Here is a 72,089-nt window from a genome sequence, read left to right on the forward strand (position 1 = left end):
CGATACGTACCATGTTTCCGTTTCCGGCAACATCTACGCCTTGGATAATATTTATATTTCCGATACGATCCATATTTCCGTTTCCGGCAATATCATCGTTTCCGGAGTATTCATTGTTTGCCTTTGACGATCTTAGCTCCCACTGAAACCAAGATCCGTCGATTCCGAATATCCATAGATAGAGTATTTAATGCCATTAAATACTTGATCCGTTTACGTACTATTTGTGTGACCCTACGGGTTCAGTCAAGAGTAAGTTGTGGATTAATATCATTAATTCCACTTAAACTGAAGCGGCCTCTAGCTAGGCATTCAGCTCACTTGATCTCACTGAATTATTAACTTGTTAATTAATACTGAACCGCATTTTGTTAGACTTAACATTAAATGCATACTTGGACCAAGGGAATTATTTCCTTCAGTCTCCCACTTGTCCTTAGGGACAAGTGTGCATTTCCTAATTCCTTTGTCGCTCGATGCTTGCTCTTGAACATAAGGTAAGAGTTGTCATCCTTATTATGCCCATAGATGTTTCTCGGTTTCAGAGTTCAACTGATCAAATAAACAGATAATCATAGCCTATGATTCATCTGAGCACGGCCATGTGTTTTACAGTTTCTAGCTCTCCGAGTGGCCTTGTACAACTTTCAGAATCTCATCCCGATTTATGGGAGGACAATCCCAATCTTGCGATCTTGCGATAAGACTTCGTTTAATAGGTGATTACCTGAGCGTTGCCTTTATAGCCTCCTTTTACGGTGCGACGGTTGACAACGTCAAAGTAAGCATTTCTCAAACAAGTAATCTCAAATCACTCAGGTATTGAGGATTAGTGTCTAATAATTTTAATGAAATTTACTTATGACAGATTTTCATCTCTTACAGTAAAGTTTCATAGGCCTGTCCGATACTAGTCTTCCCAAATTAAGTATCTATGCAAATGATTACGACATTGCCATGTCCACATAGTTCAAGAAACAGAACTACTAGTCATCTTGCATTCTAGTCGTCTAACGTTTTCTATGCGTCCATCTTAATAGAAAACTCCGACCAGGGACCATTTTCAACTTTTGACATTCAAGTTCACTTGATAGACATTTCTTAGTCACAGGACTGGTCCTGACAGTCTATCTTGAATATATCGTGAAATTGAAGGGACTCATCATTTAATAAACCACAAATTAAATGGAAAAATGAATTCTATTCATTTATGTGAATGATTAACCAATAATGTTTTACAAAGTATTAAACTCGACTTCTTTTCTTTCAACGAACTCTCGTAGAAGGTGAAATCTACGAAGTACATGCTTGACTCTCTGGTGGTGTCTAGGCTCCTTTGCCTGTGCAATAGCTCCATTATTATCATAATACAGAGCTATTGGTCCTTTAATGGAGGGGACTACACCAAGTTCACCTATGAACTTCCTTAGCCATATAGCTTCCTTTGCTGCTTCATGTGCAGCAATGTACTCCGCTTCAGTTGTAGAATCCGCAATGGTGCTTTCCTTAGCACTTTTCCAGCTTACTGCACCTCCGTTGAGGCAGAAGACAAACCCAGACTATGATCTGAAATCATCTTTGTCGGTTTGGAAACTTGCGTCCGTATAGCCTTTAACAATAAATTCATCATCTCCACCATAGACCAGGAAATCATCTCTATGCCTTTTCAGGTACTTCAGAATGTTCTTGGCAGCAATCCAATGTGCCTCTCCTGGGTCTGACTGGTATCTGCTCGTAGCACTGAGTGCATACGCAACATCCGGGCGTGTACATATCATAACATACATTATTGAACCAATCAATGATGAGTATGGAATCCCACTCATTCGTCTACGCTCATCAAGTGTTTTTGGGCACTGAGTCTTGCTTAGAGTCATTCCATGAGACATGGGTAGGTAGCCTTGCTTGGAGTCTGCCATCTTGAACCTTTCAAGAACCTTATTGATATAAGTGCTTTGACTAAGTCCAATCATCTTCTTAGATCTATCGCTGTAAATCTTGATGCCTAGTATTTACTGTGCTTCTCCTAGATCCTTCATCGAAAAACATTTCCTAAGCCAAATCTTGACAGAGTTCAACATAGGAATGTCATTTCCGATAAGTAATATGTCGTCGACATATAATACTAGAAAAGAAATTTTGCTCCCACTGACCTTCTTGTATACACAAGATTCGTCTGTGTTCTTGATGAAACCAAAGTCACTGACTGCTTCATCAAAACGTATATTCCAGCTCCTTGATGCCTGCTTCAATCCGTAGATTGATTTCTTAAGCTTGCATACCTTTTTAGCATTCTTTGGATCCTCAAAACCCTCAGGCTGTGTCATAAACACAGTTTCTGTTAAAACGCCGTTTAAGAAAGCGGTTTTGACATCCATCTGCCATATTTCGTAATCGTAATATGCTGCGATTGCTAACATTATGCGAATAGACTTTAGCATTGCAACTGGTGAATAGGTTTCATCGTAATCCACACCGTGGACTTGCCTGTAACCTTTTGCAACCAATCTAGCTTTGAAAACTTCAAGTTTCCCATCCTTGTCCTTTTTCAGTTTGAAAACCCATTTGCTTCCTATGGCTTGGTAGCCATCTGGCAAATCGACCAAATCCCAAACTTGGTTTTCAAACATGGACTCTAATTCAGATTGCATGGCTTCTTGCCATTGCTTGGAGCTAGGGCTCGTTATAGCTTGTTTGTAAGTCGCAGGTTCATCACTTTCAAGTAATAGAACGTCATAGCTTTCGTTCGTCAAAATACCTAAGTACCTTTCCGGTTGAGATCTATATCTCTGCGATCTACGCGGGGATACATTTCTAGATGGTCCATGATTCTCACCAGATACTTCTAAAGATCTCTGAGTTTCATCCTGAATGTCATCTTGAGCATTCTCTAGAGTTTGTTGTTCGACTCGAATTTCTTCGAGGTCTAATTTTCTCCCACTTGTCATTTAGGAAATGTGATCCTTTTCCAAAAAGATACCATCTCGAGCAACAAACACCTTGTTCTCAGATGTATTGTAGAAGTAATACCCCTTTGTTTCCTTTGGGTAGCCCACAAGGATAGATTTGCAGATTTTGGATGAAGTTTGTCTGAAATTAATCGTTTGACGTATACTTCACATCCCCAAATCTTAAGAAAAGACACTTTTGGAGGCTTTCCAAACCATAACTCATATGGAGTCTTTTTAACAGCTTTAGACGGAGCTCTATTTATAGTGAGTGCTGCTGTATTTAGTGCATGTCCCCAAAATTCTATTGGAGGTTCGGCCTGACCCATCATTAATCTAACCATGTCAAGCAAGGTTATGTTCCTCCGTTCTGACACACCGTTCCATTGTGGTGTTCCAGGAGGAGTCAATTCTGATAGAATTCCACATTCTTTCAGATAGTCATCAAATTCATAGCTCAGATATTCACCGCCTCTGTCAGACCGCAGTGCCTTAATCTTCTTGCCTAATTGATTCTCCTCTTCACTCTGAAATTCCTTGAATTTGTCAAAGGATTCAGACTTATGCTTCATTAGGTAGACATAACCATGTCTACTGAAGTCATCAGTGAAAGTGATAAAGTAGCTGAACTCATTGGTCCACATACATCTGTATGGATTAAACCCAATAGTTCAGTTGCTCTTTCTCCAACTTTAGAGAAAGGTCGCTTTGTCATTTTACCAAGTAAACATGATTCACACTTACCATAATCCTCTAAGTCAAATGGTTCTAGAATTCCTTCCTTTTGAAGTCTTTCTATGCGTTTCAAGATAATATGGCCTAATCGACAATGCCACAGATAGGTGAGATCTGAATCATCCTTTTTGTCCTTTTTGGTATTTATGTTATAAACTTGTTTGTTGTGATCTAATAAATAAAGTCCATTGACTAATCTAGCAGATCCATAAAACATCTCTTTAAAATAAAACGAACAACTATTGTCTTTTATTAAAAAGGAAAATCCCTTAGCATCTAAGCAAGAAACAGAAATGATGTTTTTAGTAAGACTTGGAACATGGAAACAATCTTCCAGTTCCAAAACTAGCCCAGAGGGCAACGACAAATAATAAGTTCCTACAGCTAATGCAGCAATCCGTGCTCTATTTTCCACTCGTAGGTCGACTTCACCCTTGCTTAACCTTCTACTTCTTCTTAGTCCCTGTGAATTGGAACATAAGTGTGAGCCACAACCTGTATCTAATACCCAAGAAGTTGAATTAGCAAGTATACAGTCTATAACGAAAATACCTGAAGATGGAACGACTGTTCCGTTCTTCTGATCTTCCTTAAGCTTTGGACATTCTCTTTTGTAATGGCCTATTCCATCACAATAAAGACAGCTTGATGTGGACTTGTCCTGCTTTGTTTTAGCATTGCCCTTGAACTTTCCACCTTTCTTTAAGGGTCTCTCTTTAGCCTTGAGTAAATCCTTGGCTTCACAGTCGAGTATTATCTCATCCTTTCTGACAAGGTGAACAAATTCTGCAGCTGTTTCTTCTCTTGGTTCACTTAGGTATAGTTGCTTGAAGCGACCAAACCCACTGTGCAGTGAATTGAGTAAGATAGAGACTGCCATCCTTTCGCTTATTGGTGTTCCTAGCAGACTTAGGCGATCAAAATATGAAAGCATAAGCTCCACATGGAACCTTAGTGGGACGCCTACCCTCTGTTTAGTGCGAAGGAGCTGAACATGTGTTTCTTGGACCTCCATCCTATAACACCTGTTAGGAGAACTAACCTTTAGACCAGACATTGATTCAATCAACTCATGGACGTTTAGGTCCCTGTCCTCCGTGCTTCCACGACAGATATCCCTCAGATTCTTGATGAGCGTAAAAGTTTCGTAAGCTACAAATCTTCTAGCCCATTCACCAGGGATATTGTTCAGCATGAGACTCATAACCTTTTTGAGATCCGCATCTCAGGCGGAAAATCTTTCAGGGGTCATGTCTCTGGCATAGTAGCTTGGCATGGGATGTAACAGTACATACTCAAGTCCATTGAGTCTGAATATTTCAACAAGCTTAGCTTCCCATTCAAGAAAATTCGTTAGGTTCAGCTTGACCATAAGCTCAGAACCCATGATGATGTTTTGATTTTTGTTTGCCATAGTAAAACTATAATAGAAAAAGAATAAACAAATAAATAATCATTCACAGTTTCTCTTAATAAACTCAAATTCTAGCATACATGCATAATTTAATGTTCATTAAGCATTTTATTCAAGTTATGTGTTCCGGCAGGTGTGAATAAAATGATTCCAAGACCCTTAAATCATTGAAGAATTAAGCACATTATGTATTTTGACTCAATTCTAAAATATTTTAGGTAAGAAAAAGCCTTTTGCTAATAGTATAGAAACTAATCTTGGTTGATAGGTACGTCTAAGAACTTGTTAGGAAAACCTATCGAATTTGCCACGACATAAAAGGACTCCTTACTTATATCGTTGAGTTTCACAAAAACTAACATGTACTCACAATTATTTGTGTACCTTACCCCTTTAGAATCAATAAGTAACACCTCGCTATGGCGGAAAACTATTACTAAGATTGATGTAAAGGTTATCCAAGTAAGTGTTATTTTGGTATTGCACCTTTTAACTCAATTTTTAAGTTTGGAACTTAAGGCTCTTACTATGTTGGTTAGATTTTAAGTGAACTAAAATCCTTAATCATGCAACATAATCAAGCCATAATCTCATGCATAATTAAGACATATTTAAAAGCAATAAATAACTTAAAGCATGCATAAGATATAAATGTGATCTAGTATGGCCCGACTTCATCTTGAAGCTTCAACTTCAAAGTCCGTCTTGAAAATGAATTGGAAACTCCGTCTTGAATTTCACCATGGGAGGCGCCATTTTCTTCAAATAGGATCAGCTATAATTAAACTAATTACAACTATTTGATGGTACGCAGACCATATATAAAAGCAATAAAATTTGGTACTTTAGACCAATATTACATTCAAATTAATGGTACGCAGACCATATTTTCTATCCTATTTGGGACATACTAGTCACTTTCAATAACCTGCAAAACAGTACATATACAATATATACCATTCACCCATTCATTATCATGAATGGCCCACATAGCTAGTTAGTAAAACACATTGTTATGCATCACATAAATATTTGCAGCAATTAATCAAGGGCACCAATAATCTACCAATTATTCAGTCCTTATTAATTATAATCAAGTTGTTTAACCTTAAAGGATTGTAGACCTAATCAAGAGTTTATGACTAAAGGCTCCCACATAAACCAATAACTTTATATGCTTTACTAATTCCAAACATAAAAATGTATTTCTAGTCTAACCAGAAACATACAAGTTTAATTAAAATTTAAAGCTCATATAAAATTATAATCGAATCCATTTAATTTATTTTCAGTTGAATTAAACGAATTTAAATTAAGTCAAGGTTTAATTTTAGTAAAATAATTAGTATAAATTAAAATTTAAAATAATTATAATAATCAAAATTAAATTCCGAGAAAACAATTTAAATTATTAATTTTAAAGTTAATTAAACATATTTCCAAACTGAAAATCTCAAATTAAAATCAAAACGTATCAATCGTTGCAAGACGAGGCACTTGGGCTTGCGCCCAAGCCCCATCAAGCCACGAGGCTGTTGCGCCCCGCTCGATCGATCGCTACACAAAGCACACACAGCCACACGCCACACGCACATGCAGCCATCGCTGGCCACGCTGCGCGCAGCCCCTGTGCTGCGTCGCGTCTGCTGCTGCTTTGCTTGGGCGAGCCAGGCGCGCTGTGGCGCAGCACCATCGCTGCCCACACGCGTCTCGCTCGTTGCTTGTGCCTTGCCTCGTCGCCCTCGCCCATCGCATAGCACACACGGCCAGCACTAATGCCTCGCGCGCGCGCCATGCTATGTTGCTCACTGCATTCGTACCGCACGGGCGACGAGCTCCCTTGCTCGTCGTCGCGTGCCCGCACTATGCAACACCCCTTAAGGGTAACACGTAGCGACCATTGCTTTGTGCGTGCAACATTCATTAGCGATTTTCATAAAAATTTAAAATTTTTAATTTAAAATTAACGACAAATTAATAAATTATATTAATTTCATAATTTTAGGGCGAAAAATCGAAAATTTATTAATCAATTAATTTCCGATTAACATGGATTCTAATCTAGGTCATAAAAATTTAAAATTTATCACAAATTAACAATTTTTATGGTGGTTTTTAATCATGGATACCTAATTAAATTGTTAATTAATTATGAAAATCAAATCAAATTCTAAATTATTCGAATTTCAACAAATTAATTACAATTACAAATTAGGTTGTATAATTAACAAGCTTAGGCATTCAAATTTGTTAAACATATACAGTAGGTCAATCAAAAATTCAAGATTTAACAACAAGAATCGCAAATATTCAAGTTAACATCTTAAAATTACAAACTTTTGCGTTCGAAAAACTAAAACCTCCGAAAAGTCATAGTTAGGCTTCGAATTTGGGAATTCTGGCTTCGGCCGAAAAAAAGTATTTTTGTCAAAATTTTAGAATGCCTTTACATGCGAAATTGACACAAAAATCACTCGATTTGGTTGAGTAACGAAGAAACTGCCGAAAAACTACGTACATATAATTAAATGAACGCAATTTGCAATTAATTAACAATTACAAAAATTAATCACCCTTTTTTAATTCTTTGCAAATTTGTAAAATTTAACCATGTTAAGCAATAATGATCATGCAATTAATAAGAGGCTCGTGATACCACTGTTAGGTTATGATACATATGAACAACATAAATCACGCGGAAAAACCTATATGCCAGGATTCATATTACTTGCACATAATCAAATAATTAGTCTAGGATGCATACACTTTGTAGCGTGCCCTCCCTAGCTGCGCCCGAACCGAACAAGAACAAGTCTTTAGGACTCCAAGTGTCGTCCCTCCGTAGAAAGTCCACAGCACGTCCGGATCCGCCTTAAGATTGACCAACTAGAATCGCCCTTAAGGTACTTAAGATTTTCGGCCAATGTGGGCAATATTATGACTGAACTTTGCTCTCAAAATGTCACTTTGAATACTTTTAAAATTCGTCCTAAATTGTGAACCTAGGCCACATATTTATAGGGGTATGGAAAGGGAATTGGAATCCTATTAGGATACTAATTAGCTTAATTAGAATTTTATTAAAACTCTTTTTAACTAATTCTATCTATTAGGATTAGGAATTAATCATTAAACGAATCCCATTAGATTTAGGATTTGTATCGAACACAAACGCATACGAGCACGAGCATGCCGCACAGCCCACGCAAGCCTTGCGGCCCACGCGAGCAGCGCAGCTCGCAGCCCATTCGTGCGCGCGCGCCTTGGCCTTGCTGGGCCTGGCCTTGCGCTGGGCCTGGCGTGGCCTTGGCTGCATTGTGTTGGCGCGCTTGGCTTGCAGGACGCGGGCCTGGCTTCGTGTTAGGCCTTCGTCTAGCAAGTCTTGTCCGATGCTAATTCGTACGACGCGCTTCCGATTAATTTCCCGATTCCGGAATTTATTTCCGATACGAACAATATTTAATATTTCCAATTCCGGAATTAATTTCCGTTTCGAACAAATATTTAATATTTCCGTTTCCGGAATTATTTTCCGATTCCAATAATATTTCCGATTCCGACAATATTTTCGTTTCCGGCAATATTTCAGATTTCGGCAATATTTCCATTTCCGATAATATTTTCTGATACGTACCATGTTTCCGTTTCCGGCAACATCTACGACTTGGATAATATTTATATTTCCGATACGATCCATATTTACGTTTCCGGCAATATCATCGTTTCCGGAGTATTCATTGTTTGCCTTTGACGATCTTAGCTCCCACTGAAACCAAGATCCGTCGATTCCGAATATCCATAGATGGAGTATTTAATGCCATTAAATACTTGATCCGTTTACGTACTATTTGTGTGACCCTACGGGTTCAGTCAAGAGTAAGTTGTGGATTAATATCATTAATTCCACTTGAACTGAAGCGGCCTCTAGCTAGGCATTCAGCTCACTTGATCTCGCTGAATTATTAACTTGTTAATTAATACTGAACCGCATTTATTAGACTTAACATTAAATGCATACTTGGACCAAGGGCATTATTTCCTTCAATCACTTACTTAATTCCAAGATAAAAACAGTTGTGAATAATTGTTGATTGTATGACTTATGTGATTGTTGATTGTATGACTTATGTGATTGTTGAATCATAACAGAGTTTTAACTTGTAAATCATGTAAAGTGAAACTGAGTAGCAATAGCTTTAGACTGTGCACGTCTGAAGTGACGGACAAACATGAGTTGGGGTTCATGGTGGTAGCCCATGGCCTTCTCTGGGACCGGATTGATCACCGTGTTCTATTTTTATTCAAAAGTTCCTCGATATCGCAGGTCACTGAGTTTACGGAGTCGCGCCCGTACCTCGTCTTCCTTAGTGAAGCTTCTAGCTAGACAACTCGGTCCATTGACTATTTCAATTAAAATAATATTATTGTTATAAAAGTTCTAGTCCAGTCTAGCCTAGTCTAGTCAAGTGTGGTCTTCAAATTAATATGTTTTGACTGCCCTTACTTATGTTTTATTAGTATCATGTTAGGATTGATCGTTTAATAGAATCATGTTAGGATTATTATTGATTTAGTATGTAGTACTCAGCTTTGCTGATTACGTGCTTTGTTTGTGTGTGTTGATAATGGCTATGCCTTATTGATCCTGTGATGACCCATTTTGGTGAGCAGTCTCTAAGGATCAATAAGCGTTGCCATCTACAGGTTTGAAGATGATGCATCATTGGGATCGGGATTAGAGAGCTTGTATTTATTTTTGTTTTGCTAAGTGACTTGGTTTGTTAATTTGGACTTGAAACTTGTCGTACTATTTACATTTCCTTATTTTCATTGATTGGTTTTTGGATTTAATATGTAATCGATTATTTATAAACCTAAAAGTTAGTTTTATGTTTTCCGCTGCAAAATTCTGAATAAGCCGTTACGTTTTCACACGGGCGATAATACTTTGATAATTCTCTATAGTTATATTTATAAAAGGGTTATTTCAGAAAAAGTGAATTGTCGGGGTGTTACACACTCGTGGGCTGCAGCGCTGTGGGTCGAGCAATCCGCGCGCGTGCCCCCCATGAGTTGTGCGTGCATGTGTGCGTCGAGTTCGTGCATGCATCGAATCCTTAAACGATTAGGATTAGATTAAAGATTAATTTCCTAAAGCTACTAGAGTTAGTTATTGAATTAAACATTAACTTAATAGTTTTAATTAATATCTAATTCTAATAAGATTAGATTAATTGAAACCTAGTAGGCTTCTAGTTCCGATAATCCTACCCTATAAATAGGTGATGGCATTCACAATTTATAAACACATCAATTCAAGTATTCATATAGTTTTAAGGATTAAAACTAAAGTTAATTTGCCACAAATTATATTCGAATAACGGAGGGACGACACTTGGAGTCCTAAACTTGTCTTGTTCGGTTCGGGAGCAGCTAGGGAGGGCACACTACATAAGTATGTATCCTAAATTATGCTAATTGTTATGTGGCAATTAATTTGGATTCCTGGCTTTATGGTTTTTCCGCATGAAATATATATGCTTTATATTTGTCATAACCTAACAACTTCCATAAAGGAAAAATAGTGCAAGTTAAAAAAAAAAACAGTGGAAGTATGGTATGATGAAACGAACAAGTAGATTTTTTATTTTTTAGTTTTACAAAGAGTCAGAAAAAGAAAAGGCTAAAGTAAGATCATGTGGAGCTTGCTAACGTGTCTTACTCCATCCGTCTCTAAAAGATTGTCGCATTTGACTTTTCACGGTCTCCAAGATACAACTTAATTTTAAATAACCCTAATTTTACACGCGTAAAAATTATATAAAGTTGATATTCCGAAAATATATATTGAAACGAATATAACAAGACCCCAGCCACATGACTGTATTATTTCTTATAGACTAATGAGAATTCATGGTCAAAATTTTCAAAGTTTGACCCCAAAAAGTGCATTGGAGTAATCTTGTAGGGACAGAGGGAGTAATTACAGCTTTAATGTCACCTAAAACTACGTTCTCTTTGTCTAATAGGCTCTGGATACTACAGAGAAGGTCCACATCCGTGTATACATTTCACCGACTAAAACTTAGATAGAGGAAGCCCACTACAAACATATACTTGCTCTCTTGGATTTCTTCTACCAAACTATATCTGAATGTACCGTATCAACATGAGCTCCGGGGTTGAATAAATGTCAGGGGAGATGTGACTTTGACAAACTAATTAATTTCCTTGAATTTCTATGGAACGAGAAACCTGGTCCTAGATTAAGCTATTACTAGTATGTGGTCGTGCTGTTGCACGAGTACCTATAAAACGTACGGAGTATAAAAAACTCTTAAACGACTATGTTAATTACAATGTTTATTATTTGGCAGTATCAAAACGTTTCTATATATTGTATGTCCCTTGACCCTTGTGCAAAATATAAAACCAAAAGTAAGAAACTAAATAAGTATCCAAAATTAAGTTATAGATTCATGAGAGTCTAAAAAAGTATGAACATATTGTCTAAATGTCTACCTTCTCTAGCTCTAATTATCCTAATCCGCAAATCTCGATATTCACATTGGTCATGCAACATGGTTCGAGCATCCTGAAACATCACAACATATGGACTTACACTGTCAAGCATTTTTGTAGTCCTTCTATATATGATTATGAGGCAATCATAGAAGATTCAGAACCATCTATCACATGCATGCGATTTTGTACTTTATTATCAATGTCATAAATGTATAATTACGCAAACTTTAGCAAGTTCCTTGACTCTGGGATTAAAGACCCAATTTTATGATGATTACTACCACTTATGTGGAAGACATAGGGGCCTCTTCCATAATTAACGGTGTTGTCAATTATTTCTACCGCCCATTGACTTGAATGCCAACAAAGAATTGAATGTTCGACCTTTTTCTCTGAAATGGTGATTCGACAAAAGGGACTTGAACACCTTCATTTTATTTCTCATTACCTTTTACATTATTTGAATACCTTAATAACTTACCTACTTGTATTTTTATTTTAATAAAATTAACTAACCCTCTTTATACTTTGTGCCGGTCAAGTGCACCATTTATTATATATGGATGGAGTATGTTATTTTTTCTAATCATATCAACCACACGTTACAATAATCCCTTCATCCCAAATTAAGACAGATTTACTAATGTTTAGTTGGCTATGATATTAATGATCATATTTTAGTTAGGATTAAATGTTTCTTCGAGAATGATGTAGCCATGTAACAAAATTAAAAATTGAAAAGGAAGCAGAGGTAAGAGCTGCAGTGATCAACAAAGTGGCAACTATTTCCAATGCATCTCAGATAATTTTTGGTAAGATAATTAGTAGGCCATCCAGGTTTCAAATGACTCGAATGTGGCAGAAAGCTCTTCTTCAAAGACAAATGACTTTACTCCTTTTGTTGTTAGTGGTTCAACAGTGGATCGTCCGATTACCATTGTTGAAATGGAAGATGGAGAAATCGCCAACAATTAATTCTCCCAAGTGCCTTAGTAGTGTTTCATCTTTTGGCTTGTATAGATAACCAAGATTTTTTGTGGCCTCAAGGTTTATGGGATAGTTTGTAGAAGGGTGGGGGGGGGGGGGGGGGGGGGAGGGGGTATGATCTTATCGTTATTGGCTTCACCAGAAGGGAAGTTGGTTTTGTACCGAACCTACCTTAATGTTTTGTTATAATCGTCTTTTCATGTGTTAAAAAATATATGTGTTATAGTGGTATACCAAGATTAGTCAAAGGACATCTAACTCAAATTGTCAAACATAAGCTTCATTATTTCTCCTCTTTCTAAGATTTCTCTTTCAATCTTCAACAATCTATACACAATTAACCGTCCTTACGCCAACAAAATTAATAGGTTCGATGACTTGTGTAATTGCATATATTTTTATACTTGGTAAACTAAGAGTATTCCCTTAAAATAAACTCTAAGAGTATGTTCCAATTCTGCTTAGATGGTTGAAAAGACGATTTGCTCTCAATAAATGTCATTTCTCTAGATTTAATAACTTCTCATATCTAGTTCCTCTTATTTTGTTTTTCTTTAGTTGTAAATGTATTTTTAATTGATCTGATCCTCAGTTGATATATTGTTTCTTCATATTCTTTTGTTGGAGTTTGTCGATTTAATTTGATTAGAATGGCATGAGATTTGGTAGAATATAGACATGCATATTACAATAATAGAAAAATTAAAATGTAGCGGCAAGTGGAAAATGCAGAGCTATTGATAATATGTACAATTGTGCATGTAGGCTTAGAAGTAATTTTGTGTAATTTGATTTTCAATGTATAATTCTGTCAAAGTTATGATATTTTTATTTTCATATTGTGTAACTATGTAGAATTCGATCTTCCATGGCTAAAATATGTTAATTTTTTTTAAAGTTAAAATATGTAACGTTTTCATTTTGTACCATAGATTTGTCATGAAATTTGAAAGTGAATTATTGTTCTAATTTACTTTCTTATTATTTCATGTCCATTAATTACCCTTTATTATAGTTATTTCCAATTTAGTCTCCCCATTAATTGTGTGAGGGGTGATTTTGCTGATTTATTAATTATTTTATTTACTAAGTTTCCTTAAATAAAAAAGCATGAGAGGTGAGGATTGGGGTTTTGGATCCCTCACATTCCTCACCACTCTGCTTTAATAATATAGATTGATTGAAACATTCCTATAAATACTCCCCCCCTCCCTTAATACTCGACCTGTTTTGACCGGACATGCTTGCCAATGCACAACTTTGATCACCAATTTCTTTAACTACATATTATAAAAACTTATAAAAATATTAATATTTTCAAAATATATATTAGGAAAAGCCAACAATATATTATATACTAACATTTGTTTTCATATACTATAAATAAAACAGGGTCAAAGCGAATTATGTGAATTGTGCAAAAAGTTAAAACAGGTCGAGTATTAAGGGACGGAGGGAGTAACTTGTTATTCTGTGCCACCTACCGTTTCCCAAAGAGTGACTAAAAAGAACACCAAACTATGACTCTTGATTCTATCCATACATGATACGTGCTATGAAATAACTGGATATAATTGGAGATCCAAACTTTAAAGGAAAGTTATACATCTATTTATCCTACAACCTTTTAAAAGCAAGGAGTTCATTTTGACTATTCATGCAATAGTGTGCTGCCTAAAATGCCCTTCCTTTCGGTTGATCGCATCCATTCTTCCTCTCTTTGTTTTGATGTTGTAATCTAGGGCTTTTTTCTCGGGTTTTCCTTTCTTTCTCCGTCGCCTCTCCTTCACCTCCATCCCTTTCTCTGAAGATCTGCTACCATTGAAAGCGCATCTCTCACCTTCTCACTCCTTCTCTGATGCTCTTAGAACGCTTCAAGATTAAGTTGTTTTATGGCGATCTCAAAGGGTAAAGTTCGAGGTTTATGAGAAGGAGCTCGAGTATGAAACTACGGATACAATCGCAAGGTGAAAATTTACACGTTCGTTTATCTGATTTGATCATGCTAATTCAGCCTAATTAGTTCGTTTCCTTTGGTTTTGTTCTTGATTTTGCTGTTTAGGCCAATTTTTAGCGTTTGATTGTTAGTTGATTTGTGGTATTTGGTTGCTTTATTGTCAATTCGACTTTTTTCAATTAACGGTTAGTATTGACGAGTGGAATCAAGCAAACACGAGTCTTTCATTTTGGTTCTTCGTATTTAATTTTTTGGGGATTTCTTTTGAATTTTGTTGAGGCTAGGGCTTTCAATTTTGACCCCACTTGATGATTTTGCTGAATTATGTTGCCCATTTATTGATTTTGGATGAATAATTTGGGTTCTTATTTTTATTTGAGTTTGTAGAATTATGCTCTTTTGTTGAACTTTTTGATTCGCCTTTCTTCTCCTGGAATGATAGAATTTGGAACTAGGGTTTGTTACTGTGTTTTAATTATTCCTGATTTTTCCAATAACTTTTTTTCATTATGCAATATTCCTACTTTAAATGTCAGTCTTCATGATGAGTTGATTCTATTGAACTTCATTGAATATAGGAAGCATGATAAAGTGATGATGTTCTTTGATTAGTGGAGTAGTTCATCCTTACAAGTGAATTTCTGGTTCCTTATTTAACTTGTTGTCGCCTCCTATTCGATTTTGAAGTTATAATACATTACACTATCTCTGAATTTAACATAGTACTGAACGGTTTAGTATAGAGTTGATCATGGTTGAGATGTCGGGTGCAGAATTATGGCGTCTAAATTGTCCCTGTATGTTGCTTTTGTTTGATGTGTGCTCTTATTGGATTATCTGAAGATGCTGAGAACAAACCTCAACTCAGTATAGTAGTTTGAGTTTTATATACAATAAACTAATATTTATGCTATTACGCTGAAAATCTGTGTATTATTTTTGTAAGGGGTTCTAATCTGGAGAGTATGTGGTATTAGAAGGTCATCATTAGTTCAATATATAAATTCCACCATAGTATGTACTTCTGTTTAAGATTATAAATCAGTTAGAAGTTGGGAAATACCTTTGTCACTATACTGCTATGGAGTACTTTTTATTCCATCCTCGTTATAACTTTGATTTAGATTATGGAGTAATGATGTCGGATTCCATTGTACACCCTTAATTTAAGGTGAAAATGATCGATTTGGGACAAGTTGTCCTTCGGTATTGGGATGAACTTTCACCTTATTTTATTTAGAAGGTTGAGTTCGAGTGTAATAGGAACCTTTTTTGTGGTGGTCTATGCAAACATGACACAATTGATATTGGTTACTGCACAACTTTTCAATATTTTTATGAAACATTCTTGTGATTTTTCTCTGTAATATATTGTTGTCTTCTGATTAATAGTTCTTATGCTTGTTTACCTTGTTTTTGTCAATGCGGAAATAGTTGGGACTTGTGGTGATTCAGAGGGCCCCAAGGAGAACAACTCAAAAAAGAGGTATGCTTTAAGTTCTCCTTCGTGTTTTGTAGATTTAGTTGTTATGTTATGATACATATGACAATTCATAAATCATGCGGAAAAACCATAAAGCCAGGAAAGCATATTATATTCACATAATCATTTAGCATAGAATTGATGCATACATGTTGTAGCGTGCCTTCCCTAGCTGCGCCCGAACCGAACAAGAACAAGTCTTTAGGACTCCAAATGTCGTCCTTCCGTAGATAGTCCACAGTACGTCCGGATCCGCCTCAAGTTAGACCAACTAGAATCGCCCTTAAGGTGCTTAGGATTTTCGGCTCTTATTGCAAGTGTATGGCTGATTTATATTTCAAAAACTTACCCTTTGAATACTTCAATCGTCCCTGCAAATAATGACCCTAGGCCCTTATTTATAGAGGTATGGAAAAGGAACTGGAATCCTATTAGGATACTAATTAGTTAAACTAGAATCCTAGTAGGACTCTAACTAATTAATTTTATCCTTTTAGGATTAGGAATTTAATCATCAAACAAATCCTACACAATTTAGGTTTCGTATGTGAACACAAACTCTACACGAGCATGACCCACGAGCGTGCAGGCCATGCCCGCGCACAGCCCACACGGCCGCTCGGCCCACGCGAGCCGCAAGCCCACGCGAGCAGCAGCACAGCTCGCAGCCCATCGCTGCGCGCGCTGCGCGCGCTGCCATGGCCTGCTGGGCCTGGCCTTGCGCTGGGCCTGGCGTGGCCTTGGCTGTTCGTGTGGCGTGCTTGGCTTGCTTGGCGATGGCCTGGCTTCGTGCTGGGCCCTCGTCCGGCAGGCCTCGTCCGATGCTTATTCGTACGATACGCTTCCGATTAAATTCCCGATTCCGGAATTCATTTCCGATACGAACAATATTTAATATTTCCGATTCCGGAATCAATTTCCGTTTTGAACAAATATTTAATATTTCCGTTTCCGGAATTATTTTCCGATTCCGATAATATTTCCGATTCTGACAATATTTCCGTTTCCGGCAATATTTCCGATTCCGGCAATATTTCCATTTCCGATAATATTTTCCGATACGTACCATGTTTCCGTTTCCGGCAACATCTACGACTTGGATAATATTTATATTTCCGATACGATCCATATTTCCGTTTCCGGCAATATCATCGTTTCCGGAGTATTCATTTCTTGCTTGTGACGATCTCAGCTCCCACTGAAACCAAGATCCGTCGATTCCGAATATCCATAGATAGAGTATTTAATGCCATTAAATACTTGATCCGTTTACGTACTATTTGTGTGACCCTACGGGTTCAGTCAAGAGTAAGCTGTGGATTAATATCATTAATTCCACTTGAACTGAAGCGGCCTCTAGCTAGGCATTCAGCTCACTTGATCTCACTGAATTATTAACTTGTTAATTAATACTGAACCGCACTTATTAGACTTAACATAGAATGCATACTTGGACCAAGGGCATTATTTCCTTCATTAGCATCCTTGGATTTCTTTGATTGACTTTCTGCAGGTGCTGTTTTATTGGAAAATAGTTCAACAGAGTTGCTTGACTAGGAACACTATACAAAAAATTCTAAGTTGATGATAATGGAAGGATTTAACTAGGAGAACCTTTGTCCTTGGGCTGTGAGAGAGCGTGGCTTTGTTAATTTGCGAGACAATAATAGTAGGGTAATAATAACCTGAGTATCAAATTCCTTATTGAGGTAGGGGAGTGATATAAAGTTATACAAAATATGGAGTATATTGTTTGCCCTGTAAAGTATATTCAATTTGTTTTCCCTATGAACTCATTGTGTTTATCTACTGAGGGAATGTTGTAATGAGTATTAATGGAGTGCTGCATCATGTCCTATTCCCGAGTTCTAAGCTTACTTTTTACGCATTGTAGGGGAAGATCTGAATCATGTGCTCCATATAGCTCCAAAGCTTGCTGAGAGAAGGCACGCAGGGTTTCCAGAAGTAATCAATATTTTACTTGTTTGGGTAATTAAAAACTCAAACGGATGCAACCTTGTTGTTGATATATGGAGCCTTGGGTGTAGTGTAATAGAGATGGCGACTGCAAAACCTCCAAGGAGTCAATATGAAGGGGTGAGTTTCTTGAGGTGTTAATTTATGATCGATGTTTCATCTCAGAACTGTGATCTTGTTCATACAACTCTCATTCTATTTTGAATGATGGGTTGGAGGATATAAAAACGTGTACTTTTCTACTTGAGACACAAGTTCTTGTGCACGGATCTTTCTTGCTGGACAACCAACCAACCAACCCCCTCCCCCCCTCCCAGTCCCCCCACACACTGAATTTATGAGTTAAATCATTCTTATTTTAGGTTTTTCTGAAGGTTGCAGCTCTCTTCAAAATTTGGAACAGCAAAGAACTTCCTACAGTCCCTGATCATCTCTCAGATGAAGGAAAGGACTTCATTCGGCGATGTTTGCAGCGAAACCCTCGAGATTGGCCTACTGATGTTCAGCTGTTGGGACATCCTTTTGTCAGAAATGCTGCTTCTGAAAGTTGCTTGCTAAATTTAGATCCTCTTGTGCCACACTATACACCTATTGACGCAGAAAGATACAAGGTACGGGAACTGGTAGTTGATGGAAGTATATCATATGACACATCTCGTTGCTACGCATTACATAAATGTAGTGGGTTGCATGAGAGTTTCCTTATCTCCTTTCTGGGTAATAAATATGCATTTTTCTTGGATGTCCAGTAGCTGTAAATATGCTCTGTGTGCCAAGGACAGGTTTGGATATATTTTACTTGCTCGAACTGGACAAGGGTTGGACTAATTTACTAAGTGATGTTTCTGAATGTTTAGCAAAAGAGTAAAAGGTAACATGAAGGTCTTAAATCTAACGGATTCCCTCCTTTTTCACGAATGTCAGTCTTGTACATTTGCCTTAAAACTGCTTGATTTCCAGCTATCTGTTTCTTGGTCCTTGAAGTTGTAATTGACTAATGTATTGGGATTGAAAGTCTTGTAAATTTTAGAAGACGACGGTTGTTTTAGGGAACTTTTTGCCAGGGAATATGCCCTTTACCAATTCTTCTGTTCAAACTTCATATGTAGCATTCATATTTTCACCGTGTCAACTTGGTTAAATGAGTGAGAATATCTATGTAGATGTCTGGGAAATTAGAAGGGTCTCTCTTTTCCTCTTTCTCTCTCAACATCTTGCGTCTTTTTTGTTTGGGTGGGCGGGGGTGCTTTTACAGGATTAGTTGAGAGAGGACCTGAGGAAAGTACAAATCATACTCTATATGATTATTTAGCCGAGGTTATGATTTGTGTTCGGGAAGATTTTCTGTAGTTGTTAATTTGTTACATGCAGCTGATCTCATTAAACTTCTAATTGTGGTTAAATATTTGGTTTTTACAGGGCATGGGTGATATAAAAGCAATATCAAGCTTGGATTTGGAAGGAGTAGTTGTGTAGTTGTCCAGGGGTTTTAAGAATGGATCAGGATCCAGGTTCCTTTCTCTCTTCATATGCTCTGCCTTGTGCTGATTAGATGATTAAAAAAACTAAAATCCGAACTCTAATTTGGAATAACCTTGGCGTATTTGATTTTTTTTTTCCGCTATGAATACGTCCTTTTTGTCGTCCTCATGCTGAAAATCTACCAAATGTTCTGACACCTATCCATCTATTTATCTTTACCAGTTTGCTTGGGTCCTGTCAAATTTGCATACCAAGTAGTTGGGGATGATTTAATGCAAGCACACAATAAGAACACTTAAAGATCATGTTGGCATGGATTTTCGAAATCATATCCTGTGCACACTACATCCATCTTCTTTGGAATAAGGGACCCTAATATTCAAACTCAAGATGTCTTGATTTTCATGGGTCTGCTACCATTTAATAGAACCAGTTTAACAAAAAGTTGTGTGAGAGGTCCAGTAAAAGGTTTTATCTCTAATATATCATTTATGACATTTTAAAGATAATGTAGTAAACTCATTTTGTAGAAAACTTGCTAGATTCATTCAATAGTAAAGTACCTGACAAGCCCTTGCTTCAGCCTTGACCCTTTTCTCTTTCCTCTTTCTTTTCTTATTGAGATTACTCACATCCGCCATCTCCCATGGCAATTTTTTTGACCACACAATTCACGAATGAAGGGAGGCTGAATCTATTAGATTAAGAAATTAGGGTTTAATTCAAATATTGCAAAGATTCTACGGCTCTTAATGGTAAGCTCTTCAAATCCGAATAAACTGTTACCACTTTCAATTGCTTTAGGCTTTTAGCGGATTTACCATTTTTTTCTTCAATATATTTGTTTAATTTGGTTTTGACTAAAGTGTTAATCTGAATTATGGCTTGTCTTCCTCTCGAGGTCTCTCTTGCTCTCTCCTCTTTTTGTTCTTTGTGAGTTGTAGTTTTTTTTCTCAATTAAGGAAGTTTGTTGATGTTTTAAGGTTATGTTGTGTTATGTAATCTGACTATGGATTTGTTGAGCTTGAATTTGATCTGGATTGCATTTTCTAGGGTTTCTACTTCAAGATCTTTTGATTGGTTGATGCGGCGGTGAAAGCAACGGAGCTTCAAGCTCAGTCTATTAAGGATAAATTACGCGAAGAAACGCTCGCTCTCCCCAAACCAAGGTTTCTCTCCTGACTCTCTCCCTTCTCCTCTGTTGATTAGGTTTTTTCGTTAGGCTTTATGATATCAATTTTAAAGCTAGGGTTTTGTTTGATTGGATATTTGAGTTGGCATAGGCGAACATTTTCGATTTTTATAATGTAGATGTGTGTAATTGGCGATGTAAGCACTCTAATTGGCGGAATTAGACAATTATCCATTGAAGAATTATGTTGTTGAAATATGCAGATATTGATTGACGCATCTCTTAAGCAGCAGTAAATGCTACATGCAGGTGAAGGCAATTCATGTTCCTTCTCATACAACCGTGAAATCGATGTCTTCAGTACCTGACTCCAATTACCAGTGAGTCAATACTTTGATTGTCTAATGGTTTCTAAGTGAGTCAGTATATTGTTGGATGACAATTTGAGTTACCAGAAGTCAACCTAAGGAACCGTACATTAATGACCGTTCTTTAGTTTTGACTTCTTTATTTAATCTCTTCTCTCAAGTTGGTCTAATTTCGACCTTCAAGTTTTAACTTCCTTTTAATCTTACCTCTTATCATTAAAGCAAGCATATGATGAGTTTATCGGATTCCCCTTCAAGACTTCATGGGTGATGTAAACTCCGACTATCTGATGTGCCAAACTTTTTTAATACTTTAAAATGTTTCTTATCTATTTTTGTAATTTCACTTTAGTTTTTCCAGTCCTATTCAGGTCTTTATACACCTGTACCATCTTTATCGTCTTATGAATTTACTCTTGGCTTCCATGTATGAAGCTTGGCAAGGAGCATTGGTATTTTGGGGTTATAGAGCGGTAAGAAGGGTGGTAGTTTAAGTGAAAATAGATGGTTCTTTTGATTGTATACTGGTGGGTTTCGTGTTGATTTAGAATTGCTTATTGTTGGGAACAATTTCTGTGGACTAAGCTATTTTACCATTGACGACAATAAGACATGTTTCAACAGTCATGCCTATAATTTGTCTTTATGTGTTTTGGGGGCATTGACTATAGATAAAGGAGATTGTGTTCTTCTTCTTAGAAAAATTGGTTGTTTGACAATAGTGCAGGCAAAATGTTGTTAGTTTGATCTAAATTGGAGAAACTTAAGAATAGTTTTCTTCATGAAATATATAGATATATGTCTCATCTTCTATTGTCATTTTGCAAGTTACCTAGGGTGCATTTGATAATTTCTCCGGAGTTTTTGGTATATGCCCAACAAGAGCTTTGCTGATACTTTTGATTACGTAAAGGACATGATCACACTTTCTTGCTCTTGGAATAGGTTCAGTTTTTCAGTAACCTTTCGAGTCTGGCAATGAGTTGACTCAGTCCACTCTATGGAATCAGAAAGAACACGAACAAGAGGAAGTTTTGTGTTCTCCTTTTCCTGTCGGTGGTGTTGAGGTTGAGTTTGATTCCAAGGCCTCAAGTTCGACGATTAATTTTGGTCACGATGGTGGCGGAATTGGGTCGCCTGGTCTCATTGAGTCATTTCTCTTGTTGATGCACTTGTTCGTGATGGTTGCTTTGATATTCACGTTTGTGCTCATCTATTTGAGTCTGAAATTTTTTTCCTTGAGATTTTTGAGGCCTTTTATTTAATTTTTGGGATGGTTTGGTTTGCAATGGTAATCTGCACCATGTCATTCGTTGACTGCTCAGTTGAGGTTACTTCTGCTGGCGCTTTCAAAGTTTCCGGTAATCCTTGTTTTTGTATGAAAAATTGATTATTTGTGTAACTGTAGAAAAAAATTAATTTAGTTATCGATTTTTTTGTCAAATGTGCTAAACTTGATCAACCCTATGTCAATAAAGGGTTAATTATATTATGATTAATATCCCCTAATAGCTTTTGGTTGCACTTTTGGTAGTTTATTCATGAGACTTTTGATGTTTACCTGTTGGGTGAGTGGTGATGGTATTTGACTATTGGAAATGAACTTTTGGCCTTTTTGTTGGATACCCTTTTCGTTTAACTTTTTAAGGTATAGGGTTTTTGTTCCTAAACTGTACAATTTACTGAAGTGGTTTATATGATCTACCTGGGGAGAACATGGGAGTCTTACTCAAGAGAAATATATTCATATTGTAACATCAATGATATCATAGCACCAGAAGGATGAAGTAACTGGTGTGACCCGGAAAGGCAGATGTATGTGTGATTCACTACAACTACAAATCGCATGATATAAGTATGTGAACAAGAGTATTAACATTTTGAAATGAGATCCTAAATGAGATTGATTGGCTTTTCTTTCTATTGCCCCGCTTTACATTTCCAAATATAAGTCTATCAACATTTTACTTTCTGTGCTCTAGCATGTGATAGGTATTTGTATGCAAATGAGTATCTTCGAGTTATATTGTATTTCCTTGATATGTTCTGTATGCTTAAGACATTTCTTGCACGCATATTGTTTTTGCAGAATGTCCTTCAAATCTAAGTGACTTTGTTTAGGGTATGCAGGTTATATTGGTTCTGTCTCATTTTTGGATAATGTATTTGAAGTTGCTACTGAACTATGAATGTGAATCGCAAACTTCTCTATTGAAAAGACGTGCATGTGTCCTAAAGTGCACGACACCACTATCTCGGGAATCAAATAGCTTCATAAGCTCATCAAGGTATGCATTAGAGGCGAGATTAACTTCTCCATTGCCGCAACAGAAGTGCAATATCTCAAACTGAAACTTTTTAGCATTACAATTTGGGGAATATTCAGGTGGAGAGAGTGTGAGCGGCTCAGCTGACAATGGTTGTCTAACAACTGCAGTAGGTACGTCTGTTTACATGTAAGAGGAAACTGGTTCGATATGTTCAACTTATCATATTTAGCGAGTATCTACTAAATTTTATCTTTGTTTATATAAAATGGCTTAGCTTTTCCTACTTGCTCTTATCTTATGAATGAAACCTGGGATTAGTATAGATAAGCAGGGTCAGTAACGATCCGTATGTGAACCTAGCTAACACCAATATGATAGCGATTATCCATAATCATACCTATAAAGAAGATATACGCCCGGTAGGGATGGGGCAGTCGATATAATTTCTTAGGTTTAAATTTTTTTGGACCTTATAGATCAACATTTGAAGTTTGTTGAGTTTGGGTCAAGTTGAGTTCTAAGTGGTTCTTGTGTTAGCAGGTTAGGAGGTCTGGTTTGGGTCGATTAATAAACATCAATTTCCGTGGTTGATGTGTTAAATAACTTGTGGGCTTTTGGGCAGGTATTCTGCAGTTGGACATGTATGCATAAAACTCTATAGGCGATAACTTGATGTCTTTGTGATCTCTGTAGGTGATGTTGTGGCTATGCAAGGAGACGCTAGCTATGACAACTCGAGCTGCATGGAGCACACCATTCCAACTCTTGTGGGGAGCTTTCTTTGATGATGGGGATGAAATGAGTATGGAGGGCCAGAGTGAAAGATGGAGCTTGGTTGGAATTTTAGCAGAATCATGGCCAAATAATCTTGACAATCTCATCCAATGTTTGTGTGCACAAAGGGTAGTGCAATGAGCCAGAGATTGGCCAAAAATAAGAAAAACCATTAATGGGTGCTGGAGCAACGATAAAAGGTTGAGGATTAAAATCAAATTCTGTAAACCAAGGGGATATTGTTAGATCCGAGGCTTGAATTTCCAATTTCTATCAATATCAATTGTTAGATGGATAGGAGCATATCAATTTGTATGATCTATGTACAACTGTTTTCATCTACTTCAATTTTTTCCATATACTAACTATGCTCGGGATTTGCCTTGTGTTTTCGGAATTAATTTTTTATATCTTGGGGGACCGTGCGCGACAGCGCACGGGCCAACAACTAGTGAGTTAAAAACCCAGGAAACCATTTTGCCAAATCTGCTTGGACACCATATAGACCCGGAAGAGATGATTAGCATACTTGGTAAAATATCCACATGCATCACAAGGAGGGCAGAGAGGCCCATATCATATATGTGCCTCTAAACGCATATATGAGGGCATGGTGGTAATTGCACCATTGTTTTAAAAACTTTTGAGTACCGTTTTAAGAAATGAACACCATTTTTGAACTTCTGAGTACCCTTTTGAGCTTTTGAGTACCATTTTTGAACTTATGAGTACCATTTTTGAACTTCTGATTACCATTTTTGAGTTTCTGGGTACCATTTTTGAACTTATTTTGGTTTGATATGTTTTTGTCAAAACATATCTGATATTGGAATACAGTTCCTTCATCACAAGCCCCATCCACCTCAATGTCCCTATGCTAAAGTTGAGATTTAATGGTTAGAATCCCGTGTAAAATGCACCACAAGAAACTTTTTATTTGGAAGAGTGTTGAGTCGCTAGAGCTCAGAGAATGTTGCAATACCATCCATAGCCGATTTAATGAAAAGTTTATGTGACGGGTGATTAGCCATTTAGCCCAGTGAAGAAAGTTTTTTTCTCCAAATTTGGAGGATCCATTGCCGTGATATCGAGTGCATCATTTAAGAACCAAACCTAACAAATCGGGGGAGCATTCCACGAATAAAGACTTCGTTTGATTCACTTGATTTTGAGTTTTTAACTAAAATTACCTTATCTGAATTTAATTTTGCTGAAAAAATTTAACTTATTTGAATTTATTTTGCTGAAAAAACTTATTTGTGTGTTAAGTTATACGCATAATGAACGTTGCTTGAGCATTCACCACAGGATAATTAGAATTTGATTCTAGATTGTTACTGTTGAAGTAAGCATTCATTAGATCACCACGTGTGCTCCTCAACTGCCACTACAAATCTACAATCTCCTTTAACATCAAAATTACAAGAAATTGCTACGAATTTAACCCAACAAACTCCAATCCAATGTCTTTCTCTTCAATTTTCAGCACCACATTACCCTCATTTTCAATTCCAAGTGCGAGAAATCGCCCTAGTTTTTGTTACCCTTCAATAGTTCTTCACTCAATTTCCAGAAAAATCCCACTTGGGTCTTTGAATTCATCGTTTTTTCAAGATGGGTTTTCTCTAAAATCATTCAATTTTAATGGGGTTTCTGTAAATTCCACACAGAATTCTTCTTCTGCTAAAGTTCATGCTAGAGCAGCTACTGAGCAAACCATCCATGATTTTACTGTCAAGGTAATTGCTTCCCCCTAAATTTTGCCCAAAATGTGGATAAATTTGTAATCTTCCCTTTTATTATACTTCGTATTAAATAACAATTGCAAGTTTTGAGCTTTTTGATCTGTGATTTGTGATTGATTGCGTTTAAACTGTAGAACATTTAGTTACTTTGTAGTGCACAAGGTGATAATTAAGGTTAGATTAGTAGAATATATGCTGGTTTCTGTTAAATGTTCAACCTGTTTATTAGTTGTGGGATGGGGTTTTAGCCGTTTAGGTCAAAAACGAATTAGGTGTTACCGAAGCATGAAGAGTAGAGGTCAATGGAGCTTATATTATGGCCAATACCGAAGTTTATGTTGATTAGAATTAAAACGAGGGACAGCCTCCACTATAGAGGCAAGCTATACCTTGACGGCTGGGGTGATTACCGGTTGTATGTTGAATTGTCGCGGTAGTTGTAGTATCTTGTATTGTAGTTGAGTTGTTTGAATAACTTTGATTTGAATAACCTTGATTTGAATAACCTTGATTTTGAGGTTAAAGTGTGAATGATTAAGGATGTATTGCCTCCTATTCTAGTTTAAGCATACCTGTTATCCAAGCATTGTTTATGACTCAGAATTATATTTTGAGTCTTTTGTTGCTTTTCCACATCCTTGGATATCACTTGGTAGCAGGGGTTTTGTGCCTAGAAATGGAAAATTGTTTACATTAGTAGGTTGCCTGACTTGTCTCTAGTGTCTAGCATATCGACTATCAAACGCAAGACACGGTAAAATTGTGGAACTGATTGTAATGTATATGATGCAGGATATTGATGGAAAAGATGTTGCTCTGAGCAAATTCAAGGGGAAGGCTCTTCTAATAGTCAATGTTGCTTCAAAGTGGTACATGTTCCATCTCCCTTTAAAATTGCTTTTTACTCAAAGACATGGTTATCTTATGTACAGTTTGCTTTGATACCTAAGAATGCATGTGTGTATATCACAATGAAATGGTTGCATTTTGTTTTCAGTGGTTTGACGTCATCAAACTATTCGGAACTCTCACAAGTGTATGAAAAGTACAAAACTCAGGGTAAGTTGGGCATTTCGGTATTATTGTGTTCGTTCTTATTTTTCCAAACCTTTAGGCGGAGTCCTTTTGTTAAAAAGAAACATGTGAATCTTTTATAGTTACGAGTATTGGTTTATTACAGCCTTCACTCTTCAGTATAATCACCTGAGTATTCTTTTGTGCAGCCTCGTGAATCTATGTGTACTTTTAGCAGAGCAATCATAAGTGAACATATTCAATAGTTTCTTTAGTATATACTTTGGTTTCTTTTGGCATTCTTCTCAATACAAGCTTGTAGGTTTAATTCTACCAAAGTGCATTTCTAGAAACAAATGCTCTTTATTGGTTTGAATAATCTCAAGACTTTCTTCTCTATTATTGTACAGACTGAAAAATGAGATAATAACTGTTTTCCATGTGCAGGGTTTGAGATTCTAGCATTCCCATGCAATCAATTTGGAGGCCAAGAACCTGGCTCAAATCCTGAGATTAAGAAATTCGCATGTACAAGATTCAAAGCTGAATACCCCATTTTTGATAAGGTTTGTTAGTGAACTCATTCCATTAGCTTTTAATCGCCAGAGAACCATACTTGCCCAGTTACTGACACCATGACTGCTACTGCTACTGAATGTAACAGGTGGACGTGAATGGTCCAAACACAGCCCCGGTTTACCAGTTCCTCAAGTCAAGCGCTGGTGGGTTTTTGGGTGACTTGGTCAAGTGGAACTTCGAAAAGTTTCTGGTGGACAAAAATGGCAAGGTTGTAGAGCGATACCCACCTACAACATCCCCTCTCCAGATTGAGGTGTGTTCCGGAATTCTTTTATTTCAATTTCTGACTAATTGTACATTAATAATTAGATGTTGTTGCTATATCAAGATTCAAGAGGCCGAAGACTTCTTTTCCCCTTTATCTTTGTATGTATGCTGTGCTTTTGTCTATGCTTTGTCAAACTGGCGCACCACTGCCCTGACCTTATTAGAGTCTATCTCATGCATGCCGTTTGCTTTGGTTATTTCTATCATCTGTTTACACTGTGACATATAGGGTGGTTCTACTATTTTGGATTATTTTTCAAGTGAAAATGTTTCCTAGTTTTTTCCCCATTATGCTAATTGCTAACAGGAGCAGCAAATTGCAAGAGATGATTTGGCATTGAGAGTTGAAAGATCCTTATGAAGTGCTTCCCTCTTCTTTTGGACATGGCGACAATTAGTAGTAGTAGTAGTTGTCCTAAATCACGACTGTAAACTCAGACGAATAAGCTCTTGTCCTTTTATGTCATTTAGACAGTCAGGGTATGCTTGGTATAAATATAAGGAAGGAAATGGAAAGGAAACAAATAAGGAGGGGAAAGAGTAATGCTAGCTATTACCATTATTAGTTGTTTGGTATACATTAGGAAATGAATCACTTGTAACAAATTGGGGATTGAGGAGGGTAACAGTTTTGTTACCAAAGGGTTGGGAGAGGTAACAAATGGTGGTGATGGTTACCCTTAGAAAATAGATAGTGTTTACCACACCTCTCATACCAAACATTAGGTAATGGAAATAGTTAAGCGATTTCATTTCCATTACTTAAAAACTCTATACCGAACATGCTCTCAATAAATAACAAAGACAGAGTATCATTTTCTTATTTCCATTCTACAAGTTCATACTAGCTTATACTGGTGTCTGCTAATCAAATTTCTGTATGTGCTAAAGTCCTTAATTTTCTTTGAACTTACAGAAAGACATTAAGAAGTTGCTGGCAGCATAAAACTTCACGGTATACACCCCCAAAGAGAAGATAAGTGCGGTATAGTTTCATCACTGTTGCTGAATATTTTTTGTTACTCTTTTTGCTGTTTCTTTTCGAGGGAATGAGAATGACTATATTTGTACTGGTACACCTACCAAATGCAATGTAATCCTGAACTCCTGATAAAGATAGGAGTATTTAAATGCTATACATTGTTGGTGAATTAGCAATAGCTAGCTCGGCTCGGCTCGTATCGTATCGTATCAGGAGCGTCAAAACAATACTGTGATGTTGTAAATGGTTTCCTTTCTCTTACATGCGGACATGCCTTTGTTATTGTTACCTTTTATTTTATTTTTACAGAAAGTCTAATGAACTTTTAACTTTTTTAATCAGCATTAGCGCAAAATGCTGAATTGTTAATAAGTTTCAACTTTTAAATTACTGAAGTTACTCGTCTGAATGTCTGAGATCAATATTACCAAACATGTACCACACAAAAAAAAAATCAAAATTTATCATCAATATTAAATTATTAATCGATTACTCCCTCCGTTACTTAATACTCGCACCCATATTATATCAAAACAAACGCAACAATGTAACAACAATAATCTGAGTGCCTCAATGGTTGTGCTTTAACTCACTAAGCCAGCGGACCTAGGTTCGATTTCCATCAATTACTCATTTATTCTTTTTCCCTTTCCTTCCTCTTTTAAACGGTTTCTTTCATTTATTCTTTTCCATTTCCTCCTCTTTTAAACAGTTTATTTTCCCTTTCCTCTCTCTTTTATAGATTTCCTTCATTTATAATCATTTAAAAATTTACATCCTTCACTCACCACTCCCACCCCTTATACCTTTTTCACTAACTATATTAAAAAAAATACCCCAATATCAACAAAAAGCCATTAAATTAATAATTCAATTCAAGTATTTAAACTCTGCACGATCAAACCGGTGCGAGTATTAAGGGACGGAGATAATATTTGAATAGAACACACCCTAAGCATATTACGTATGCGTATGTAATATTACATTGCAGAGTACCTAACCAGGGGGAGTTTGTTCACACGGATTAAGGCCCTGCTCTTCTGAACTTTGTTTGGCTGAACTTAATTGAACTGAATATAAATAATAAATAATAAATAATAAATAATTATGGCGATTATGGAGATTAGGGCAACTCCCATATTCCGGTGAATTATACGGCCGTTGAAGGTGATTCCGAGCGGCATTTCGAGGCGGTTTCAGGTGGCGGTTTCAGGCGGTTTCGGCGGATTCAGGCGGTAGTTTAGGTGCAATTTTCTGGCGATTTTGGCGTCGTATTCAGGAAGTTCTCAGGCGGTTTTGAAGCAGTTTTCAGGCGGTTTGCGGGGGCTTTTCAGGCGTCGGGATTTCGGGGCTGTCTTCAGGCAGTTACGGCGCGGTTTCCGGCAGTGTTGCGTGGTCTTTTCCGGTTCCTGGCAATTCGGGAGTTCGTTTCAGGTTCTTGCGTTCAATTTGGTGTTCGTAATTTGGTGTTCAGTTTGGTGTTCAGTTTGCGTTCAGTTTGGCAGTTCAGGTTCTGATCAGGTTGGTTCAGTTTCCGGCTATTCGTAATTTCAGTTCCTGTTCGGGGTTCAGTTCAGTGATTTCAAGTTCGTACGTCCAGTTTGGTGATTGGTGTTTGTCTTGGAGATTGGTGTTTGTCTTGGAGTTTGGTGATTTGGTCAGATTATTGCATTGTTGTTGTGCGTTTGGTGATTTGGTGATTGGTGATTTGGTCAGATTATTGCATTGTTGTTGTGCGTTTGTTTTGGAGATTGGTGTTTGTCTTGGAGTTTGGAGTTTGGGCAGCTTGAGTTGTTGCTCTTTGGTGTTGTTATTGTTTGCGTGTGTGTTGAGGTTATCAAGTGTGCGTTTGGTGTTGGTGGTGCTGTTGAAGTGCTTTGATATGGAGGCTTCCGTGGAGAAGTTTCATTGCCCTTTTGTGGGTCTTAGCGGGTGCCAGGATGGCGGTGGGCGTGGTTTGGTAAGGAGTTCTCTGATCACTCACTTACGGGATCGTCATTGTTGCTCTGATGTGCGGGATGTAACCCGTCAGTCCCTTACTACCAATTTGCAGGTTTTTACTTCGGCTGAGGTTACCTTTCGTCGTATGGGAATTTGGTTATGTGGAGATTGTTTCAAGACGCATACTCATCGTATTAGGTGTCGGCATGGCAGTGGTTCTAGTACGGTTTTTGTGGACCCACCTAATTTTGGGGATGGTACTATTCGTTTTACTCTCTACGGTATTCAAAAACCTCAAGCTCCTGCTTCCGAGCTGTCTACTTCTGATGCGCCTCGAGAACAATATTTTTCTTTTGATGTTGCTCTTCTGGACACTTTATGGTCTAAGCGGTTGCGTTCTGTGAAATCCATCCCTCCCAAATGTCGTTTGGGTTTTTCGCGAGTTCTGAAAGGGGCGCTTGATAAGGTGATTTGCAGACCAGATGACATCGCTTGTTGGGTTCAGTTGCTCGTGTTACCTCTTTGTGTCCTCAAGACTTTTTCTCCACGAAGTAATCGTGAGTGTTCCTCCGGTGTTAGGCGGCGGCAACAGGAGGAGTGTATCACCTCTGCTATTCGTTCTTGGGGTGTGCCTGGCGGTTCTGAGCAACTTGTCATAGACACATTGGCTAGCGTGTCTCCCTCTCTATTGGATGTTGACGATGACCATGATTTGGCGGAGCGTAATATTAAGCAATGCAAGAGAAAGATTTCTGACGGTCACTACACTGCTGCCGTTAGGGTTCTTTCTTCCTCAGGTCTTTCCCCTTACGATGATGCTACTCTTGCAGATTTACAAGCAAAGCACCCTTCCGTTCCGGTCCCTACCTTACCGGATAACCCTGTTGATCATCACCTTTCTGCTTCCTCCGCTGTTGTTTTGGAGCAGATTATGGGCTTTCCGCGTGGTACTTCGTGCGGTAGAGATGGCTTGCGTGCTCAACACCTTTTGGATTGCTTGGGTGGTGCTGCTGTAGCTGTTTCTGATGAGTTGGTGGATGCTATCACTCAGGTAGTTAATCTCTTTCTTGCTGGGAAGTGTCCCGCTGAGCTTGGAGGATACATTGCTAGTGCTCCTCTTACGCCATTGGTTAAGCCTGGTGGGGGTGTTCGGCCTATTGCGGTGGGTACTATTTGGAGGCGCCTTATTTCTAAGGTCGGGGCTGCTTTGATTGGTCCGCGTTTAGGAAACTACTTTGGAGGTCTGCAGTTTGGTGTTGGGGTTCCAGCAGGTGGTGAGGCCATTCTCCATGCTGTCAATCGGTTGGTTGAGGCTCGTGGGGCCGATGTTGGCCTATCTATGTTATTGGTGGATTTTCAGAATGCTTTCAATTTAGTTGATCGATCGGCTTTGTTGCGTGAGGTTCGGCTCCATTGTCCTGCTCTTTCGCGTTGGGTTGAATTCTGCTACTCTTCTCCAGCGCGGCTGTATTATGGGGAGCATACCTTGTGGTCTTGTCAGGGTGTGCAGCAAGGGGATCCTCTCGGCCCTTTGCTTTTTTCTCTGGTTCTACATCCATTGGTGTGTCGAATTCGAGACTCATTTGATCTATCTCTTCAGGCATGGTACTTGGACGATGGCACTATTGTTGGTGACACTTTGGTGGTTGGGCAGGTCTTGGAGTTGATTTTGGAGGAGGGGCCTCGTTTAGGTCTCCATGTTAATGTTGAGAAGACGGAGGTTTTCTGGCCTTCGGAGGACCCACGCTGTCGTCTAGAGGGTGTCTTTCCTACGGATATTGCTCGTCCTGAGCTTGGTGTTAAGTTGCTTGGTGGCCCAGTCAGTACGGATTCTTCTTTTTGTAAGGAGGTTGTTTCGCAGCGTGTGTCGAAGACTGTTGTGTTGATGGATGCTGTAGCCAAGCTTAATGATCCCCAGTGTGAGTTGTTGCTTCTTCGTGCGTGTACTGGAGTTTCTAAACTCTACTTTGCTATGCGCACTTGTCCGCCTCATCTTTTCGAAGCGGCCCAATTATCTTTTGATGTGGCTCTGCGGGCTTCTTTAGAGCGCATCGTGGTTGCTTCGGGACCTGGGTTCGGTGACTGGCAATGGCGCCTTGCCACCTTGCCTTATTCTTATGGAGGATTGGGTGTTTATTCAGCTGGTGATGTTCGGCATTATGCTTTTCTTGCATCCCGTTTGCAGTCTTCTGGTTTGCAGGATTCGCTTCTTCGGCTTTCAGGTGTTGAAGGTCCGGGACCGGCCTTTGATGATGCTCTTGGTCTTTTCAACAGGACCGTGGAGACCGACCTTATGCGTAGCCCTAGTGAGATCGCTGCCCCCAGACTCATGAAGAAATTGGCAGACATATATTTCACGAAGGTTATTGCTGATGCGGAATCCGCCTACTCCTTATCTTCACGTCTTGTTGCCCTATGGAAATCTCAGCAGGGGGATCACTCCTCAGCTTGGTTGCGGGCAGTCCCCATCTCGGGGTTAGGCCAGACTATGAACGGTAAGACTTATCGTTCGGTTCTTTGCTATCGGTTGGGTATTCCGTTGTTCTCTGATTCGACGCCGTGCTCTGCTTGCTCTCGGGTTTTCGACGGGGACATTTATGGGGATCATGCCGTGTCTTGTGCTGGGATTGTGGGTATCAAACATCGTCATAATGTTGTTCGTGATACCCTTTTGGATATTTGCTATCGGTCGGGGATTTCTGCTCGCAAGGAGGTTGATGTTGGGCTGACTAGTGAGAGCGATGGAGCTCTTCGTCCTGCAGATATATTGCTTTACTCATGGGATGGCGGTCTAGATGTGTGTGTTGACTTGACTGGGTCTTCCCCTATGACGCAATCTGGGTTGTCAGGCTTCATTCCGGGTCGGGTTGTGGCGGTTGCAGCTCAGCGGAAGCAGGATAAGTATGCGGCACGTTGTAGGGCTTTGGGTTACGGTTTCTTTCCTTTTTGCTTCTCTTCTTTTGGGGAATTAGAGAAAGGGGCTGTTTCTTTGCTGAAGCGGGTTCAGGCGTACTCCAGGGCTCAGGACATTGGGGCACGGGCAGCTGCCCACATTTTCAGCAGGATCGGGTTCGCCATAGCTAGAGGAGTGGGGGCCCAGATTGTATCTCGGCTCCCCTCCAACTTCTTGTAGTTCACTTGATCTTTATAGCTTGTTAAGCTTGTAACGTTATAATAATAATAATAATAATAATAATAATAATAATAATAATAATAATAATAATAATAATAATAATAATAATAATAATAATAGTAAATAAATATGAATATTACGATATAATTAATAGTAACTAGTCTTATATGCACGCGATGCGTGCGAAATTATATAAAAAACTTAAAATTTTATTGTTACAACTAATTCCAACAAATATTAGGCAAGAAAATATTCGCAAAGTTCATATTTAAAAACATTAAGGCCATACTATAGGTCAATTTTGCAATCTACGTTCATATTTAACTAATCACAACAATTGCATCAATCAAAAATCTATTTACGTAAGAAATGTAAATAATAATACAAAGTAATAAACATTTTACATTAGTTTCATCTCCTACTATTTGCTGCTGAAATACTGACAACCAAAAGATATCTAAGATTAGAAAAGAATAAGTGACATTGTTGTTGGAGTTTTCCCCCTTTTGGTCTATGTTGAAAAACTCCAAATTAGGTTGCTTCAAAAGAATTAAAGTTCCCGTAAATACAATGTGGGTTTTCTTACTATGAATCATCAATTTTGGAGCGTAATTATTGAATTAATTGTGTAATGTCAACTAATTGATTTGTTGACCATTATTACCTTAATTGCTTCCTCCCACTACTACAAATCCCGCCTTTTGGAGACGCTTTTTGGACCGTTTTTCGACGCTAAAAAGCGTCGATAAATTAGCCCTCGACGCTTCAAGGAAGCGTCGAGAAAATTAAAGTCGAGAATATTCTCGACGCTTTTTGGCGTCGTGCACGGGGAGGCTTTTTGGCGTCCACTTTCATCCTCCAGAGTCGACAACCTCGACGCTTTTCGCCGTCCACAAGATTTTCCCGCTTTGCCCCACCCTTTTCCTAATCATTGTCCTCGACGCTTTTTGGCGTCCATAATTTCTTCAGCCTAGACGCTTATATGCGTCCACAGGTCTTTTCCTAATCAATGTCCTAGACGCTTTTTGTCGTCCATGTTTTCTTCAGCCTATCTTTTCCTAATCAATGTCCTCGACGCTTTTTGGCGTCATGTTTTCTTCAGCTTAGACGCCACAAGATTTTTTCCTGTTTTAACATTTTCCTATTTAATGTCCTCGACACCTACAGGCGTCCAGAAATTTATTTTGGCGGGATATTTAATTCAAAATGAGCACGATAATACGACCCCAAAAAACGTCCAAATTATTTGTATGATTAACCTTTTTTTTTTCCACGTACCTATATATTAATTCCTGTATCTATATATATATATATATATATATATATATATATATATATATATATATAAAAAATAAAACATTATTCATCACGTACAATTATAAATTTAAAATTAAAGTGCAACGTAACACAACATCGATCAATTAATTAACCTGAATTGTGAATACTTGGTCTTCAATTAACAATAAAATTAACTTATAATTCATAGTACATACACGTATGTTACTAACCAGAATCCAAACATACACGCATATATATCACTAATCGAAATCCTAACCAAATAGTCCAAAACAACATCATAAATCAAACCAGGCCAAGAAAAACTAAAACTTAGAAAAACTAACTAGCTAAGATGTACTACGTACATATATATACTATATGTGGATGATCGATGGTAGTAGCTCATATGAAGCTCAAGTGTCTTGGCCTTCATTTTGCTTTTGCACATTATCACGTTGGACGACCTTCAAAGAAAAATACAAAATGTAATAAGTACATAATAAGTCGGAAACTTGAACTACGAAGGAAATTAAATACAACATTCAGTTCTAGTTTGTTCTATATCACTCAAAGAATGTCTATTATAAATGAGAAAAAGCATAGCAGAGCCAAGAACATGTCAAAGACCTAGGGGTATAAATACTACAGCTGAACACACACACAGCAGAACACACACACAACATGCAGGGAGTGATCATGTCAATGACCTGGTGTATAAAACACACATTTTGTAACTGATGATGATACAGCATGTTCATACTATCTTTTCTAGCATCATGCATATATATTATCTTTCACTTTTCTGATATTTGGTTGTCTACTAACTTCAGGAACCCGTGAAGCGCGTTGTTTCATTTCAAGATGTTGGAAGAACTCTTGGAGGCAACAGTTCTGCAGTATCTGAGCAAACTGTTCCTGCTAAGATGTTATCATAGTTGCATCAGTTCTGCAGTTCTGAGCAAACAGATCTGATGTTATCATACTGCAGAACTGGTATGATCGCACCCATAAGTCCATAACCCTCAACAAACAGATCCCAATTAAGCTAAACAAGTAAAATGGGGAATTTTACAGTCAGACGGCTGATATTATTAAGCTAAACAAGTTGTACTTGATCCAACAGGTTCGAACAATGTGCAGCAATTAAGAAACCTAGGCTGATATCATATGAAAGATTTTAGGGCAGCAATTAAGAAACCTAGGCTAAATTTAGGAAGCGGCATCATGTGCACAATTTAAACATCAAGATGTTGGATTCTGAGATTTCTGTTTTTCTTTTGTCATGATGACGGTGATATGCTAATGAATTTCTCATGCTAGTCAGTAAGCTGAGTTGATTTTAAAAAACTTATAGAAAGCAAGAAATAAAACTCATAAACGAAATTGAGCATTCAAATTAGCAGATTATGAACAACTGCCTAATATTCCCATGTGACCTAAGCAATGGTCCAAACCAACTATCACATTTTTAATTGGAAGTTTTGGCATGAACAGTTGGTTTGACATTTCATTCAAGTCAACTGTCAATCAAAATGATGGTGGAATTGTGCAGTTAATACTACTTGACAAAATAACAACACACATAAACAAATATCGAATGAGTATTTGGTTTCTATTAATTAGGCTATTAACATATTTGAGTGTGAGCTATACTATGAATCTATATGAGAATTGACAGGTATTCTGAAAACGGGTGCAAAATATATTGTTTCCCCTCATACGTTACAAATAGTCCTTCTTGGAATCTTGGTACCATCTAATGAACCACCACAAACATGAAAATCAAATGAGTATATAGTTACACCCAAGAGAGGAGCATTGATGTAGAAATTAATATCCATATTCACATTCCACAAGAAACAAGTGAAAAATATACCATCTCAACAAACCACGTCCATGCCAAAAGCCTATCGTCTATCAAGCTTTTCAATTTAAGGCAAAATTAACCAGAGCTACACTATACAAAAAAGAGACAGCAAACAGCCAGACACCATTAGATGTAATCAAATCACATACTTCGTCCTTTTTCCCATGAATGAAAACAAACCGATGAATGGAAACAAATCAATGTCACATGCTTTTCCCATGGTTCATTCAATTTTCAATAACTACAATCACACTAGGTTTTGTTATTATAAGTCCTATCTGCCTCCACAACAATACAATAACACCGAAACCTCAAGTTTAAGCTCCATAGTCCTAAACAGCTAAGTTCAGAGATCCGCAGAGAAATAAATTCCTTTATTTACACATGATTTTCACATGGTTCATTCAATTTTCTACAACTACAATCACACTAGGGTTGAGTTGCTGTAGATATTTTATCTCTTGAATTGGGTAATTTGAATAGATATTTTATAATGTGAAAGTCTAGAGCTGGTATTTGTCTACAGTCTAAAGCGCACTTCTTTTAGAATGCTAAAGCGCACTTCATATACTACCTTTTCAGTTCCTTGCATTAACTATCAATAAAACTTGGTTTTCAAGCTTTGTTCTGATCAGTTTTAGACAAATCAGTTCTGATCAGTTTCAAGCATCTGTTTTTGTTTTCAGCTATGTTTATCTGTTTTTGTTTTCAGCTGTGTTTATCTGTTTTGAACACACACACAGCAGAACACACACACAACAGGGAACATGATCATGACAACCTAGAAACAACCTGGATTGTTATGGCTTATACAGATATCAAGTACAGAAGGTAGATGCAGACAAGATGCTCCAAGACAATTCAGATATTCGAAGTAACCAAATGCAAAAAGAGTTAAATGAGATGAAATTAGAATAATTACCCTTTTGTGTGCCATTCCCAAGACTTCTTGTGCACAATCAAGAGCTTTTGTTGAAGCAGTTCCTGTACGAACTTGACCTACTAGTTGAGCAAATTGTCCAATAAGAGTTTTAAGCAGCCAATTATTCTCTTTCACTTGCTCTTGCAGCTTTCCATTTTCCTTCTCAAGTGTTTCGTTTTTCTTGTTGATAGATGACACTTCTTCTTTTACATTTTCCATCACCACGGTCCTATGTCGAACTTTTCCATACCCATTCCTCCTTAGCACACCCTGCACTCCATAAACGTCGCTCGTTCGAACTCCAAGTCCGTAACCAACATGACGTTCTGGTACCTTTCCACCATGCATAGTGTCCTCAAAGGCAATATTCTCGAGTTCTTGTTGAGACTTAGAAGGGTCTACATTCTTCATCGATTCAACCATGGCCTTTGCATCATCCTGCACAAAAAAATTAGGATAACAATGCAAGATTAATTTCAGAAACTGTTTCGGAAACACATTTAGTGCAGTGTGGACTGCAAGTATTTAAATCAAATAGCTTAATAATATGGACTCATACAACAAAATCTTCAGTGAGTGTGTTTGGAAGAAAGGTCCCGTCCTTGCCCGTATGAGTCTTTATCCAAAGGGCTAATAAGCTCATTTTTACTCCATGCTCGTCTTCCTATACATGAGTAGCAATGTAATAAGTATTAAAGAAAATCTAGAAAGATGACACCATCATGAAATAAATAAAAGAATTAATGATTTGTACATAATCAGCTTGTTGGTTCGCATAGCTATTAGAACCAGATCTATGAAATTGAGTTTGGGAGGCTCGTGCTTCTTTTCCACAGTCTGACAATTTCTGCACTCACATTCAAAGAGATTTATTAAGAAAACAATAAACAAAGATTAATCAAACTTCAATTAAAAACATGGTACTTACTTGCCCTTCATCTGAATACCAAAATCTAACCAACTTTATCCACTCCTTACTGCTAATTCCATGTTGCGGAACTGCTTCTGTGGTCATCTGTGTTTCTGTTTTCTCCTCTGGTTTGTAGTAATCTTTCTTGAGAGAGTATTTATACTGCTTCCAGCTTTTATTGGCACACTTGAGAATTTGTGTGACGTATACTGGACCATCAGGAATAACAAAGCGATCCTGCAAAAAATGATTTACCACAATCAGCATAGAATCAAGTCAGACTGCTGGTTTTCAATCATATTTCAGATTTCCAACCATATTTCAGGTGCTGCTGATTTCCAATCATACTTGGTATTTACTTTTTGTGGGTGAATGATGCATTTCAACATTGAATAATCTGATGATTTATTGACGTTTATAGGTCTAATTAAGTAAAACGAAACAGATGTATTTCATGGGAGTATCAATTCAGTTTATGTGATGGACCGTACAGGCCGTACCACCAAGCCACCTACTCACATAGTCTATCATAGAAGAAACAAGAGGGGACAACATATAACAGCAGACCTGCAGAACAACAGCCATAACAAAGGGCAGCAAGAGGCACAGGAAATAGAGGAAGAAAGAAGAGAGCAGTAGTTAAGGAGTTTGTAGTACAATTAAGAGACTTGTAACCTAAAGTTACTAACTTGGAGAATAGTGGCCTCAAGCTATTGATTTATGTATGAACCTTTATCAATTAAATCAATCAAGCTCTCTTTCCTAGTTGCTGTGTCCTTTTCATTCTGTTTCTGCAGGTGGTTCTTGCAAGTTTATTGCAGTTTATAGGTCTCTTTTAAGTAAATTGAAGCAGATGATTTCCTAAGATTATACTTACATCTATCTCTGGTAACAATTTAGATTTTAGAGCCGCATCGACCTTTTTCCAGTTCTTGTATCCAACTGGACAGTAAGCCTCCATCTTTGCAAGGCTCCCAATGAATCTGACCAAGATCTGTCCACCTTTCCTAAGCGGTTGACACAAGTCATTGAATTCAACAAAGTACTTGATGCCATTGTTACTCCAGACATCGATTGTCTGAATAGGACCACTGGCCACTCCATAATTACCCTTAGCATCTGCATAAAAAGAGTTCAGACATCTTTAAACAGCCCACGATTAAAGCAATCATATAAATTGATGATAGTCTATGTATTCAATGATAATCTCTGCTTGCATTTAACGCGAGAGGTATAATCAGTTTGCTTGTTTGCTATCTGACAAGTAAACTGTCGTCTTATTTAAGTTAGCATATAAGATACACTTGAAGAACGGTTGCAATGTTTTGATACCTAATACTAAACTTAGTTTTCTGTAATTTTATTTCTTCTTATTCACCAACAGGTAGTTTTTCTGAAATCGGTTAAGCTTAAAACAAAAATCAGGAAATCAGGAAATCATTTAATATGGACTATTATTAACTTCTAAAAACATTACGATTATCATGAGATGCTTTTATTAAACTTTAAGATATAAGGACAAGGGAAACTATATCTAATGGTTAAAAATTGAACTTACCGATGGTCATAACCTCTTCCTTGTCATCAAAATCTACATTATCACGCCATTCTGGATATTGCCGTAAGGACTTCGATTTTTTTGAGTTCCCTTTTGGTTCTTGAACACCTTCTGCAGGGTATTTCGGTGGTTTTGAAGGTGGGATACTAGGTTGAATATTAGGTGTGTTCTGACTGGAGGAAGGAGAAGGGTATTTCGGTGGTTTTGAAGGTGGGATACTAGATTGAATATTAGGTGTGTTCTGACCGGAGGAAGGAGAAGGGTATTTCATTGGTTTTGAAGGAGGGATACTAGGTTGAATTGAAATCTTGGAAGTAATCTTAGGTGGAATTTTATTTTCAGTTGATGCCTCGAGTGAATTTGATGTTGATCCAGTAGGTGGTGTTTTCCATATAGCTTGTTGTGCACTTTTAGCAGTACTCGGACATGGAGGTGCAACCATCAATGCAGTGGTACCTGGTGGAGAGAATGGTCCAAATCTAACAGACTTAGGAACCTCAGATGGTTGTGATTGAGTAGCATGCTTTTTGGTTGGCTGTGATGCATCTTCACTCAAAGATGAGGTACATGATGGTAGCGAATTTGATGCTGATCCAGTAGCATCTGTTTCAATTTTGACTCTAACCCTCTTGCGATAAGTCATCCTTACTATGTAGCAACTGCAAGACAAGTCACAAAAAAACAGAATATTAGCAAGCAAGGCAACTAAACTAATGAAAACAACTGAAATGGACAAATGAACAACTGAACTAATGGAAACAACTAAAATGAACAAATCAGAACAACGGAAATAATGAAAACAAATTATATGGAAGTGAGCCTTTGAGTGACCAGCTGTTCAGAATAGATTAGCAACAAAGGACAGACTACTGAAGTGGAATTTGAGTATTGTTGGCAACTGTGGCTTATGTCAGTTGGCCGATGAAACTCTTTCCCACCTGTTCTTCTCATGCCAGTTCTCACAGGAAGTTTAGAGTCTGGTTTTGCAGTGTTTGGGTGTTAGTAGAAGCATTTGGTAGAAGTGCAAAGAGCTGTGAAGAAAAGTAGAAGAAGCAGGAGTGCAGACTGTAGATACAACATTGCATTTCTAGAAACAATCTATAGTATGACTCTATATTGATTTGAAGGAGTATTTTGTAAGTAATCAAATTATATTGCATTATATTGATTTGAAGGAGTATTTTGTAAGTAATCAAATTATCAATTGCATTATCTGGATGATGAAACCGGCAAAGAGAAAGGAGAGGTATTTTTCTAATATGGTTGCTGCAGGTATAGGAGCTCAGAAGAGAATATGTATATAGCTAGCATGATTGACAAGATAATTGGTTGTACTACTCACAGCTAGTCGAGAACCAGCTCTTACACATGTAATCCCACCCCAGTTCAACTTCATTTTTTTAGGCCTATAGCTGGTATTATATTCTAATTTGCCTGATATGATGACGGCTACCATAGCCACAATATTCTACCTCTTTGTTCAAGAACTCTAAACTGACAGTTAGAACTCATGAAATTCTGCATAACTATCAGGAATTAAAACCAATTACATAAACAGCAGGCAGAAACTTAACAAATGTTTACTTCTAATCAGATAAAATATAGCAGGTCTAACAGAACCATCAACCAGGGTAAAACAGGGCCAAAGAATCAATGAAAACAAGGGGGCACCCTTGGAGGAAGTGCTGTGTATGGCATATAATGAAGTTCAACATTTAATTTGAGCATATAAACTCTTCAACACACAATATAAACAGTTAACGTTGAAATAAACAGCAATGACCTATATGCAAAATCAAGCTCAATGCACCATGCAATGACACTGGCCATGTAAGAATCTATTGATCATTTCACTATCCAACAGAAGCAAAAGAGCTTAAGAGAAAAGAAGAACGAAATATGCAAGAAGCACATGTAATTTCAACCTCGTTGCCAAAAAGAAATGAATGAATTAGTTATTAGTTCTTCCACAATCAAGAATGCAAATAAGATTCCTCTATTGTGATTCCGGATTTAAACATAAAGAACATGTATTCATCTGCCCCCAGAAAGTCTCGGGAAGCTTCTGCAAACATCATAATAATCCACATTCAATACAGAAACTATTATCCAGATCAAAGCAAGTGAATGGCTTCTTTACTGAATTGGATGCTTGCAAGTAACTTTCTGACAAACTTACTCCACGACTCAAACCTGGAGCTTTAAACAGAGTTACTAAACACAAACTAGCAACAAATCTTGTTGATCGTCCAGAATATGATTTCAGTATTTCAGCAAATACATCCAAATCATAAGAAAATCTAGGCTTACTGCCAGTCCCATCACTATAATATTTTGATCACTTCAATCACAGTAGTTGATTACTTCAATCAAATTTGATGTCAAATCACTTTAAAATTGCCAGTCACAGGACTCCTAAGTCCTAACTCATATATTATACTCAAGTTAACAAACAGAAATGGAGATTGGCTTATAAATGACTCCAACACATCCAGTTTCTCATCAAAGTTTGATATGTCAGCGATAAAAAACCAATACACTCAACTGATAGCAGCTCACTAAAGCCCACACTATAGAACACCAGTTATTACTCAATGGAGATTGGCTTTATAAATGACTTCAACGCATCCAATTTCTCATCCAAATTTGATTTCTCAGCGATAAAACAATCAAAAATACACTCAACTGATAGAAGTCACTAAAGCCCACACAACATGACACTAGTGGTTACTCAAAAGTAGACTGTGCGCATCAGAAAACCATTCTGCAGGAGGCTTAACCCTAGTTTTTCTAGGGCGTTGACTTGTAAAATACAGAAACTATTATCCAGATCAAAGCAAGTGTTATAAAGTTGGCAACACAGCAAGGCAGCAGCAAGAATCTGTTGAAAGACTTACTTCTAGATTCAGAGTTGATCAGGTACTACAAGTTCATCCCCAAAACTAAAAGCACTTCTCTGTGTTCTGCATAAGCCAAAAAAAAAAAACATGTCAGCTATAAGTCAAGTTTTGTGTTAAATAAAGAGCTGTAGCAGTTAAGCAGGATACGAAATAGAAAAGGAAATCTCATAAAACAAATAAGCAAAACACCATTCAATAAGTAATATAAATATAATGACAACGTTTAACTGAAATTAGTATAACTAAATGAAATATCATTTTACACGGTGAAAAACAAGTTCATAACTCGAATCCAAAAGAAAAATAATGAACTCTATAAACTATGACAAAGAATTCTATAAATCCAAAACACTATCATTTAGAAGCTCATCATCATCGTCATCATCAGGAATATCAAACAAGTCCCTAGGCTTAGTCTTAATAACATGAAGCCATCCTTTTTGTATCTCATCCTCAATGTAAAAAACTTGTTTTGCTTGAGAAGAGAAAATAAATGGATCATCATCCAAATTTTGACCAGTGTGCATCAACTTTGAGAAATTGACACGAACTCTACCGTTCGTGTATGTTTTGACACCCCTCCGTACATCAACCCAGTCACATCGGAACATTAGAACCTTGAAAGAACCATAATAATCCAGTTCTAATATTTCATTAAGTTTCCCGTAATACTCTTGGCCATCAGCTTCTACCATAATTCCGGAATTTTGAGTCTTTCGAGATCGCTCACGGTCCACGGTGTCAAAATTATAGCCATTGATAATAACACTTTTCATCCTTTTGCCGCGATTGCTTAAACCATAGGCCAAGGCTTTTCTTAATTTTCCTTCTTTTGTGCTATCATCTAGGTCATTGGCCTATAATTCGAAAAACATAAGTTTTAGATTGGTAAATATAAAAAATAAATAAGGAAATCCCAAATTTAAAAGCATGCATATGACCTTGTTTAGCAACCAATCGGAAAATTCATTGATTATCCACCGACTTTCTTGAACTTCTTCAACTTGATTCTCTTGCCGTTTTTCTTGTAGGAAGGCCCTTTAGAAATAAAAAATTCGAATTACTAACAGTAATGACCGATACGCTGTAAAATAACCCATGACACTACTTACTCAAGCACCGGTTTCATCTCATCTGAATGAAGCAAAACATAACGATGTGCTTGCTTTAAACTTTTGTCATCAACACGGACATTCTTTTTCATCCCCACTACACGACCAGCAGAGTCATATAAATAGTTGTTGATGTCTGGAACACCATCTTCATTCCTTTTCGGTCTGTTGAATATGGTCTCGACACTTTCTAAGTATCTCGAACAAAAAGCAATTGTTTCCCATAAAAGGTACCCTTCAGCTATGGATCCTTCTGGTTGCGCTTTATTGCTTACATGAGATTTCAAAAAGGCCAAATACCTTGAAATATAATGAACAGGGTTGTGAACGTGAAAGAATAAGACAAGTATTGCGATGTATTCTTATTTTAAAATGATTAAAAAAATATTGAAGTTTAAGATATTGACCTCTCAATGGGATACATCCACCTATAATGAACAGGTCCACCGAGTTTGACCTCCTCCACTAGATGAATTAGTAGATGCACCATGATTGTGAAAAAAGTTGGAATAAACTCTTTCTCCATCTTACAAAGAGTCAACACAAGCTTCGACTGAATGGTATCTAATTCACTTCTTTCAATAGCAGTTGAACATATCTTCTTGAAAAAGTACGACAATTCATCGAGCAAATCAATTACTTTTGTAGCATTAGATGCTCTTAAAGCAACAGGAAGGACATCTTGCATGAGCATATGATTGTCGTGGCTTTTCAGATTAATAAATTTTCGTTGCTTCAAATTCACACACCTTTGCAAATTAGATCCATACCCATCAGGAACTTTAAGATTTTGTAGGACTGTAAGAAATCTTTCTTTCTCTTCTTTAGACATAGTGTATGCAGCCGGAGGCAAATAGTCGTTAACACGACTTGGATGAGATTGAGGCCAAAGATGAGATTTTATGTTCAGTTTTTTAAGGGCCAATCTAGCATTCTTATCATCTCTACTCTTGCTCATATCTAAAAGAGTTCCTAAGAAATTGTCACATACATTCTTCTCAATGTGCATAACATCTAAGTTGTGTCTAAGAGGATTATGTTCCCAATATTCTAATTCAAAAAGCTTACTTTTCTTTTTCCACAGAACACGATTAGACTCATCCTGGTCATTATCATCATTATCATCATCATCATCATCAAGTTCATCATCTTCTAGTCTCCCTCTTTTTTTCTGAACAACTTTTGACTTTCCATACACATACTTAACTTTTTCTTGTTGCTTCAAAACTTCTGTCCCGCTTACACGAACCGGAGCAAGACCATGTTCCTCTGTCCCATCAAATTCATTTGTTTGAGAACGATAAGGATGGTCAACTGGTAACCATTTTCGACACCCAAGGTAGACAATTTTACCACCAAAACTATAAGAATGAGTAGAATCAACACACGAAGGGCAAGCTTTATAACCTCTTGTACTCCAACCCGACAACATAGCATATGCTGGAAAGTCATTTATAGTGGAGTGTAAGGCTGCTCGCATCTTGAAATTTTTTCCGCTATAAGCATCAAAGGCATCTACACCTTCCCACAACAATTTTAACTCATGGATTAATGGTTGCAAGTACACATCAATATCCATACCAGGACCCTGTTTCCCCGGAATAAGCACAGACAAAATAAATGATGTCGACTTCATACAAAGCCACGGTGGCAAATTATAAGGAATCAGGATCACCGGCCATGTACTATAACTAGTATTCATCAAACGATATGGATTAAAGCCATCACTTGCTAGACCCAATCTAACATTACGAGGATCTTTGGCGAATTCCTCATATCTTTTATCAAACATTTTCCAAGCTTCACCATCCGCCGGGTGACTTATGATATTTCCATCCTTGCGGTCAAAATGCCATCTCATGTCCTCTGCTGTTTTAGATGACATGTAAAGTCTCTTTAGTCTAGGGATCAGAGGAAAGTACCGCATCACTTTAGCTGGAACACCCTTCTTACATGTTCCTTTGTCTTTCACACTACTCTCACCCTCATTTTCTTTCACATTCTTCCACCTTGATCTGTGGCAGATATGACACTCACTTTTTCCTGCAAATTCGCCCCAATATAACATGCAATCATTCGGACATGCATGGATTTTCTCGTAACCCAATCCCAAATCATTCATTATCTTCATGCCTTCATAATACGACGATGGAAACTCCTTAATATAAGGAAATGCGTCTAATAGAAGCTCAAGCAACTTATTAAATGATGCGGCAGACCAATGGAACATACACTTGAGGTGAAACAAGTGCAATAGAAACGACAGCTTTGAGAAAGTTGTACACCCCTCATATAGACCCTCATCAGAAGCTTCCCTAAGTCGTTTATACTTCGCTTCTTCTTCATTGGTGTTGGTTGATGGAAATTCATCATCTTCCTCACATTCAAAATTTAACTCTTCATGCATGTCATACGAATATTCATCTTCAAAATTAGCTTCACTTAATGATGGGTCTTGGGGTTCGTTGGTGGGTTGTGGACTATTGTCAACCTTAAAAGCTGCTCTTAGTAACCCATTCATATCATCTCGACCAACTACATTTTCTTGATCATTAGGGATCTCTAAGGTATTACTCTCTTCAACTCTACGATGGAAAATCCATTGCCTATAATTCTTATAAAAACCGTTAAATAAAATGTGTCCTCCTACCTCGCCTAAGTCAAACCATTTATTTAACTTGCATTTATTACACGGGCATCGAGTTTTTCCCTTTAGAAGATTCTCCTTTGCAACCTCTAAAAATTCCATGCAACCGTTATAATAACGGGTATCCCCTTTTTGTAAGTCAATCCAACTAGTATCCATGTCTAAGAAAAAAAAAATTATAATTATAATTAAACACACTTATAGAAAACAAAGAACGATTAAACCACATTAATCTGCAAATAATTAACATCGCATTCTCGTTTAGTTTTTTGGGTGATCTGTACATAATATTTTTCTTATTTTCTCATAACATATAAAGAACATACAAAACAAAAGTTATTGACCATGGTTTATAATTTTGCAACTATAATCTCTACATTTTTTAAGTATTTTTCCCATGAGATGGGTTAACAAGTTGATATCATGATCATTAAGTATAAATTGTTTAGCAACTTTTCACAAAACCAACAAGAACGACTAGTAAAACACCACAATTGAATCAACAAAACAAAAATAAATTAAATACGCAACGAACTGAAAATCAAGACACAAAATTATCCATAAGATATATTGCAAGCAAATAAAAATAAATTCACAAAGAAAATATTATTGCAAGCAGGAAGTAGCTACCAAATAAAAATCATACTACAGGCATGTACTGAAATCTGGATTCCAGGTTACTGCAATTGGACCACCAACTGTCCCTCATAATTCATTCAAGTTTTCTGTTTTTTTCCTTATTACTGACATTCTACATTCCACCATAAAAGCACCTCCCATATGGATTCCGCAATATAGTCACCTGCACTTCCATGGCCATATTTACGTAACTTCAAATTCAGGATCATCATATCAACTCTGTCCATATACAATGAAAACGAAACCCTGCTGCTGTTTTAGGATTGCAGGAAACCGAAGAACTTGACAAGGGATATCTATACCCGTGCTATCTAATAAAAAGGCCAGCTAATAATACCACATCCAACCAAATTAAAAGATTTCTACCATCTTACTTAGATTACAGGGGGTCAAAGAGAGTAAAGTCTGAACTGATGAAAATTAAAAGATGCAAAGTGTAACACAGAAGTCCATTCAGCTTCTCCCCCTTCCCCTAATTACCTCCTAGAGAAAGTATGAAAGTAACAGAATTGATTAAAGCCCGAGTTTATTAGGATCTTTATTATTCTTTTTCGTTGCCTAACTGCCGAGAATTATTACTACAGAATCTCCAAAGCTCTAAAACTATGCTTTGTATGTATCAAATATACAATGAATCTTGCTCACATCCTACAATTGTAACCATACACCTGACCAATTGATTATCCAATTCTCCTGAAAGCTATGGGAAACATCAGACCAGGGGTTAACGGTGCTTGTCAGAAAATCGAATCATATCTACAAATTTCAAGTAGAATTATGAAGAGAGTAGAGACTAATTAGACCTAAAACAACACCAAAACAAACCCTAACTTAATATATTTAACAGTTTGAAACCCATCATTCCCTTGTTCACACTTCACAACTGTTCAAATCACTACAAATGGCAAGGATCAAGCACAACAATGTATGCCTCAAAAACAACTTTCAAGGAACAAGCACCAAACAAGAGCAGGGAAGAAAAGTAAGAACCTAGCAACAAATTGATACAAACAGCCAACATATAAGTACATTCACCCAATGCATGCTGAGAATCAGGCAAGAACGTTTGGTACAGCTCACAGTCCCACCTTCCATCCATGAGGTTGGGAGTTCAACTCTCATTGAACCTAACATCATGGATAGGAGTCATAAGACTCATAGGAGGGTGATTAGATTAGTGGTCGTTTCTCTAGCCACGTGAATAGGGTTCTCAATATCAAAATTGTGTTCCTCCTATGACTATCTGTCTATCCTTACCCTACCTCCACAAGGATGGATGAATGATCCTCTAGTCAATAAAATAATTAAAAGATCAGAAACTTCACAATTAAGCAACACAAACTTAAAGATTATTGCAACACCAAGCAACATTATGTCCACCATAGCAGACAAAATCACACTAAATGCAAAAAAACTACGCTGCAGAAAACATAGTTAAAAAAATGGCACCAATTCACGCGTTCTATAAAAGAACAGCCAACAAACACAACACTAAAAAGGGAATTCCCGGAGTGCAAAGCATAACAAACAAAAAGAGTGAGAAATAGATAAAGTACCTTAGTGAAAACCCGGAGCAGCAAGGGACAAGTCTGCAACCAGGACAAGAAATGTATTACCAACATTAGTACATACTTCATATAGAACAAAACCATTCCCCTGATAAGTAACAACTAGAACATGAACAATTGAGCATATCAAATATTACTAGCACACTAAGTAAACAGTTTTGAAAACGCACCCTTTAAATAAAGAACATCCCATCCAGAACCAACAACATTGAATGTTTCGAGAGCTCGTGAAATCAGATGTCAAACACGCTCAAGTAAATCCGCATTATTCTGGTAAGAAAATCACCCTAATAAAGAGACTATTATGAAGACAAGTCCCTTTTAATCAGGAAACACAATATTACTCCAATAAAGGGACAATTGTCAATTTACCACCTCAATTTCACATCGTAAAGCAAGAAAACCCTAAAAAACCTCCAAAAAAATCAAAAAGTCAGAAGATTAACATTAATTAGTGTTGACAGATACTTATTCAGGTTTTTAGCAAAATCAGGAGCTATTAGGCCTGATATTGAATACTCCTTGAGAATTTGTTTGACGCATGTTAATCCATGTCAGAATTTTCTTATAAACACCATATATGCATAGATAGATGCCATCATTACTTTGGGGAAGGCAAACATATAGCTAAACTAATAGCATACTCAGGCTCAAAACAAAGTTTAGAAGACGTTTGTGTTTTAGTTGTGGCCTAACAATCTCCAATATAAATACAACAATCAATGGTAAAGCAAACCAAAGACGAAATGTAAACTCTGAGATGTATTGTAAATCATTAACCTTTAATCAAAGAGAAGTCACCTCTTTATGGGTGCGAAAGTGAATACAAAGGTGAGTGATAAGAACTCGATTTAAGCAATAAACAAGCACAAAGGATAAAATCAATCACACTTTTCATGAATCAAAGCACAAAAAACAACAACAGATTAATAGTGTACGTATATATACTGTCATTTAACAACTAAAAAAATAATCATGCTTCGCATTCAAAAGATAACCAACATCTATTTTACGCGATTTCAAGACAAAAGCTCCAACTTGCATAAAACCAAATTGACACGAACAGGCTATACTTTGAAGTTTGAAGTCTTGAACTCCCAAACTTTGCATCAATATACATTAGGCTGTGTTTGTTATTAGTGGATCCCAATGGCAAGAAACTGAGGACAACTTTTGGCAATGTAAACTGTTGCTACTGCTATAATTCCCACTCCCCGCATTTTGAAATCGATTATACACAGAAAATAAAAATACTCTGCAATTCAGCATATCTAACCAAATATAACACACTAACACAATTTCAGCCCAAGCCAAACAACCAATCTCAAATTGAAATATATCTAAATATAAACAAGCCCTGCGAAACTCTCAGCAAATTGGAAATTGAAAGAAAATTGAAAAATAATACAACAATCATAATTATACAACAATCATATTGAAAAGAAAATTGAAAAATAATACAACAATCATAATTATACAACAATCATATTGAAATTTTCAAAGAAATTTGAAAGAAAGATAAAATTTGATGAAGAACAGGGTACATACCTTGGAAATTCAAGACCACAACACGCAAAAACTGATTATTAACAACGCGATTTTCCACCACTGTGACTCGTGAGAGGATGAAGATGAATAAATTAGCAACAAATTAACTGGAAATATTACACTAAATTGACAAAAACGAAAAATAAAAAACAGAGCAGATTAATGGCGTCCTTCTAATTAAAGGTGGACGAACCTGAAGAAAAGGGCGAGAGGATTAATGGCGAGAGGATTGGAGATTATCAGATCGAGAAGAAGAAGATGACTAGCTTTAGGGTTTGAAAGTCGTGGGCTGGGAGGATGAGTCGTGGAGTTAGGCAATAAGTTAGGCGGTTTCAAAAATAAATTTCTGTTTTAGCGCGATTTGATTTTCACAAAATTCTGAGTATTATTCGCAGCACATGCTTCTCACGTGGATTAGGTACGGTTTCTTCGACGCTTTCAAGCATCGACAACGTTGTGGACTGTTATTAGCGTCGTGGCCACACGGGATTTTTCCCCCCCGCAAAATCAATGCCTTTGGCGTCCAAGACCAAGCGTCCAAAAAGGGTATGTTTTGTAGTAGTGTCCATTTATGGCATAATTGATGACCAATTAATAACCTTCTATTCTTGTTGATTGTTTCGGCCTATTTAAAGGCTATTGATTATTCCTCTAGACACACAGAAAATTAACCTCTTCATCCTCTCCAAACATGAAAACACAAAATCTACCATTGTTTTTTGGGCATTGTTTAAGGGTGTTCTCAATCTTTGTATCCGTCCACACCGGATATGAAGAGTCGTGTAACCCTGGGGGTTGATTGCCATGAGTCCGTGTGTGTAGCGGGGCAAATTCAACTTTAGGGCAGTGATTGGTGTCACGCCACGACATAATTTCAGATAAGCTATTCTAATTTCATCTACTATTAGTCATATCTCCTACAATCTAAAGTTGAATTTTATTTTATTATTATGGCTAATAGTATCGTGTTGAAATTTTGTTGTTACGAGGATTATCTGTGTAAATGCGATTCAATTGTTGCCGCAAGGAACAAATTTTTACTGTTGTCTTGTTTGACCGGTATAATGTTCAAGGGTTTGATAATAATAATATCAAAACCGAATATGTATTAGCATATGGATTATGGATTTTGCGTGTTTATCTAACCATGTTTCCCTTTGATTATAGCTTTGACAAAAATTGAAAAGGATACCAGATAGGCAATGTAAATGCTCAGTCAAAGAAGAATCATGCATCAATATTAGATATGCTACTTTCCCGCTCAACATTCTTTTTATGATTAAAGAGAGGTTTAATTGAGTTGCCAAAGAAGAACAAAAATGTGTGCACGCCAACTGTTTGATGAAATGCCAAAGAGAGGAAAAGGAGAAGGTCTAACGATCGGAATTAATCTCGGGACAACATACTATATAAAAGGGGAGTTTTTTTATCTAAATCATTTGTGTCAAGCTCGAAGTTATTACATAATATGTAGTTATGTTCCCTCCCTTGTTGTGTGGTATGTTATTATTATGTTTTGATAGTTTGATGGTCAATGTGGGGTGTGAGTTAGTGTTTGAGGCCGATACTCAATAGGCTAGTTTCACAAACAATGACGAGTACTCAATAGCCTCCAAAAGGAAAGATGGTAACAGATGATTTTGCAGCATTACCAATGCTAGTGCTTTTTATGTGGTTACTCGATTGTTTCAATTCATTAGGCATAGTGAAGGCTTAAACAATGCCACTTTGCTTAAAGTTTACATCAGAACTTGAATATTCTTGGATATGCTGTTGTTACTAGTATCTGCAGGGGTTTTTTCTGTAATTGTTAAACATGTTCCGTGCTTAGAACATGTTATCCTAACCGGGTTGTCATTAACAGAGTGGATACCCGTATACTGCTTGATCTTTGGCATCTATGTTTTTCAGTTTAGTCGTTTCAACATTAGTCAATATTGTCATATCATTAGTCCCCCGTATCATAGAGAGAATGGAGTTAATGTTTCTGAAGGAGTGACTGAGATAATTGACTGTCTTATTTTTTGGTTGTCGAAGTCATGAGAGGAGTCCCGACTTTTAAGCACCACAAAACACTCGGGTTGTACAGTCAGAAATGGATTGAAGCCTCGCTTTTCATCTTCATCGTGTACCATGTCATTAGCTTATTATGTTTTGCAGAAGTACATGCCCGACTTGACAAAACACTAATGAGTTGCTAAAGATATATTCTAAATATGAGTATGTAGAAACTGTTCTTGGTAAGTAACCAATTTCCTATTGGGTGGCCATCATTATATAGTATGTTACTAGCATTTTTTTGTCAATATTTATGTGGAAATAATCTTTCATAAATTGAATATGCTAACATGTTTGAAGGTCTAATGGTTTATGTTTAGTTATCGACTTGATATTGCTTATGTGGTAAGCAGAATATGTAGACAATCTTGTGTTGCAGGTGGAGAATGTAAAGTGTTCTCACTGATCACTGAAATATACCTTGGGATGGTGGTCAAACGAGTATGTTTGAGATGTTCATTGGGTTAATAGAAAGTGATAATTCTATTATGGAGTTGAGTGTCCATATCATTGAATTCTACCATTAGAAAAACTTTTGGATGTTAGCTCATTGTGGGGGTAAGGTGATTTTTCTATTTCTCCACATTATTATTTACATATTACTATGTATGTGGGTTGTCGGGTACAATTAGTTAATTGGAAAATGTGAGATCCATTGTTGGTGAATCCAACTCCATTAGTACCATGGGTTTTGGCTTACAAGCTATATTGAGATAGTTTGTAATGTAATTAGAATACATGCTTGAGGCATGGATATTAATCATGAAAAATTATGATGTCACGTGAACGTGAGAGGAATATTGAGATTCTCTCATCAAAGGCCTTAGTAGAAATTGTGTGCTGGAGTCAGCATTAAGGAATGAGTATGAAGCTTATACGGAGTAAATTGTGATTGATACCCGTCTTAGAAATAACTAAGTTCAATGGGTCAAACGAAGTCACAAAAGAACTCAAATATTGTACTACAACCATTCCTATTAATAAATTAAAGTGATGTAGTACTTTTTCTCCTGTCATATGTGTAAGGTTAAGTCAAAACTCTTAGTAAGTTCATAGCCTTGTGAAGGTGGTTTGTGACAGTACAAACTTGATGAACTTACCTATGTGAATGTGGGGGTTACGCCCAATCCCCTATGAGGTTCCTTAGGCTAGGCCCTCTAGAGCGTTCATGAAAAACCAGGCAATCGTGGGGCATCGACTATTAAAGTTCGCGAGAACACTACATGTTTTGAGAAAAGTTTGGTGCGCTATTGTGTTACTACAATCCCCATGCAAGGTTCAAGGGTAATTCTACCTTACATGGTTGTATGACATACTAGTATGCACTAGGTATCAATTCAAGTCCACAAGACATTGATACTTGTAAAACTAAGTATCCCTTGCCCAAAATATCTTCTCATAATAAAGCCTATGTTCTTTTGAATCATGTGGGGGAATGTTGGAGTTTTCCCCCTTTTGGTCTATGTTGAAAAACTCCAAATTAGGTTGCTTCAAAATAATTAAAGTTCCCGTAAATACAATGTGGGTTTTCTTACTATGAATCATCAATTTTGGAGCGTAATTATTGAATTAATTGTGTAATGTCAACTAATTGATTTGTTGACCATTATTACCTTAATTGCTTCCTCCATTTATGGCCTAATTGATGACCAATTAATAACCTTCTGTTCTTGTTGATTGTTTCGGCCTATTTAAAGGCTATTGATTATTCCTCTAGACACACAGAAAATTAACCTCTTCATCCTCTCCAAACATGAAAACACAAAATCTACCATTGTTTTTTGGGCATTGTTTAAGGGTGTTCTCAATCTTTGTATCCGTCCACACCGGATATGAAGAGTCGTGTAACCCTGGGGGTTGATTGCCATGAGTCCGTGTGTGTAGCGGGGCAAATTCAACTTTAGGGCAGTGATTGGTGTCACGCCACAACATAATTTCAGATAAGCTATTCTAATTTCATCTACTATTAGTCATATCTCCTACAATTGTCATAAACAATAAACTACAAAGAGAAGGAAATATTTAAAAGGGATGCATTTGAATCAACAAATATTTAAAAGGGATGAATGTTGAATAAAATTAAGTACTACTAATACATCAGAACACAGAGTAGAAGAAGCATTTCCAATACGGCTCCACGGAGAGTAAAGTTTCAATAAGGTCCAGTGCAGTTTCGGGCATATCTTTACAGCTAACCATTAGAGAACTCTCGTAACGCTGTTGTGGCTTAAAAAGTGTTGCATGAGGAAGTTTAGATTTCTTCCAGTAGTTGCATAAACCCTAAAAAAAGAGACGGAGTGAGTATGAAATGATGATTCAACACATGATAAAGTAAAATAGAATTGTACATTTTACACTCATTAATCAAAACTGATCACTTTTAGATCAATGTAGGAAATAAGTGTTTAGTTTTATAACTTTTAGACAAATTTGATTAATTGGCCTCAACATTTTATCGAGCACAGGATCAAGGTTGAAGGTGTTTCCATCTAAAAACCATCGAAATTCAGTATTAAAAAAAGACAATACTACCAGTCTACCTATGAACTTAATAAATCAGACCTAAAAATTCCGTAAATCAATTCTGCAGGCTAAAGAAATAAGCATTTCTTAACACAAATAACTCAACGAAATGCGCTTTTCATTCTTGGAAACTGGGGGTTCTTGCAGCTAAGAAGCCAAATTTTGATCAGAAATATCATGTCTTGGTTATTCAAATATCATGTTCTTACTTCATTACCAGAAACATCGAATTGAAAACCACGACAATCAATTTTTTCAAAGGAAAACATTGAAAATTTCAGAAGAAAACCAAAACAGATTCAAACCAAATAGATGCAAAGAAAAGTCAGGGGCACAAAATATCATCAACTCCAGTAACCTAAAAGCTAAAAATTCAAATACATTGAAGAGCATTCAAAGATTCACAAATACCCATGTAAAAATAGATTGAAGAGCATTCAAAGATTCTCTAATCTAGCTGTAGTCTCAAAAAGATTATTCAACAAATTCAGGTTGTGATGCCCAAGAAACTTAGCGATGATGTCTCAAAAAGATTATTCAACTAATTCAGGCTGTGATACCCATGTAAATGTTTCAAATTAAAAGAAAAACGATGATTTTTTTTACAAAGTCGGACATCTCCGGTTAGATCAAATGTGAAACAGAAACAATTTATCTTTCAAAGCCCCTTGATTCGCATATTTCGACAATCAAGAAAATAAACTGGTTCAGACTTCGCATAGACTCACAAAGGACACTCAGTATTAGTGTTTGCACCATTGTTACTCCATATTCTCCCGAGTTTCAAGAAACTATTTTATTTTAGTAGGTGGGAGTACTTTGTCTAGATAAAGAAAGTCCCGATTTTGATGGTGTTTAGCCGCATAATTTTTGTTGAAATAACATTCAAATATTGTGCGTTAAGTCCTACTTTTAACGTAATGTGTTGAGAACCAACAAAAAATAAATGTGTTATTTGGTTCTATACCAAGAAAATCAGACAAAGTAATCAAAATTTACTCAGTTAAAAAGAAACTTACCCTGTGTATGTGCATTATGAGATTACTTCCTCTTGAGAATGCCACCAATTTATGTTATTACGTGGCGTGAAAATAGAATGATTCTTAGCAGTCCCAGTATTGTGACTTGGCTTTGAAGACGACATACCAAAAATCAACCCCCTACTATTCAAACTTCTTCTAATGGGATTGACTCACTGATGGATTAACTCAAACCTTTGAACACAACCACATGCAAAACCAACAATAACCAGCACCTTTCATCCAAATCATAAAATCATCCATAAAAGAAACATAATACGTACAATCAAAGAATTACAAACAATAAAACGACTAATTTAGGAGTTGTCTATATTTATAATGAACTGAGCATGCATCATTGTTCATCAGCATACATTAAAATACGGAAGAACCAGCAACATTACAATTCAAAATTAAAGTTTCAAATAAACCCAATTCAATGTAATCGGAAGATATTACAAAAAAAAGGCCCGATAACAGAAAATCAAAAACCAATTCAACAAATATAACTCATTTTGAAACATTCGAAAACACAAAAAGTATAAAAAATTGGAAAATAGGGAAATTGAAGCTTACCCATGTGAGAAATTTATTGGTTTTCAAGATTTTGTCTGAGAATTGATAGAAGGCTGAATTTCAATTTGAATTCAACAATCAGATCTGACAAAAATTGAGCCAAAGTGATCAGACGAAACGACAGTAAAAGGCATTGAATAATCGTCCTCCACCTCCTCAGATAAAAAAATTAAACTAAAAATTGCGGAAAATAAATTAGGAACAATCAATTACAGATCAAAAAATGTAATTAAAATAATTACAACCCAACAAATTATTATTGGGATTTTTCTGCACGGATTTGCTGAAACCAACAAATCCAGAAATCAAACATTGAGGCAAATGCGAGAGAGAATAAGCAAAAAAACGACGATAAAAAATGGGGGAATTAGCAATTACCTGTGGAGATTGACGGAAAACCTGACGGATCTCCAACAGCCCTACAATGTTACCTAGCCATCTCCATCGCCTCCCCTCCTAATTTACCTAGCCATCGCAATCGCCTCCCCTCCTAATTTGCAATTCGTACTTGTTTGATCAGACTTTGAATTTTGACGGTTTTCATGGTGAACGGGGAAGAAGACGGGGAGGTTTGGGAGGTTTGAGTGTTGCAGAAGAGGTTTGAGGCCAGAGAAAACGATGATGGAGTTGAGAGGCCAGAGAAAATGACGGAGTTGAGAGGAGATCATGAGGAGAGGAGGGTGTGCGAATCTCAGTGAATAAGGTTCGTAATGAGAGTTGGGGTTAGATTAGGACTGAGGGTATTTTTGTAAATACATAAGGGAACACGAAAAGTTAATTTACTTAAACACCCTCAGGAGCTGGCTTATATAATAGAGATATGTAACATTATAATAATAAAATAAGATCATTAAAGAATTGAATAAGATGAACTACAATATCGTTTTTTTGAACTGGAACTGAATGGAGTTGAACTGAAATGAATTGAATGGAACTGTAATTAAGTCCAGAAACGGGGCCTAAAGAGAGAGATATCAAAAAAGGAACACATACATGATGAAAAACAAATCCCTTTGACATAAAATGTTTTGGAAATTTTTAGTCAGTCAAACTTTCGTTCTTCTCTCACCGTGTGCTCACTATTGCTCCATCCCCCTCAAAGGGACACTCTAATAGCAACTCCAATGGTTACAAAATTGACCTGCTCACAAAAAAAAGAAGCATGTGAGTAGGTAGCCCACCATTGATACAACAATGACATAAGCAGCTGTTAAAACCTTGTAGCTATTTTGGGCTACATAGCTCAAAAAAAATATAGCTCAAATAAATAAATTATTTAAATTAAAAATTATATGGAGCTACAAAGCATTGTAGCTCACCAATGTGATAATTTGTAGTTTTAATCAATTCTAGTTAGAAATTTGATGTGGCAAAGTTAGCCACAACATCTTGTAGCTTACCATTGGAGTTGCTCGAAACGGAATACGAAAAGAATAAAAAGATACGAAAAGAATAAAAAGGGAAGAGGAAGTAATGTTTACCCAGTTGCATTTGTTTTGGGTCAAACTTTAAAGTTTGGCAATGAATTCTCACCAACTATAAGAAATAATATAGACATGTGATGTTTTGTTACACTTGATTCAATATATAATTTTGAATTTTTTGGTATTTACTATCTCAAAAATACACCGTTTTTGTATTTATTACCTTATGAAAATTTATTGTAATTTACTACCTTAAATTTTGTTTTTTTTACTACTTTACAATTTTCTCATCCAAAATTAATATACTTCGTATCTCTTTCATTTCTTAATCGTTTTAAGTGATTCAAAACTCATTCTTCTCATTTATGTGTAAGGATTACATAGAGATCATGCTTTTAAATTTTTGTAAAAGATAAAATGAATTAAATAATATTTGTAAAATTTTAAAACTTTTGTTAATTATCAAATGAATTGTTTTGTAATGCCCTTCTAAATGAAATCTCTATAGAAACAGGAAAATAATGAACTTTGAATCACTTTAAACGATTAAGAAAAGAAAGAGATATCTTAATTGTAAAATGAAAAAATTGTAGAGTGGTAGTGACTCCAAACAAAAACATACTTTAAGGTAGTAAATTAAAATAAAATTTTCTTAAGGTAGTAAATACAAAAGTGGTGTATTTTTAGGTAGTAAACTAGTGTGTGGCCCGGGCGGATTCCCGAGTTGCTACTTTGAATAATTATATTTGGAGATTCGTCTCAATTTAGCTCAATATTTGACCAAAGTACGTGTAGTCTACAAAATGAAAAGATTCATTAAGTTCATCAACTACAAATGTACATTGCGTCATTTATCATGCCAACTGATTTTTCAATTAGATCATCTTACGATTCCTTTAATTTATTTTCCAATGGAACGAAGTGCTTCAAAATAATAAGATATATGCAAGGCATTTTTATAGTTGATGCTTATCAGACTTATGATATCATGTTTAATTCATGGTTTTCCTAATGCTTCAATTGTTATTTTTATTCCAATATAGTCTATAAGAAATGAAAGGTAACATAAGATTTAAATGTTTTAGTCTCCATGTTAACATGTATTTATAAATTAATGTGCATGGATAAACAACAATTAATGGTTAATTAAGATGATAATGAGAGTTATTCTCCAAACTTGAGGTATTGTGTTCAAACCTGGATGCATTAATTTTTGGTTGTGAATAACATCACATAGCCTTGGTGAGTGGATGGTGTGGCGTGACAGGAGAGTTCTACGTGACACGTAAACTTTTTTCACAATACCTTTTAATATATTAGTATAGATACCAAAATTTCCTATAATTTTAGAATATCAACTTTATTATAAATTTTACGCGTATATAATTAGAGATATTTACAAAGTCGCGTCTTGTAGGTCGTAAAAGTCAAATGTAGCAAACATTTAGAGACAGGGGGAAAAAAATATTTAGGGACATATGGAGTATTAAATAGATAGTGATTGTTCTTTGTCAAACCGTACTTGTTGGATACGAGCATATGCATATATTTTTTTGACGGGATATGCATAATTTAACGTATTTGTATAACTAATAATCTCAAAATATATTAGGGGTCATATTCTGAATAGCCTCGGTGGAATATCCTCCCTTGTAAATAGATACCCACAATTCTTATCATTGAATGAAGAAATGTTTTTTTGTTTTGTTTTAGATACGAAAATAAAACTAGGCGGAGTACCTAGCGCACCCTTTCGGATAACTCACCCATTCGAATGAAATACAATGACTTCAAGATAATGAAATGAAATCGAAAAGAACATAGAAACTATACTCTAACCTCAAACTATCCAACCTCAGTTCCTAGAAAAACACGGTGAACAGACTGCAATGATAAATGATAAGCCGAACGATAAAAGATAAACTCTTCAATCTCACCGACAAATAGTAACTCGAAACTCATATTCGCTGATTACCTAAACTAAACTAAAAAAAGTACTCCTAAAATCAAAAATTGGAAGAAAACAAAAAATAAAGGAATTATATGAAAAAATGTTGTTAGTTTATGCAAATTGAACGAAAAATACTTACTATTTAATTCAAATTGAATATAAACACATTTTCAATTTCGTGCGACTTTAATGAAATAATGTTTACTTTTCAAGCAATTCTGTTGAAATAATGGATGATGTTTGTTTTTTGTTTTTTTTTTTGCGAATGAGCCACAAGGGCAATATAAATTACAATGGGGGCGGGGGGATTCGAACCTGAGACTTATTGTACACAAGCCCTTAGTCTTAACCACTAGGCCAAGACATCATTGGTATGAATGATGTTTGTTGTATAAGTGTAACCATGTTTACTTTTCAAGCAATTGTTTTGAAATAATGGATGGTTCCAATATATTAATGCGGGAATCTGGCCCGATAAGACACTTATCTTACCTTAAAAGAAAATTCTATCTTTTGTACATGAGTTTGGTTTCGTGTACTGTGTACAAGTGATTAAATACGATAGTAATCAAATTAGTAGTAAAAAGTTCATAAATTTAGGAAGTTTTTTTGTTGGAAAAGTCCACTTGAGTTAAGGTATGGTTAACTCACATGAAAAGTGGAGTGGGGTCCTTAAAAGTGAAAAATATCAAATATTAGTCTTTAAACGTATGCTTAACTCCAAAAATCTATCATAAAAGTTTGTATTTCTCCATCGTTAAGTTATGAATTTATAATATTTATTTTAATTTTAAGACTTACTTTGAAACTCATATTTCCATTGGTGAGATTCTAAAAAACTCATGTTATTGCCATTTTTGATAACTCGTCTAATGAGGAATGATAAATTCAGGTTTAACAACAATCTCACTCATTTTGAGGCCCTACTTGAACCCTGTTGTAGATTTTTTACTTTAACGGCCCGTTTGGTAGCCGGCCATAAATGGTCTCTATGGGAATGAATTTGTATGTAAATTTGTAAAGAAAATCAACTTGCATTCCCATGGTAATGCTAGTTCACTCAAAATAATCTATTTTTCTTTATAAATTTTCATTACCATCATTACCATTTAAGGAGTGGTATTAGATGGGAATGCAAAATTATGAAGAAAAACACCAAGTTTGAGACAAAATTTCATTACCATGGACATCATCATGTTCTTTTCTTGTCAAGTAACACTTAAATTTATTCCTATTCTCATCATTTAATATCGGCTACCAAACGGGCCGTACGAGTCTAATATGCCTTATGCACTGTTTATGCCAAATTTCGTCTAGGGGCGACTTTCGGCTAGGGTCGACACTAACTAAGCAATGAACGAATAAAGCAAATAAAAGAGACACGACACAGAGAAGTGTTGACGCGGAAAACCCAGGAATAAGGTAAAAAACCGCGGATAGCTTTGAGGCTATCAATCCACTAAGTATCTTCTGTATATTTTTATGAATGTCTATGCTTAATCAAAATAACTAATACAAGGAATTCCTTTTGAGTACGAATGTAAATAATGCTTGAGTATTGAGAGCTTCTGTTCACTTCCCCCTTCTAGGGTCATCGTCTTCCCCTTTTATAAGATAAATTCCAACGGTCGTGTTTGTTGAGAGAATCCCTAGAAGGTAGGAGTCTCCTACTACACGTTCCTTCAGTCTTCAACCGTTTCCGTGATCTTCTACCATCCCTTGGACTTATTCTAGTGATGTGACGGCGCGGCCCAACTTGGGCTTTGGGCTTAGATTCTAGACCTATCGTTGCCAACCTGTTCGTCGTGGCTATTCCTCCATCGCCCATATGCCATCGTCAGTCTCTCGTCGCCTATCCTTCGTCGCACGACATAATTCTCGACTTGCTCATCCGACGCGGCATTACCTGCGACATGAAAGTACCTGATTGACACGACATAGACAAACGACGAAGTAGTTATGTCGTTAGTACGGAAAGTAGGATAACAATTTGCCCCCAATTGTGATTTTGCGAAGTCGTGCTGAGCAAAAGAAGCAATTTAAATTTCAAAAATAATAAACTGACGGTAACCACCTCGATCGTGGGAAACCGCTGCGGAAATCTAAAGGCAATAAATAGAAGTTAGAGACATGCAATAAATTTCCATAAGAATTTTTCAAAAGAAACTTTTCAGATCTAGAGCATAAGATGAAGGAAATATGTCCTTCACCCATGGTGCATTAAGTCTAATACCAAGGTTCGGATTAATTGCGAACAATTAATTCAGTGAGATCAAGTGATCGGAACAGCTAGCTGGAGCAATGCTTCCGATCAGTGAGTTCTAATGGATATTGAACTCACAACTTACTCTTGACTGAACCTACAAGGGCACACCAATGACACGTAACAGATCACCGGATTAAATGAATCGCAAATTCATTTAATAGCCTTTCGGGATTTAAGTTGGAAACGTATTATACGATACGACCTTGCATCGGAATCGTATATCGTATCGCGAATATTCGTAAGCTATGCGAGACGAATAAATCGTATCGTACGACGGTGATTCGTCGTATACGAAACGATAAATAATATATCGGAAATATATTTAATCGCGAATACGAGGAGCGGCCCATGAGCCGAGTGCACGAAGCACTCAAGGCCCATGGGCGCGCGCACAACTAGGCAAGCAAGCAAAGCAAACGCAGCAGCAGCGAGGCCCTTGTGGCGCTGTGAGGGGGTCGAAAAAGCGCGAGGCTAATGCGTGACCTCGTCCCTCGTGGGTGTGACGATTCTTTTTATTCAATCAAGTGTAATTGGATTTCCTGTGAGTTTACACCCAATTGACTAGTAATATAGGAGTCGCCATTCAGTTTTGAACGACAATGAGAAAAACTGACAAAACCCGGTTATCGTGACATAAAGGGAGTGCAATTATGTTTTACCCCGACGGCCGTAGGTTCCCTTGTGATCCCTGGTGTGGGGATCTCTCAACATACACCCGCAAGGTAGAGATTGAGGGTTCGGGGGACTGTAACTACCGAGAGGAGTACTTCGCTCGTCGATAACTCCAGAGGCAGGATATCCTTACTAGCTCAGCATAAATAATTGAAGGGACATGTGTTAACTATTAAACTAATCTGAGTTGATTTTAGCAATATGCAACATATAATACTAATTCGATTATAATTATCTGATTTAAATAGCATTAAGGGACCTAGCATGATAACCTGATTTCCCAAAAATATTATATTGGTTAGGCGTGATAGAACAATCAGATTTAGTTAGTTTAACAGTTCATAAAAAGGGCGAGGAAAGCAGTTAAATCATCGAAAAGGGACACATTACGACGTACCCTTGAGAGGTGCGTCACGGTTCTCAGAAAACTAACCACTTTGACTTTGCTATTTCTCCTTTTTATTTAACGAATCTCAATTATGGGACAGGATACGTTCTGTTCGATTTATGGATCGATTGCGACAGAACGCGTGAACAGTTTCGCAGCGTGAGGCTTAGGCTAAGGGTTGGAGTCAATACTCAGAATATAATTGTGTCTTGTGTGTCCTTTTCATGTCGAATTTAGGGGTCTATTTATAGGGAAGAGTTCGTGGAAAGATAGAATTGCAGAGTTCTAATCCACAAAGAATTAGGAAAAAACACGTACCCAGGTATTTTCAGCGCCCAGGCCCGGGCGCCGAAGATTTCGGCGCCCAGAGCCAGGCGTTGAAAATAGGGTCTGGGCTGTTTTCTTTAGTCAGATTCGGATTCCTGAAATTCGTAGAGTTTGAGACTTAATCGAGTCTTTTAGCGCGTATCAATTTTATGACGGAATGCGTCTGGGCCCGTTACGAACTCTAGGCTCGTTAGGATTTTAATTAATACGTAACTCTTATTTCCGAATCATATTAGGAATAGGATTCTCGCAGTTTTCTATCTCATTTAGGATTTATTTTGGAATGCAACACCTAATTCTGACAGGTTTCTATCCTTTATGATTTGCCACTTTTTAGAAGCTACCTTTTACGGCAGTTACTATTTTTAGCAGGTTTCCATAAATAGCAGGTTTCGGGTGAAATGAAAAGGGGAATTGAGATTCGTTTATGTTATAGGAGATGCGTTGTCAAGTGGAGATTTATGCTTTCATCATCGAACCTTTCCCTTTCGGGAATGGGGACAAAAGTAGGTGTCTACAGTTAGCCCCCACTTTGACTGAGTCTTGGAGTAAGACGATGGTCAAAGTATTAGATGGAGTGCGTCACACAAGCCATGGTGTATGTGACCTGTTTTGCGAGGGTCTCACGAGCCCCCGAGTGATAACATTTGACTTAAGGGTCATCACTTGAAGTGTCGACATATCCCTCACGTGTCATTGGGATTTGTCAACTGATAGTATAAAAACTTCCTCACTTTGTCATTGGAAGGATCTAAAGGTGCGTAGAAACTCCCTCACTTTGTCATTGGGAGTAGCTACAGATGTTTTCGAAATCAAAGCTATAAAGTGTAATTGGGCCTGGCCAAGCCCAATCACGAGGTAAAAAATGTTTTTAAAGATTCTCATTTTCAGGGCTAGCTAAACGAGAAAACCCCCTTATATTTATGGGACGTAAAACGAAGGAGAATCCTGCACATCGCTCTTTTTTGGAAAAAAACGGAAAACCAATCCTTTTAATTTTTGGAAAAGGGAAAACCAGAAAAAGTTATCGCTGCAGCGACTAAGGACCTGCACGGTTAGTGATGCAGACCCCGTTGGCTAAAGATGGCGAGCTTGTCCGCTAAGGGTGGACACCCCGTCCGATAGAAGTGGACGAATCTGTTTTTGAATTTTGAAAATAAGGACCTACGCGGTTTGTGACGTAGACCCCGCCGGCTAAAGATGGCGAACCTGTCCGCTAAGGGTGGACACCCCGTCCGATAGAAGTGGACGAATCTATTTTGAAATTTTGTTTTGCTTTTTTGAAAATAAGGACCTACGCGGTTTGTGACGTAGACCCCGCCGGCTGAAGATGGCGAGCCTGTTTTAATTTTGAAAACTGAGGACCTGCGCGGCTAGTGACGCAGACCCCGACCGCTGAGGGTGGGCGAGCCCTGTCCGCTAAGGGTGGACGTCCCTGAATTCGTTTTTTCGATTTGGGAACTCGCGTGGTTGGTGACGCGATCTTGCCGACTGAAGATGGGCAAGTTCCTATTTCTTTGGTTCTTTGTGATTTCTTTTGAGAATTTCTTTTTATTCATTCTTGCAAGAGCGAATTCTTTCGAGGGATGCTCGAATTTAGTTGTAACTTGAACGTGGGCTGACAACGTGTTCAGACGGATCTTTGTCTTGCGACCGTCTGCTTTCGTGATTTTGAGCTAGTCTTTACGGCTCGACTTGGTCTTTGATCAGAGGACCGTGTACAAGTGTCAGTGACGTCCTTTCGATGAGGTCGAACCTGTTGTTGTTCTTTTTTGAGATATCCAAACATGATATGGTGTATGGCGCAGTCCGGGAATGTGATTTTGATCGCGCGCTCCTTGTTGGAGTCTATTTTTTCGCGAGCCCCCAAGCACTGGGGCTCGTCGGTTGTTTTTCGCATCTTGTAATCATGTTTGGGGTCATGCTCGTATGTGCAAGCGACCTTTTATAGTAGTGTGCTACTTTAGCGAAGCCGTGGAGTGCGACTTTAGTTTTCAGGCGACATCCGGTTAGCTTGGCCCGGATTAATCCTTTGACAGACAAACATTTTTTATTTGGAAAACCAATGACTTGACGACACATATTTTTGGTGTTTCGAAGAATGACCATGATATTTAACTTGTTTTTTTTTTTTGAAAAGTGTACATAAACATTTTCTGAGACGAGTCTAATTTTCGACCAAGTTTTAATGTTATATTTTTTTCTTGCTTATTTGGGAGCTAAAGGTTCTTTGGGCTTGATCCTACTTGCAATAGGGCCTCGTGTTTAGCAACACGGTCTTAAGTCCTTTCCTGTTCCGTGTTTTGTGAAATCTGGGCCTTGGGCTGCATTTTCAACGCCCAAGGCCAGGCGTTAAACATTTCGGCGCCCAGCCTTGGGCGCTGAAAGTCTTTTCCTGGTAATATTTGTCTTTCGGATTTCCTAACACGTTTCCGAATGGGATCAGGATGTCATTGGGTGCGTTCAGCTATATATAAGGGCTACATACGTCCCTATTTTCTACTACTCTCAAATTCTCTCTTTTCTTTTTGTTGTGCTTTAATTATTCATTGCTTTTGCCATGTCGATCCCTACTTTCTCACTCCAACGGACTGTTAGGCGTTGGCTACGGGCCCTTACTCCCACAGAAAAAGCTTTGTTAAAAGAATACCACTTAGAGGCACTTTTAGGCTTACAACAAATTAATATTGATTATAACTTTCTGCATGCTGCCCTAAGCTTTTGGGACTCCGATCATCATGTTTTTTCCTTTCGGGGCAACGAAATATGTCCTTTGCCCGATGAATTTGCTGCGATCCTTGGTTATCCTACTAATGCTACTCCTGTTACCCCTGGCACTATTGAAGAGGGTAAAACAACCATAAGGGCTTTCCTAGGACTAGATGATAACATGTTTGCTGAAATTGTTGTAGATGATAAGGTTAACTTGGCAAAACTTGTAAAACATTATTTTAGGCCTAGTAAGAACATGACCGAACAGAAATTGAACATCCGAGCCCTTGTATTTTTCTTGTTGAATCATTATTTGCTGTCGAATAACAATGGTGAGTTCGGTGACATAAGGTTGATCCCCTTGATTAGCCAGATGGAAAGTTGCTATTCTATTGTGTCGTTGGTTGTTGCCGAGACTTTGCTGAGTGCGGATGAGTTGAAGAAGGATGCCAAATCCGAACATTTTAAGGGAAGCCCCCTATTACTACTGGTGATCGATTTTTCCTTGGGCACGTATACGTCCCTTTTGCATATTTTTTTTTGCCTGGGGCTGAGTTTTAGCGCCCAGGGCTGGGCGCTGGAGTTTTCGGCGCCTGGTCCTGGGCGTTGAAACTGCGCCCCAGGGACCATTTTTTTCATTCTTTTGATTCGATCGTACCTGTTTTTGCAGATTTGGCTTGCGGAACGGCTTAGACTTTTGGAAGCTCCTGCCGATCCTAAACATTATCGCCCTATAGCCTTGGGTAACCGAAAATACCTGCACCAAGGTCAGGACGAGGCCGAATGGACCTCCTTTTTTACTTATGGCATTTGTTCTATTAAGTGGGTGGTACCATGGTGGGGTTTGACTACTATGACAGGGGGTTCTGATGTATCGGTTTATGTTTCTTTGTTGGGGCTATCTCGTCCCATTTATATTTTCCCTTACCGAGTCATGCGTCAATATGGTTTAAGCAGACTATCCCCTTTTCTGATACGGTACCACCTAAGGTAGCGGCCTTTTCACAAACACGGGTCTTAGCGTGGGCTAAGTATTATGATGGTCTCCCGCGTTGGGCCGTAGCTACAAATGGCTTTGTGGGTCTTTCTGAAAACTACAAGTTGTGGATGAGCTCCGATGATAAAGATGTGAGGACCGAGGCTCGAAATGGGGAGCCGGCTGAGCTTTTGATACCTCGTATTCGTGTTAAATATGAGGGTCCTGATTCTGCCAGACCTCGTACCTATAGTATTAAGACTGTGAAAGCTCATCCTGATCGAAAGCGAAAGGAAGTTCCTCCCCATTCCAGTTTCAGGCCTAAAAAGATGCCTAACATGAAGGGGCCTGCTGTTGTTAAAAGAAATGCAAGCTCTCGCGGAGATCGTCGCCGGAACAATGTATGGGTTAGGAAGGCTCAGCCGCCTGTAGAAACAGTGGCTAGTCTAGTTGATGATAATAATCCTTCTCCCACCATTGCCTGTGCCCTCGAGGCTGAGCGGGCTATAACTGAGAATGTTTCTGAAGCCTTGGTATCTTTGGAAGTTAGTGTCCAGGAGCCGGTTCTTATGGAGATTGACATTGGGGCAGCGCGGAAGACTGTGGGGGTGGATCCTGCGAATATTGCCCTCTACAAGACTTTATTTGATGATCCAGAAGAACTAGAGTAGTGTAGTTCTTGCTAGGGTGTAGGTGCCCTCCATTTATTTCAGTCGTGTTTGTTTTAATTTTTAGCACTCTGTTTTCCTTCTTATTATTTTTTAATAAAGGCGTATTTTTATTTTTCATTTTCATTTATTTTTGTTTCTCCTCTTTTTTATGTATTTTATATGTCTAACACTTTTTGCACAAAGAATTTTTTTTTTTTATTTGGACCGAATCCTTGGTAAGGATTGCCTACGTATCTTGTCAGAATCAGGTCGCGCGTAGTTCTAGCTTTTGAATAAGTTCTAGTATGCCGGATTTCGGTAGATATGCCCTGAGGTGGAAACATATTACTTAGTCGGTCAAATGAGTGAAGTATTATCATTATTTTCATCTGCTATTTTTTGCCATAAGTCGTGTAAAATATGAAATTCGAAATTCGACTAATTTGTATGGCTATATTCTTGGTTGGTAAGCCTATTTGGATACGTACTGTACCCCCCAAGTGTTCGTTATTTTTCCGTTGTGTGCGGATAAAATGACGAGCACTTCAGAAAAAAAAAAAAATCAGGCAGAGAATTTCAACGCCCAGGCTGGGGCGTCAGAAATTTCGGCGCCCAGCCCTGGGCGCTGAAAATGACTTGGGCGGTCAATTTTTGACGCTTTGCTTCACATGTTCTTGCATTTCTTTCTCTTTCTCTTTTTTTTTTTGTGCCTTGATATTTTGCTCGTATTTAAAGGCCAATTTTGAGGCTACTTTGGAGGCTTTTTGACTGTTAGCGTGAAATGCGTTTTTGTCCGAATCAATTTTTTCTATTCGTGACTCGAAACAGTTTTGAAAATGGGGTTAGGGTGCGGAAGTTATGAAGATCCTTGTCTAGGTTTTTGAGGTGTTGTTAGTGAAGGGTATGATGGAATCTATGTTTTATGAATCTGTTTTTTTTTTTGGTAACATTTGCATTGTTTTGGATTTTGATTTCCTTTAATTCTGGGTTTGCATGGATTGACTCTTATGATGACGCTGGTTTGGCTTTTTAGGTTTTGGGGATATGAATGGGATAGTGTGGTTTATTTTGTGGGTTTCGGGAATTGGTTCCCATGGCACTATTTCAAAACCGAGTGGGCTTTGTTTGTTGGGCCTGGAGTGGGCCGCCTCTTTATTTTTGTATTTTGCAAGTACATTTGGTGTTTATTTAGTGTTAGAATAAAATTTTTAGGAGAAATATTACGCCTTTATTGATTCGGAAAGTAAGGAAAACACACTGAAATAAAACTGACCCATATTCTAAGGGGCCTTAGGACCATCTAAAGTCTCTAGTATTTTTTTTCTATCAATCTAAAGAACTACTAGGCGCTTTTTACTAATGGTGCTCTATGTGGCTCAAGCCTTGGGTTTAGTCTCATAAAACTTCGGTCCTTCACCGGTACTCATCTTGAATTCCATTCCTTTTGCATTGACCTACTGATATGTCTTCACCCATCCGTTCTCGACCTCTTCTAGTGTTGATGCAGGAGAGATTAACCGGGTTGGATCGAAACCTTCATCTTGTAAAGCTAGGGTAGTCATCACAGTCTCGTTCTCCATAGGCCTCGATTCGTTAAACAATCTCCATAGAGCCTGGTTGTCCAATATTTCAGCTGTTTTAGTCTTGGTGAGGTGGGGTGCCTCATCCAAGGTGTGGCAGTTATGGAAAATTTCAAATCCGGGTTTTAGCAAGCCATCCTGAACGAAGGGTTCAGGGAAATCACAGCATGGGTGTTCTTCTCCTTCCCGAACGAACATCCCGTTAAGGGTCCTTTGATATGGGGGAAGGAGGGTGGTTTGTTTGGCTTTGTTAAGGCGTAGCCTAGACAGGCGGTCAGCAATATCTTCCTCCGTTGGTTCATAACCTAAGCCAAAGGGAGTAGATTTGTCGGGAAAAGGATGGAATGTGTATTCCTTCTTCCTTATGCCCAATGGGGTTCCTGGGAAATAACCTTGAGCTAACAGCATTCTAGGGATGACTCGGGATGCATGCGGGTCTAGGAATGCTGGGTCATAATCTTCGATGAACTGGATTGTTTCTTCCATTTGAAACCCGTAAAGGTCGTCTGCAGTTTCGGCCGTTCCAACCATAGTGCAACCATAGGGCTTGATGTCGATTATTTGAAACTCCGTGGTGCGTGCCACAGGCCCGGTTTGTATGGTAAAGTTGATTTTTCCCAATACAGGCCTTCGGGAGTTATCATAAGCTCGTACCCCTTGCGTGGAGGTTTGGAAGTCATCGTTTCCTAGCCCTAAGCAATGGGCGGTTCGCAATGGGCAGACGTTAACCGCCGAACCATTATCTACGAGCGCTAGGGGGATGTTTTGTCCTTTGCATCCAACCACTAGGTAAAGGGCTTTATTGTGAGCACCCCCCTCTTTGGGTAAGTCTTTATCGGTGAAAACTATGGCCTTTTCTCCGGCATCTCTCGTGACATGGCTAACCAATGAGTCAGGTGTGATATCTGTAGGTACTGAGATGAGGTCAAGTGAGCGAATAAGCTTTTCGCGATGTTCCTTTGAAGTACACATAAGATCCCATATGGTAATCTCGGCGTTGGTTCTTTTTAGTTGTTTCAGGAGAGGATTTTCAATGACTTCCGCGACGGTGGCGTGCCGTCCATTCTCAGGAGTTTGTCTAACCGGGATGTCGTCCATAGGAGGTGGGTGAATATCCGGTTGGTATATTCTTCCGGATCGGGTGAGGTTGTCGACCTCGGGCTGCTGAGGGGTGGTGTCAATGAGAGCATACCCGGGCCAAGTTTCAGTGAAGAGGTCCTGGCCCGACACTTGAGATAGGTAAATATCTTCAGCATCATCATTCCACACACCGCACACTTCCCTCTCGATTCGATCCATAGGGACCACAGCGAGTGGTGCACCTTGAGGTGTAATATACACCATGGGGTTGAAATTCTCTGGTTGGTCGAGAGAGATGTGACAAGAGCCGAGTGGGCTCTTGTTGTTGTTGGGTTTGCCAACGTTAGGGAAAGGTATCACTTTATCCTCTATCATGTCCTGGATCGTATGTTTTAGATTCCAGCAGTTTTCAGTGTCATGCCCATTTCCTTGATGGAATTTGCAGTAAGTACCTTCGACCCAATATTTGCTTTTGACGGGAGGGTCACGGGTGGGCCTATAGGTCTCAACTTTCCTTGATTGGTTAGTCTTTCAAAGGCTTGTACCAAAGTCGACCTGAGTGGGACAAACTTTCGGTCTCAGACCCATCTTCCAGGGTTTCTTCGGGTGGGAGTCTCTTCTACAGCATGGACTTCTTGGGCTTGGGATGTGTTACCCCGATTATAGGTTTTGTTCTTATATGTGGGTTTGCTTTGTATGGTTTTGGCGAGGTCGTCCTCGATCTTTATTCCCACATCATAAACTCTTTTGAAAGTGTCAAATCCCAGGTACCTAAGGTGTTGTCTGTAAGCCGGGTCCAGGTTGTCAATGAATTTTTGGACCAATTCTGTTTCGGGAGGCCTATTGATTAGCTGGGCCGCCTGGTCCCTCCATCTAGCAAAGTAGGTCGTGAAACCCTCGTTTTTCTTTTGGAAGAGAACTTCCAGCTCGCGCATGGTGACTTGGAAATCCATGTTCGACGAGTATTGCTTGATGAAGACATTGACAAAGTCTTCCCAAGTGGGGAAGAGCTTAGGGTCCTGGTGATAGTACCATTTGAGCGGCACAGGTTCCAAGGACAAAGGAAAGGCAGGTAAGTACATGGACTTGTCCACGCCTTTCAAGTTCATGGCATTCACAAAGCTCAGTAGATGATCACGGGGGTTGTCCGTGGCCTTGAACTTTGGTAAGTCAGATGAACTGAACTTTTCTGGTAGTTTGCCAGGAAAAGGTTCAGGATCGAGGG

The 72,089-nt window shown here is 37.7% G+C and overlaps 3 protein-coding genes, 1 long non-coding RNA gene and 1 other non-coding gene across 5 annotated transcripts; 2 read left to right on the top strand and 3 right to left on the bottom strand.

Moving 5' to 3' along the window:
* The first annotated feature begins 21,231 nt into the window (after positions 1–21,231).
* On the top strand, positions 21,232–21,303 carry LOC130466664 (small nucleolar RNA snoR60). Its single transcript, XR_008926835.1, has one exon. It is a non-coding gene; the product is annotated as a small nucleolar RNA snoR60 (small nucleolar RNA).
* Positions 21,304–25,380: 4,077 nt separating this feature from the next.
* On the top strand, positions 25,381–28,927 carry LOC110805842 (probable phospholipid hydroperoxide glutathione peroxidase). Its single transcript, XM_022011461.2, has 6 exons — positions 25,381–25,791; positions 26,590–26,666; positions 26,795–26,856; positions 27,259–27,377; positions 27,476–27,643; positions 28,574–28,927. The coding sequence occupies exons 1-6, from the start codon at positions 25,516–25,518 to the stop codon at positions 28,601–28,603; spliced, it is 732 nt and encodes a 243-aa protein (XP_021867153.1). The 5' UTR covers positions 25,381–25,515; the 3' UTR covers positions 28,604–28,927.
* A 6,242-nt stretch (positions 28,928–35,169) lies between these two features.
* LOC110784697 (uncharacterized) lies at positions 35,170–43,243 on the bottom strand. Its single transcript, XM_056834757.1, has 8 exons — positions 43,146–43,243; positions 40,249–40,907; positions 39,568–39,809; positions 38,709–38,927; positions 38,535–38,627; positions 38,340–38,444; positions 37,781–38,218; positions 35,170–35,455 (listed from the first exon to the last, which is right to left on the bottom strand). The coding sequence occupies exons 2-8, from the start codon at positions 40,889–40,891 to the stop codon at positions 35,405–35,407; spliced, it is 1,791 nt and encodes a 596-aa protein (XP_056690735.1). The 5' UTR covers positions 40,892–40,907; positions 43,146–43,243; the 3' UTR covers positions 35,170–35,404.
* A 240-nt stretch (positions 43,244–43,483) lies between these two features.
* Positions 43,484–47,773, bottom strand: LOC130465493 (uncharacterized). The gene is made up of 4 exons (XM_056834273.1): positions 47,656–47,773; positions 44,668–47,068; positions 44,269–44,560; positions 43,484–44,005 (listed from the first exon to the last, which is right to left on the bottom strand). Exons 1-4 carry the CDS (start codon positions 47,771–47,773, stop codon positions 43,484–43,486), a joined length of 3,333 nt encoding a protein of 1,110 aa, XP_056690251.1.
* A 6,943-nt stretch (positions 47,774–54,716) lies between these two features.
* On the bottom strand, positions 54,717–57,535 carry LOC130465995 (uncharacterized). Its single transcript, XR_008926004.1, has 3 exons — positions 57,217–57,535; positions 56,839–56,922; positions 54,717–55,000 (listed from the first exon to the last, which is right to left on the bottom strand). It is a non-coding gene; the product is annotated as an uncharacterized lncRNA (long non-coding RNA).
* Between the last annotated feature and the right edge of the window lie 14,554 nt (positions 57,536–72,089).

The sequence above is a fragment of the Spinacia oleracea genome, chromosome 1 (genome assembly GCF_020520425.1).
Source record: "Spinacia oleracea cultivar Varoflay chromosome 1, BTI_SOV_V1, whole genome shotgun sequence".
NCBI lineage: Eukaryota > Viridiplantae > Streptophyta > Magnoliopsida > Caryophyllales > Amaranthaceae > Spinacia > Spinacia oleracea.

Bases quoted from the DNA above. Each gene is read 5' to 3' on its own strand.
- LOC110805842 (XM_022011461.2), top strand. From the start codon at position 25,516: ATGTCTTTCTCTTCAATTTTCAGCACCACATTACCCTCATTTTCAATT. The intron at 27,378-27,475 runs GTTTGTTAGTGA...TGAATGTAACAG, and splicing joins AATACCCCATTTTTGATAAG to GTGGACGTGAATGGTCCAAA. The intron at 27,644-28,573 runs GTGTGTTCCGGA...TTGAACTTACAG, and splicing joins CATCCCCTCTCCAGATTGAG to AAAGACATTAAGAAGTTGCT.
- LOC110784697 (XM_056834757.1), bottom strand. From the start codon at position 40,891: ATGACTTATCGCAAGAGGGTTAGAGTCAAAATTGAAACAGATGCTACT. The intron at 38,628-38,708 runs GTAAGTACCATG...ATGTGAGTGCAG, and splicing joins GGTATTCAGATGAAGGGCAA to AAATTGTCAGACTGTGGAAA. The intron at 38,445-38,534 runs GTACAAATCATT...ACTCATGTATAG, and splicing joins CGAACCAACAAGCTGATTAT to GAAGACGAGCATGGAGTAAA.
- LOC130465493 (XM_056834273.1), bottom strand. From the start codon at position 47,773: ATGGACAGAGTTGATATGATGATCCTGAATTTGAAGTTACGTAAATAT. The intron at 47,069-47,655 runs GTCAGTAATAAG...TTTTTTTCTTAG, and splicing joins TTTATGGTGGAATGTAGAAT to ACATGGATACTAGTTGGATT. The intron at 44,006-44,268 runs GTGCTTGAGTAA...TTCGAATTATAG, and splicing joins ATTCAGATGAGATGAAACCG to GCCAATGACCTAGATGATAG.